This window comes from Engystomops pustulosus, chromosome 2 (assembly GCF_040894005.1).
Source record: "Engystomops pustulosus chromosome 2, aEngPut4.maternal, whole genome shotgun sequence".
NCBI lineage: Eukaryota > Metazoa > Chordata > Amphibia > Anura > Leptodactylidae > Engystomops > Engystomops pustulosus.
In genome coordinates, this window is record NC_092412.1 from 180840049 (window position 1) to 180912137 (window position 72089).

Sequence of the window (72089 nt, forward strand, 5' to 3'; positions counted from 1 at the left end):
CATTACAATTAGATGGAGAAAGAATTTGTGGGTTAGCTTGTCTTTACTGCTGTCCTGTATACCTTGAATCCCACAAATTCTATATTTTATTTTACTTCTTTCATAAGCAAAGATTTTCTATATCAAATCCTAAACATATGAAGGTTTTCTTCGCTAATAACATTGCTAGTTGTGTTTTCCATGTGTAATATTTAAAATAAATTCTCTCTGGAACAGCTGTGGCTCAGTTGTGGTATAAAAAAGATTCAATATGGTTTTAAGTAATCTTGGCACACCCCTTGTTGTGTTATATAGTGGTCTCTGTTATCTTTCCTCTAGATAATGGCTGAGTTTTCATCAGGCGTGTATGCCTGACCCTTAAACCTTTGACCTGTTTATTATTATACTCATTGCCTAAGGATAGCTTTAAACACATCCAGCTGTGACATTTTAGTCCGTCCTGCTACCTCCACCTCTATAATGTACTTAAATCATTTTGAAAATTCACAGCTGACACACGACTACATTACATGGATAAAGGTATGTAGGGATCCAATTATTACAACTATATAATGATAATTCTGCCCAAACATACCTTTACATAGGATTAGTTAAGCAGATGCTGGACGTTGTCTTCTTTAGGCACAGAAATTAGCAGTTTTGTCCACAAATCGATTTATAAAATATGCAAATTGCAAATGACCGTTTGGTGCTCCTCTACACCTCACACAGAGTGCTCGGCACTTGTTCATTAGCATAACTGTGCACGTGCTTAGCATGCGTCAAAGTCCTCCCCACACCCTTCCTGTCTCGCTCCTGAGAAACGGTGACGTCACCAATCTGTTGGGAGCACTGACGCATGTGCACTGTATCTTCATTATGCACAGCAGCCTGCTTTACAGTGCGGCTGTGCAAACTAACCTGGAAGTCTAGTAATCTCCCAAGACATCCTCCAGGTGAATGCTGTGATACTTGTTTAAAATGCTTGCTGTGCTCGCCGCTCCCACCACATCCATCTAGAGCAGTGATGGCGAACCTTTTAGAGACTGAGTGCCCAAACTACAACCAAAAGCGACATATTTTTCACAAAGTGCCAAATACCAATTTAAAGTAACTTATTGCTCCCAGCTTTGTCACAGATTCGAACATATTGGCGTTCTGAAGACACCAATACAGTACAAAGATGGGGCAATGCGGATTATTATTGTAGCTTTCCTCTAAGGTCCCTCTAACAGGATGAATCATAGGCCCTGAGAAGGGGCTTCAATGATAATCCAGCTCTGTCCACCCCTCCTGTACTTTAAGTCACTTTAAAATAGTGCTGAACACGGCATGTTCTGGGCTCCCTGTGACTGCAGGAGGAAGAGTCCTGAATGGTGACCTTTGTGCTGTGTGATGGCCTGGGTGCCCACAGAGATGGCTCAGAGTGCCACCTCTGGCACCTGTGCCATAGGTTCGCCACCACTGATCTAGAGGATATCCCACGAGATTACAAGACTTTCCGGTTGTTCGCAATGAAGGTACCAGTGCATGTGCCAGTGCTCCAGAGAACTTGGTGATATCACTAAGGGTGGGGGCAGAACTTTTAAGCATGCTAGGCACGTGCATAGTTATGCTAATGACCAAGCGTTCTGCGTGAGGAGCACAGGAACGCAAAAGGGTCATTTGTATATTTTATAAATCGATTTTTGGACGAAACTGCTGAGCATAAACAAGACAACCTCCAGCATCAGCTTACCTACACCTATGTAAAGGTATTTTCAAATGGTAGATTTCCTTTAATTTCATGCCAGTTTGAGTGCCAAGTTGATTGCTGTGGATTGAAATGTAGTTCCGTGTGATGTGTATTGTATCCATGTGTCATGTGTATTGTGACGTGTATTTTTCACTCTTCTGGTAAAGAATCCCACAAGATTTTGTGGCATGTCTGTGGAATTCAATCTCATTGAGTCAAAACTGCATTTTTGATGTCATTCATATTGGGTGAGACGCTCTGACTTACATTCACCCTTTCCAGTTCCTCCACACCAAACTTGTCCTGCCACAAAGCCCCCCTACTGTAAGAATTTGAACCGGTGTCCTTTGGCCTTACTAGTTGGTTCTTTACCACTGTGCTATGTAGCGTGATTGTTTTATACCTGTCTTTTTGTGGCTGATTTTTCTGCATTACCTGCTCCATTTAAGGCTGGTTTTGTTATTCAATATTTGCTAGGTATTGTTGTATCTGTAGCTTATCCCTGGCTCTGCTCTGTTGGAACATATTTACTTTCTAGTAGCTTCTTTTTTGAAGTTAGAGATTCTGTGAAGTTTGTCTGTTCTCTTATATTCTCTCACCACTTTCCTGTATGTTCCTCTTTATCTGTGTTTATTTAATAGTGAGTGTTTTGTGGGCCTTCTCTGGTTGTTACCCATTATTTCTGTCCTCCCTATTGTCCTCCTTCCTGTATTCTGCTTCGGTTGTAAGTTAAAAAGCATCCTGGGATTGCTAGTTCCCCGAGTTTTTCTTGCAGCAATCATTTAGTTAGGGGGGCCCAAAGCTTGCGGCCGTACATACATCCCCCTTAGACAGCTATTGCGTATGGGATCAGTATGGTGAGCCTGCTCTATCTTTGGCCGTATCTACGTCCGTGCGGCTAGTATTTTCTATGGAAAGGGGCGGGGCTAGCAGCGCTCACCCCCTCCTCCTCTCCCACACGCCGACTTGTGCCCGCCGGGCTACAGCACGGCAGGCATACGTTTGTGTGCATGAGCCCTAAAGAACATTTTTCCCTACTCTGTTTCCCTTGGAATTCCCATGGAAATTCCCATGGAATTTTACACATGCAAAAATCTAATCTTTATCTTATTTTCCACCTACATAACCTCACACTTTCACTTGCCAAAGCCATACTTTAGGGCAGCGATTATTCTGAATTGATTTTGCCCAGCCCTGGGTTCTGGGTTTTAACTTAACTTCTTTATTAACTTTGTAAGTTCTTCCTGTGTAACTGTAGGTTTTCTGCCATTTCCTCTCACATTACATTACACATCAATAGGATAATAGGCTCCCCATGAGACAAGCATTGTGTGTATCTGGGAAAGGGAATTCGGCTGTAACCCCTATTGTGAATAATCATACATTTTGGACAGCGCTCTCAGATTTACTTTGGTATTTGAAACTATTACATTATCATTATAGTAAATAATAGACACGATACTTAGGTTTCATTTTAATTTGTGAATCATTTACTGAAAGAAGAAAAACATAACATTACAAAGCTCAGAAATGTTGAAGGTCTTCGAGTCAGAAACAAAATATTATCGCTTATGTTCACATTTAAACCCCATTTTACATGAAAATAGATTTCATCTACATACAAGTACATTTTTGTTACTTATATATATGTATATACGTTTGTATGTAAATGTATTTGTGTAAAATGGCATTTAAATATGAATATACATTAAAGCATTCCTAGGAATGTTAAATCAAGTTACAAAATTGAAAAAAGCACAGTTCCACATATACATGTATCTTTGTAAAGTTTTCCAAGATAACAATAGTGATGACCTATCCTGAAGATAAACCATCAATATTAAATCAATGTGGAGCTGTTCCTTGTTGCCCCATTGATTAAACTCCATTGTTTAACTACTATAACTAAGCATAGGTTCTCAATATTACGATCTTGGAATATCTTTTTAAATTCTTCGTAAACGTAAAAAAAACCTTTATGACATTTGAAAATTGTCCTAATGGTTATAAAATTAAACTTTTCATAGTGTAATGTCGGATTCTGCGTAGTATTATCCTACAATCTCATATTTTATACAACTTATCCCCTTCTTTTGCCAAAGTACACTTAATATGTTATCCAGAAGTAGCGAACAGATAGTGGAGTTTACAACATGATCAAGAATACAATTTAAGTGTCTTTTATTATAAAGATAGATAGTACACACGAAAACTATAGAAACAAAGTAATGGTCATTTTACTGAACACAAGCCAAGTGTTTGAGATGAAATCTGTCTTGTAAAATCAATTTACACAATAAACACTAAATTTCTAGTATGTTATACTAATTGTGCAATCACATAAAAGGGAATGTCCAAAGACAGCAGTGTCCCACAGAAACCAGTCCAACCATTAATCCATTACCAACTCAAAGTTTGTGACTAAATTTCAATGGCAACATTGCTAGTATTATTTTTTGTTCTATCATTAGTATTGACTGGAACAGTCTTCATTCATAGGTGGACATGTGTAATTTTGATTAGGTTTTTTTGCAGAGCCTTGTGTCATGGGCTGACCACTCTGCTGCAGACAGGGGGCATCATATCGGTATCCTTACTTGCCAGTTAGACAGCAGCACCAACACTGTAATTGATTACACTACAGTTCTGCTGATCAAAGATCGATATGATCCAAGTAATCCCGTCCCTTCAGTGTAGTTAGTCTGTGATGCAGTACTCTGCACGTTCCATGAAGACCCTAAAACCATTGTTAGCATTTGCCCCCCTGTAAGCCGCCAACTACTGCAAACTGTAATGGCTTTGTATGACAATGTTAACAATTATACATCCCTATCCCTCTAACTATGGCTATATATAAGTTGTGATTACCTGCATTTTTTAATTTCAATGACCAAAGATGTGTTCATACCATTTGTAAAGGGCAGACATATATGATCAATTACACCATTATTCATTTCTGCTGTACCCTATATTAGAATACATGTCTTATTTTGCATTTACTAAATGCCTAATAGAGTGTTCAAATGTGAATTGTTTTGCTCAAATTTTAGAATAAGTAATGTGAAAACATATATGCATTCCTTACAATGTGTACATTTAGCCATTATATGTACATAAATAGAGACAAAGTCAAAGAGCTTTATACATTATCCAAGCTTTATGAATTAGTTGCAAGGCTGAAAAATCATATTCAATGTTTAGCCCTTGGGCAACAGTATCTTTTCTATAATATGGGAGATGGTGGGCAAAATATTTAGCAAGATTAAGTAAAGGAATTAAAAGGGGTTTCCAGGGTCATGATACTGGAGACCTATCCATTTCAAGACACATCTGTCAACTACAGCACAGCTTAAAGTCAAGTGAATAGGAGTGGAGCTGCACTTCTCTATAGCCGCTCAACAGAGAACAAAGCTTAATTTTCTGTTGTTATTCTACCTCTTATTAATATTCCTGGAAAACCCCTTTAAGGAAATAACAAATATTTTCTATAAGTGCTTCATACTTTATAAATGTTCCTTAATCTTTATATTTGTAGGGTAATCTGTGGGTAACACATGCTGACTTCCTTAAAAGTTGTATAATTGAATCACATTATTAGGATGTTTGGTCATAGGGAACCAATAATATAAGGTGAGCGCAATTTTTTTATTTTTTAGAATGGAATTATTTGCTTTGATGCAAGATCATTTTAACATGTTTTTAACAACCCCAAAGCTAAATAAATCAAATAACCAATGGCATACTATGTATCTTTCTTGATGTCCAAACAATACTTCAGTGTACCATATTAAAGTTCAGTATCAGAAACATTTTGTTTCTTAGTTGAGTGCCCATTAGTTGCACTGGGGGTGACTGTTTGACCTGTTCCATTCTCCCGGGTTGCATTATTCGGTTTGTCCTGAGCATGGGCAGATACAGACACCAGAGTGTTTCCTTGGCTATCCGTTTCGGTACAGTATGGGTCTTCACCCTATACAGGCATACAAACACCAAGCAGTGTTAGTGTGGAAGACATCACAGCCAATCAGATTTAAAGCTGTTTCATGCATTAAAAACAGAAAACATGATGGAAAAAGTAAGTATAAGGCCTACAGTACACATGACTGGACATGCACTAAGCTTAACACCAAGCAGAATACAATGGAAAGGGCACATACATGTGGCAAAATAAAAAAGCACTGTCTATACTTTTATAGTAGCTTCAATGTCTTGATAACATTTGTTTTTTAATAACCAAAGACTACCTAATATGTTGTTAACAAGGACTTTACACAGTGCTACAATGTGTGTTCATATTATTTGGATTTAATTATGACACATTAATTCATAATTTACCATAATTTTGATAAAAAGAATTTTCTCTTGGTGAGACATGTTATCATTTTTCTAATTGTCATTTCCCTTGACCTAGTTTTTAAGTGCCACCTGCTGCCATAAAAACATAGATTTCAGAGTATGGATTTCAATTTAAATCATGTTTTCAAAATATTTTGTCTGGTGAACAATGGATAATGAAATGACTTTTCAACAAACTTTGCATAAATCAGTACAGTAGTCCGAATAAATATAAGAGAAAAATTCATCTTTCCAACATTCACTTCCATCATAAAATGAAATCTCTTTGCATCTGGTCTCCAAATGCAGACTACTGCTAACAGAGGAATCATATTGCATTAATTCCCTTTAATAGCCTATTTGATCCTGTTGATGCAGGAGAATAAGCAGTTTTCTTCTACTGTCTCTATAAAATGAATGGTAGACTTCATAGCGGTCACACCTCAGGCCCCCGCTCAGGGATGTTAAAGGGAACCTGTCATCAGAAATTGCTTTTAGATCATGTTTATTTCATGGCCCAGAAAATCAACTTTGAAGTGAAATGCAAGTTAGATGTTCAAAGTCAGGGAGACGGAGAGTTAAACACTGAAGTCAAGCTCTCCCTGCCTCTGAACACCTCTTTCCATGTGATTGACATCATCCACTGATCTTCAGTAGACATGATCAATGATGTTCCTGGATACAGGGCCATCAATTACAGTAATGGCGTCATTCTTAGACAGGGATAGTTTGGCTTAAGTGTTAAACTCTCCGCCTCCTTGACTTCATATAGCCAATTTATATCTCACTTCAAAGTTGATTTTCTGGATGATACCACCACACCAGGCCATGAAAGTATCATCATGTAGAAGCTGCTCAGCTGCTTGACAACAGACTGGTAGTGGTTTATTAGGCCAATTTCTGATGACTGGCTAAAGGTAATTAACGTGATGGCGTATAGCTGGCATATGCTATTATTTTATTAACATTTGAAGTCCAACCCAACCTAAGAATGGATACATTTAATGTTTTTTTTATTACAGCTATTTCTTATCATTTTGATATTTACAGAGGGTCCTACCTCACCATAAAGTTATGGCATCACTAAGAACACTCGCAATACAATGTCAATTTTGAATTTTATCTTTAAAGTACATCTACCACCATGACTGTAAACCAATCACACTTACATGTGTGTAACCAAGCCACTTACACATGGTGTGTCCCCCCTATGGCAGGATCTGCTCTTCATTTAGCTTCTTATGCCCTTGTTGTTACAAAAAAAGGCTTTAACAATTATGCAAATGAACTCCAAGGGCACACATCGGCATGTAAGTGTGCTTGGTTTATAATCCTTGATCTTTGCTTTAACATGAATTAGAAAATCTCATTGTTATGTGTAAGGACTAATAGATAGCACATTCAATCTTTTCTTTTCAAGTAGTACTAAGTAGTAATTAGCCGTAATACAGTGCTTCTGTTCATGAATGGCAAAAGATAATGGTAGTCTATTTCTTTAGGAAATGTAGTTCTGGGACTCCAACCCTTATAAAAATTGGGGGTTTGTTTTTTATGGTAGAGGAAGAAGTTAGGTTTATTTTTATTGCTATTCTCATCAAACTGGGCTTAGCCGACATTTTTCAAACAGGATTCTGTATTTTAGGTGAAAATATAGAGAATTGAAAATGCCATCTTTGATGTTAACTGCCACTTTGCCAGCTGTATAAACTAACCAGTCTCTGTCTTCCAGGACTCCAACTCTCTCTATTCGAAAGAAAGTATCCTGCCAAAATAAAAGCAGCCAACAAGACTCCGCAAGTGACTAAGGCAATCATAGTCTTCTGGGATTTTGTCTGATGATCAGAAATTTGTGCCCATTGCATCTCATAAGTTACCTGCAAAGAAGAAATGATATAACATGGTTAGATACCTGGCTGTAGAAATGATGACACTCAAGGTATACTATAATAGATGGGCAAGCCCAATGATTTTGTTGAAACGTTTGTTGACTGATCATGTTGTAGAAAATATGGATCAAGAATGGTGCATATCGGTAGTCAAGGTTAGTGTACATATGTATTAGGGTTTAAGTAAGAAATGTGTTGGGTTCAGAGCTATTAAAGAGACTCTACCAGCTCCATTTTGCCCCACAGGTAAACCAGTATTGTATAGGGCATGTTTCAAAACTTTTCCAGATATCTGTTATTTTAGAGAAAATACATTAATTGCTTTTCTGAATATCAGTTTCATGAGGCACCAGGAAGGGGACCGTGTCTGCTGATGCTCCTGTTTTACTTCACTGGTGCACTAAGAAGCTCATTTTGCATAACGATGAAAACAGAATTTTCTCTTCAATGACAAAACAAGATATGTCTGGAAAATTATGAAGTGCCGTACACATAGGGGCACATTTACTATGAACAGTGCAAACAGTTTGTCTGTGTAGTGTGCAGAGGCCGAAAGATTCTGGATTTCGGGCGCCCTCTGCACTTCTCTGACAGAGTGCACCACTTTTTTTATGCACCTTTACCATGGGCGTGCAACACAATTCTGTCAGACTTTGCATGATAAATCTGGCGCACGGTCCGACTGAGCACCAGAACCAGTGCACATATTTGTTTTGCATGAAGAATAGTACAGCCACAACACAAAAGGGTAGTGTGCAACACATATGTTGTGGAGACACTTCTTAAAGAGGACCCATCACTGCTGCGATGTATACTAGAAACGCCGGACTGCTCTCAAAGTGGTTGGACGTATTTATGAGGTGCCGGGATTAGGGGCGGTGACTGCCACATGACGCTATGGAGTGGGCGGGCTTTGGGAGCGGTCCCGTTTTTCTAGTGTACATTGCGGCAGTGTCTGCTAGCATTATTGGAGGTTTTCTACAATGTGCCTTTTGCACTACTACTTGAATGTTAGCAATCCTAACAATGTCTGACCCTTTAATCGGTCCTTGGAATAGATAGTTTTGTGCACAACCTGTAACACTTATTACAGGTATCACAATCCTTGCATTTAGAATTCTGAGAAAAACTATTAGAAAACAACAACAGAAGCAAAAATATTCCATACAGTAAACATCTCTATATCACAGAAGTACAATTGTGAATGGGTTACTGCATGAACACACCATTCGTATCATGTTAAGAATGCTTTAAGGCACTGAGAATCTGTCTGTTTGAACCACTGCTCTGCATTGTTATGACTGCAATGGACTCAAAATCTCTGAAAAATATGGGCTATCTCCGGATTCTTATTGTAAGATAATGAAAATAAATTTAGAGATTACATCTTTAGAATCTGTACTTCAATTACTTAATCAAGTAATGCTCTAGTATAAGGGAACCTGTAATCAGGAAGGTTCGACAGGTTCCAAAAGCCTTTGGCATGTTGATTTAAAAATGCCTTTGTCATGCACCTGAATAATTTCACTGCTTTCTATTGTTTCTTTAATATTACCTTAACAATAAGTGTTAAGAAGTGTGTAGTGAGTCCCTTAGGTATGCAATTAAAACAGCACAAGTCTTCTCAATCCCTCTTCCCCTCCTGTCCACTCATTGTCCTCTCTCTCCCCCAACCACTTCGCTGCTCCCTCCCCCCTCTTATGTCAGCTCACCGCTAGCAATACTCGTTTGGACAGACACCCCTGGAACTCACAACCCACTGCTGGCAGGGAGCCAGGTAATGTTAAAGAATAAATTAGAAAGCAGTGGAATTATTCAGTTGCTCTACAAAGGCATTTATGAAATCAACATGCCAGAGGCTATTGGAACCTGTCATCATGTAAAATTAACCTTTCTGATGACAGGTTCCCTTTAAGGGGAGGGTTTTCCTAGTGATGTTTACTGTAACTGAGCCCTATTTGATCCAACATGTTTCACAAACTAATAACAGTGCTTTGTCTACTCTATAGTAGAAGCAAAGCTTCAGTTAATGGAGTTAATTATCTTTTTAGGAATATGCAAATCAATCTACAAGAGCACCTTCAAGTGCTGAAGGTTACCCTTTTGATTGATATTTTCAACCTCTGTCTGCAAATCAGGATACCCCCTGGTCCTTAAACTTCCTATCCTGGTTAGATATATTGTTCAGCTGGAGGTATGTAAATGCCTGCACTGAAGTTCTTCTCAATGGAACTAATCATCCCAGTTATTTAGAAATTCTAACACCAAAACCCTAACATTTAACAGAAATGTCAGTAGTATGTCATGAATTCTGTGAGAAAAAAACACAATGAATACAGTATGTTATATAGTATAACAAAAATCCACCCAAATGAATAAGTTATAAAAACATGTTCTTTGCTTGCAGCCAGTGCAAATTGTTAACAGATTTCATGAGCTAACTGTTACCAATGTCTTTATTACTGTGAATCCTATGCAGCATTGTTCTGTTTGTCTAGGTTGTTGGATTAATGTGCTCTTTGCACTGAAGCCAAATACATTGGGTGGACCCATCAAATTTAAAGGTTATTAAACAGTCATACTGTGTCTAATAAAATGAACTGTGTGTACAGATGGGATCTGTAGAAGTACTCCACTGACAGATTTGCTATGCTGTACTGCCCTTACTTTTATAACCTCTGTCTTATTTTGTAGATTAGTTAGACTATCATCACATCTGTGTTAGAGGTTCTAATACCTTCTATCTCCAATCTGGTCAAAAATAATCAACTAAATAGTGCAACAAGTTAAATATGAAATGCCTGGGATGTACATGAATATATCTAAGCACCTTTTCTATTGCTGCTTAGTATGTCACTGACTCTAGATATGATCAAGACAGTACTTATGATCATACAAGCAGCAGCTAATTATTTTATCTAAGGAATGGATGGACCATCTTACAAATCACCTTCTGTGTTTGCACATTTATCCTTTTCCTTTCCTTTATCCTTTTTTAATTAGTGTCACTATTAGTCACCAATAGGAAAGGCCTTTTAGGTTACATTAATTGTTTTAGAATTGCTCTTAAAGCTCTTTTCTCCCATGCTGCCATGACAAAAGTAAAAGTTGATTAACTTAAATTAACCTCTAAGCTTTGTGATGTGCACTGATGCTACAGTATTCTTAAAGTTAGCAAAATGGGATTTCCATTTCCCATTTCCTCCACCGGACGAGTCACGCAGCCCAGTGGAATACAAGGGGGGTGCCGGCAGCCGCCCACTGCTTCCCAGTAAAAAATAAATAAATCATCCAGCGGAGTACACAGAGCTGGGTAAGCGCCAAAGGTGAGTACCTTGTTTATTATGCTAGGGAAGTGTGCTGGCTACCTATATACTGGAGGGGGACGTGGTAGCTGCAGTGTGCAGGATATCAATTTACTGGGGGGGAGGGGACTGCAGTGTGCTGCCTACCTATATACTGGGGGAAGCGAGGCTGCACCTATCTACTGGGGGGGGGCTGCAGTGTGCTAATTAACTATATACTAGGGGGTGGGGAGGTGCAGTGTGCTGCCCACCAATATACTGTGGGTGTGGAGGGGGACTGCAGTGTGCTGACTACCTATATACTGTGGTTGAGCAGTGAACGTAATACTGGTGCTGTATTTATGTACTAAGCTTCTGTTGTTCTGGTGAAGTATATATGAAAATAGCTATAATAATAATTCATGACAGGCGCAATATTATCATTTTAATTAAAGGAAGGGCACTGTATATGTTAGAATTTATTTGGGGGGGGGGTAATGTATAAGCTAACATAGGGATAACACATGGGATAGTGCGCATACACTATAATCCATACATGAATGCATGTCTCTTATATTTTTAATTTGTGTAGGGCTGTTTATGCTAAAAGTGGTGCATTGTACAGAAGGGGGACATTTTTTGAGATTCACCATGTACAACCAATTACCTAGAAACTGCCCTGATTCCAGGAATCTATTAAAAACTCCTACGGGGGTGAGGCAGGTGTGAGCAAAAAAAAATGTGAACTTGTTCTGCACCAACTCATGGTTCCAACACTGTGGTCTTCTTAAGGTTTTTGGCACTGGCATAAAAATAGTAAAACACACAAAGATAAAACAATTGTATAGGGTTACGTTCAGCTCACAAGATTGGCCGGCTCTCCCACGTCACTGTTGATTTGCAGGTCGGATCCGTATGTGACTAAAGTGTAACCACAGTATTAATAATCAGAAGATTACAATCCAGCACTTGATGTTATGTACTTCGATCCCTTTTATTTGCTTCAGTAAGATAACCACACAAATTGAGGCTTGGTATATACACAAAAAATGCAAGAACGATCACCTACGCGTTTCGAGCATTACCTTATGCTCTTAGTCATGGCTGCAGCCTATGTAGCCTACAATGGCCTCCCCCTCTCGAGTGTTACCTCACACTCTCAGTCATGGCTACAGACACAACTTAGAGTGTGAGGTAACACTCGGAATGCATAGGCGATTGTTCTTGCATTTTTTGCGTGTGTACCAAGCCTCAATGTGTGTGGTTATTTTACTGAAGCAAATAAAATGGTTTGAAGTATTTAAAATCAAGCATTGGATCGTTTCTTCTGATTATTTCTACCTGGGCACTGCCAGTTGGGCTAGGGGCCATGGGACCTGCTGCAGCAAATCAGTGACTTGTGACAAGTAATATCTTTGATGGTAATGCTAGCTGGAATTGGGATACAAAGCAAGATAAGCAAGCTTTATTTATTTTGCTGGTATAATTAATGATGGCCTATTTGCAGGATAGACCTTCAGTAGCAGATCATGGGGACTGACACACTGCCTTGCACCAAACAACTGTTAGGCTCAGCAGTGTTTTCTGTCTCCCTGTAGCGGCTGAACTCTGCCACTGTAGCCATTGTTCCCATTGAAAGTAAAAGATTTTGCACGGTTGAGGCTAGTGGTGTCTATGTGGGTGAATTTTGTATGTTTTTTAGTTACTTATAGATAAAAAATAAGGTATGGAATTGATGTTTACTTTTCCAGCAAATGTTTTTGACATTTTCCTTGGATACCAAACACCTGTAGCGTGACAGAGTGAGATTACCTTTGTCATCCAAAAACATAGTAATCTATGTATAAACATAGCCCTTGGTGAGTGTTTGTATTCACAAAGGAGGAGGAAGTTATTCTTAGGATAAGATCCTAATTTAAATGTGAGACCCTTACTGAAAAAAATTCCCAATAATAAGACACTTTTGACTATAGAGGGGAAGAGAGTTTTTATTTCCCCTGACCTGTTAACCTGTTACCTTTGTACTAAAATCAAAATAATTTTTAAGTGTTATAGGCATTATATTAACTTTTATCACACCTATTAGGTAGCATGAAAGCATGGTGGTTATGTGTATATTGGAATCAGCCCTAGACAAGAAAATAACATGTTCTATGTTTATAATTTAGCCAATAATGAGCCTGTGACAGTGTCACATATAATCAATTTCTAAGCAAGAAAGTTACAGCACAACTGCATTTAATATCTTAAATAAATGTATCTTATTACAGAAAAAAAAGACTTATCACCTATTCTCTTTTTTTTTTTTTTAGTAAAACCAGTCTTCTCTGTGGCATTGATGAACACATATTTTCAGCTCACTAAGGTGCTCATAAAGGAGGGGACCACTTGAATACCAGATTGATGGTTTTCTGCTTGCAGATCAGAGCTACTCTACTGTACTTGATAATAATAAATGCTAGTAGGAATGCTGCTGCTTCTTGTAGGTTTTTTGTACCCTCATGTGGTGATAAAGATAGAAAAACATCAAAATAGGCATGGTGAATTTAAGGGAAATCTGTTGGCATTTTTGCCCGCAGGATTACAGGCTGGTACAATTTTTACTCAGGGCAGAAGAGAAGAGGCTGTGGTGGAGCTCACTGCAGACCAGAGCACAGTGTGTAAATACTCACATGTCTACAATCTGTGGTCAGATTTTCATAATGACATTTTTTATTTGCCATTTTTAATTAAAGGAAATCTACCATCAAAATTAAGCATGATAAACTAGGGGTATCTACTGATAGATCCAGACACAGTGGCTCTAATCATCTTCTTATATTTGTTATCCATGGCCTCCTTCCTTCTAAATTAAACTTTTAAAATTATACTAATGAGCCTAAAGGACTCTGGTGGCTGTCTCCAAAATCCTCTCAGTGCTGTAGCTTTATAGGCTGTAACAATGAGCAGAGCAGGTCTCCCCCCCTGCACCTCCCTCTGCCACTACATTACATAGGCAGAGGCAGGAGGAGGCAGGTGCTAAAGCCTGTGCATCTGCAGCACTGAGGTGCTCCCAGAGACCTTCAGGTTCATTGGCATACTTAAACGTTTATTTTACAAGAAAGGAGGCCATTGATAATAAATATAAGAATATTACCACAGTCACTGTCTGGATCTATGAGTAGGTGCCCCTGGTTTATCATGCTTGATTTTGATGGTAGATTTCCTTTAACTTTAGATACATTCTCTCTTTACTGTAACATAGTTTTGATATAACTATGCTTATGTCAAACGTTGTACAGAAACATACCAAGTCACTTTAGGGTCTCCCATAACAAATATTGGGATGGGGAGGCCACTAACAAATAACATTTTATGCCAGAATTGTGGTGCATATTGCTTAGTGTATATCTTGCACAGTATTTATTTTTCCCCATTATGCTCATAATACTTATAGTTCATTCTTATAAACTTACCAGGGCATCACTTAGAGCTGTTTCATTATGAAGCCTTTGTTCTGCATCTGAAAAAAATTTAGTTAGAAATGATAAATGGTTTACATACTTGCTGTTAAATTACTTTTTGCAGAATACAGGCAGTCCCCGGGTTACGTATAAGATAGGGTCCGGAGTTTTGTTCTGAAGTTGAATTTGTATGTAAGTCGAAACTGTATATTTTATAATTGTCGATCCAGACAAAAAAAATTTTGGCCCCAGTGACAATTGGAGTTTAAACGTTTTTTGCTGTAATGGGACCAAGGATTATCAATAAAACTTCATTACAGACACTTCACAGCTGATTATTGCAGTCTGAGACTATTGTAAAGCATCCAGAGAGCTTCACCAGAGGTCACAGGGTCTGTCTGTAACTATGGGTTGTCTGTAAGTCGGGTGTCCTTAAGTAGGGGACCGCCTGTACAGTTTTTGATATCATCTGTTCAAATGTAAATTTTATCCTCTTTTAAACTATAAAAGTATAACTATAAAACTATAAAAGTGGTTCTGTTCTATATATATGGCTAGCTAGAGATAGTAATAATATGTTTCCACGATTGGACAATTATTTTGTTTCTTTTTATCATTATAAATACTATATACGGTACTCCATAAGAAATCTTTCAATAGGATCTTAACCAAGGGTTAATAAGTATTTATCTTTTTATGACTTATTGGGGAAGATCTACTATGCCTCATCTTCCAGTTTTGTGGCATACAAAGCATATGTCAAGCCCTGTCTCCCGCTGGTTTTAAGCTTTTCCTCTTGTTTAAACAACCTGGTCCTCTGTATTTAGTAACAGAAAGTTGGAGGAGACTATAGCTGAACCCTAATCCAGGTAAGACCTGGTCTAAACAGGTCTGACCTTGTGGAGACTGCATCTGGATCTACTGGGGGACGGTGCCTCTTAGTATATCTGGCGCAATGTGCACCGAGCGCTGGTAGGGGGGGAATATTAAGACTGCCATTCAAAACGCCAGTCTTAATAGTTTCCCCTCAGCACATTTTTAAATTGATATGTGTGGAAAGTGTAAAGAAATTGATAAGACGACCTGTAGCTTATTATGAATTGTTGTAATTTTTAATCAAAGAAAGGAGTAGCCAACACTGAAGTATGGGCTCAGCCAAGCCCCCTCCCTCTATTTTTCATCAGCCAAAACAGGCTTATATAAGGCAAATGTATATACACAGTATACATTTTTTCAATTGCATGTTATTAAAAAAGGTTTCTACAATTTCTTATAAATGTTGCCATGTTGTCCCTTCGAAACTGGATAACTGTCCTTGGATTCGACCAACCTGGTACCATGGCAAGATGTGTACTATTGTTGCCTGCTCAACCAACAGCATTCAGCATTCATTAACACTGCAAGACATTCATTTATTGCTGGCAATTTCATACACAAAAGCAATTTGTTTCTTTGTGCAAATACTCCAGCAGCTGTTGTCCTATCCAATGACAACAATCTAATTTCTAAGGGACAACAAGGCAAAATGTTTATAGGAAATTACCTTCACACAGGTACAATTAATGAACGAATGAAAAGGGAGGTGGTCAATGTATATATTTAAATAAACTATTGCAAATCATTAAGCATGCAGGTACAAAGGGCGTAGCTGCCCTATGCATTTCGGCTCTTGTGAGACTTATGGCCATAATTTAAAATACCTTCCCAGCAGTCATGTGTTGAGGACTGACTCCTCCCACAGGACAGCAGGTCAGGTGTACACATTAAAACTTTCAACTGTGACTTCTGTTTTTGATGTGCTTAGAGGATATACTTTTAACCATAGTTATTCCCATTTTTGTATATGTTACAGCACTGAGACATACCACCTATGTGATTTTTATAATTTGAATTACCTTTGTTTTGACGTGTTTAGGGAAAGCCAAGAGGTTGCATAGCCATAGTAACTTTCATGCATGCCTGTATATGTCATAAAAAGGAGAAATGATAATACTGCTGGGTCATGTTGTGTGCCACACAAAATATACTGCTTACGTCCTCGCTGCAGCTAAAATCACCTTTGATTTGATATGCTCAAGCAAAGCTAAGAGGATGTGTAGCTATAGCTAATATTGCTGGGTCCTGCCATCTTCCAAGTGGTAGACACTGTTATTTTCTTCTGGCAGGATTTTTATTGATGTTTAACACTCTACCCAAAGTTAATTTATGTACCATAAAAACATGTATTTACACTATTGTGTCCACTCTCTATTGTTGAAAGTTTTAATGTGTACTCCTGACCTGCTGTCCTGTGGGAGGAGTCAGTCCTCATCACATGATTGTCAGGAAGGTATTTTTTAATTGGCTTGTTTGCCACTTCAAATTTCAAGATTCACCAAGGATGTATTTACACAATGGGGGTTTATTTATCAGGAATTCTACTACAGAAAACTGATGTAGAAGCCCTGAAAATAATCACAAATGCTAGCGATTTGGTAGTACTTGCGATTATCTCCCCTGTTTTTTCAAGGGGGGGGGGGGGGATGATCAGCAGTGACGTGGGCCAGGGCGGCTTTCCTTTCAATAGTGAAAGTTCGCTGCTGCAGAATATTTCTGTGCCAGGTAGGAGCAAAAATAAATGCTGCACAGCCGATTACCCAATTCACCAAGAGGCAAGAACCTTTTGACATTTCCGGCTGCGTAATAAGGGCTGCAACCACCAGTAATTAAGTTTTTTTAATCTTACCTTTTGAGGTTGGAACCCAAAGGATACATTTTGGCTGTATTTCTGAGGAGTGAAGGGTTATATTGCACTCTGTGGATTCCATTATTTTACACAGAAAATACCTTAATTCCTCTTTCTTTTCCTTATCAAGTGTTTCCTGCAAGAGAAATAAAATATTTTAATGACATCCACTACAGCCTTAGGCTGCATTCAAACTGATGTATCCACAGGGATGCACGGGCATATGAATGGAAAAGGTGGGAGCTAAAATTCCCAATGAACAACACACTAAACATCAAGATACATACTACAGAGATAAGAGGGGGGGGGGGGTCATTTATATTTAGTCAGGACATTTGTGTGTATCTTTTTTATGCTTTTTCTGGGTTCTGGACTCCATTTATCTTACAAGTGTGTCTGTATTAGGGCATTGCTGTATTAGGTACAGAGCTGTGTGATGGCTTGTTTTCTGCATAACAAATAGTGAGAGTATTTAATATTCCATGATGTGTACTGGAGAGCGGGAAGCCCCCTCCATGCACCCGCACCTGACGTGTGATGTACTATTACGTCATAGGTCGGTAAGGGGTTTAGATCTATTTGTGATTATTAGTGAGCTGTTTTAAGACACACTCCTTGACGCTATAGTATGTAGCAGCATATCAACTCTTAATATGATGCAATGTTTTGCCAAAATGCAATCATCGGTTGTTTATTATACAATCTTACAGGGCAAATAATAGAAATTAATGTGTGTTTCAATGAATGCAATAGTGTTGTATCTAATTTTAAAGTCATAATATAGAATTAGGGGTCTCCACCAATGACTTTTGAAAAGTGTGCCACCTTGTTCGAAGGCTCTATCCGTATTTTTCTCCGGTCTCCGGACTGGAGTCTATGCATTTTGGATATTACTTCTTATTCATGTGATGATAAGCCCTACAGTCAATCAGAGATACAAAGTGTAAACAAAGTATGGATTCATGGGAGAGGAGGAGGTCATGTGACAGTGAATGTAGCAGAGCTGGAATTGTGTTGAACAGTGAATGCAGCAGAGCTGAAAGTGTGCAGAACAGTGAATACAGCAGAGCTGGATGTTTATGCAAATGTCTCCTGCACAGAATAGTGAGGTACAAGATCTCCCTGTTCTCTATCAGTCCCTCCATCCCAGTCTGTGATTCTACAGAACTTTATCTGTTTGTCTCTGCTCATCTTGCTGCTCCCTTCCCCTACCTTTTAGTATCAGCTCTGGTAGTATCAGCTCTGTCCAGATAAGCTATTAACCCTTTGTGCTCACACATTAGACTTCATGTAACTGGTGTACTTGGATTTCTTTCACTTATTACATGTTTCCTGCTCTTCAATGTAATGGATCTTGCCAGACCGTCACCATATACATCCTGTATGTGCACTATGTAATGTTTAGTGTGGGAAACTAAATGGATTTAATGCTAATTTACTATGAGAGCGAACACAAGGCATTATAGGATCTGTGGGCAAGCTAACTGGCCTCAGCTTGAAGGCATAGACTGACATACATTAGTCTCCTCCCACTTTACCTTTAGTGAGAGAGATTTTTGTCAAACACTTTCAGAACAGAAAATTACATAATTTTGGAAAGAAAAGGGTGAGCAGCACAACGTAGGCATTGTTCTGTTTGTTTTCAATTGAGAATCACATATAATAATTTGGTTAAATCACTATAGCTTTACAGTTACGCTTTAACTATTTAATGTGAGGCACTTTTTGACCTGGATTACTCTGTTTTATATTTGAATATTTTTGAAACTCGGGGTTGGAAACTGATGCTAATGGTGTGCTACTAGATTTTATGAAAGGCCTATTTGTAGGTAGAACATTTAAATAAACAGAGAACACTATAAACAGGCTGCACTGGAGGTATAATAATAAAAATGCATGAATCGTCCTGTGAATAACCTGGAAGCTCAACTAGTTAACAACTACTGTACTTTACTCCAAAAAGAGCTGGAGACCAGAAAAATTATGGGTACAGCATTGGGATAATTTGTGTATAGATGGTGAATTTTTTTGAACGAGGTTTGTATGGACTTAATGTTCCCCATTATAGAGACAGCTACTGTATACAATATATATATTGAAAAAGTGTAGGCGTAATTGTTCAAACATAGATTTATTTTTCACCTACAGATAGATAAGGCAAAAATTTCAAAAAAGCTGCTGTAAGCCCTTTGGGGTACAAAAAGACAATGCAGAAACTGTGTGGTTATAGTAATGTCTTTGAAATTCCTCTTGAATCTTCAATAACTGACAAATATTTTTTTTTCATACCTATACAACATGACTGCCTTCATTATTATTGTAAATTTTTCATTAAAAGGAATTTTTTTTTTCGAACTTCAAACCAACATTGTTCTGCATCAGCACATATGACTGAAAAGAAACATGTCATTATGTTATGAACAAGGATCTAGGCTTTCTTCCATGTCCTTGTGTCATTTATAGAACAATTATAGGAAGGAGGCAAAAATTGCCACAAGGGAATATTTACTTGTGAAACTTTGCAAGAGCTAATAGCACGAGAACTTGTGTTTACAATATGTCTGGCAGGAAATGTTCAGAATGTTGCTTTAGTCACTTATAGCTAAAACAAGGCCTGCCAAAAAGAGATTATTACATGCCATATGTAGTGTTATGATATATGCCATAGTGTCAAGAACCCAATAATTTGTGGGTTTCCCCCAAATTACACTATTCAGAAAATAGAGAGAAACTGTTCTGATTTCTGTGGGTCTTCCACTGGTCCCCAATGATCAATGTTGCCAGTGTAAATGGAAAGAGGGCTGGGCAGGTCATGTGATCATCACTATGTTTGGCTGTGGTCTTTTGGTTGCAGGGCATCCAGTATGGCCAGTGTTGTGGCGGGACCCATCTCAGTGAAGCAATTTGCATCATTACTATGGTAGCAGAGAAAGTCTGTTAGTGATCTTAGCAAGTCTGTTATTTATATTCACTTACAAATTGGTCTCTGTAACAAAGACTGGGTCAATAGCAAAATTATGGTTGGGCCCGTCTTCACTTAATCAAAAACATCACAGGCTGAAATGTATATTTCTGCATGTCTACCACTAAAGGTGCCCATATGCAATGCTTCCCAGCAGTGGGATAGTTCTCATTTGTTTACCTCCACAACCACACATCTTGTACTACCTGGATACTCTTGTGTTGGACCTAGGTCCAAACATGGACCTTGGCTGCCAGCCATCTGGACCTCAGCTGTCTGGAACAGGATGGGTGGTGTTTTTATCAAGCCATCAAGCATGGGCAGGATGTCCAATATTCTTGTAACTTGTTTAAGGGTTGTCCAGCAAAAATAAAAAAAATGTTTGTATACAATATCTTACTGCCACACACACACTTTTCTAACTTGTGTTAAGCATGATCCCACTCCCTTCAGACACTAAGGACAGTCACTTTTTACCACTGACAGCTCCTGACGTAATGTGAAATCAGGGTCCTTGGTAACAGAGGCATTAACATAGTGTAGAGTGACAAGTGCCTTGACCTAAAAGCCTACTTAGCAATTTTCTTCATTACAGGCACAAAATACCCATACACTGTGTTATGTCTATTAAGAGCGATATAGAGAGATAGGGACATGCCATTGCATCTTTATACAGCATTATTTTGTTCCTGTATTTGATAAGATCATATGGGAATTGGATCCTAATTTATAATAATTTTTGAAACACATATTATAAATTGCCTGTAAATTGAAAGGTATCTCAGGAATGACTGCTGAGAGAAGACAGCCCCCAATTTCAGAAGGGCAGGTGGAGCATTATCTTACATGTTTTCCTATCAACATTTTAATTCAATTATATCAGAAATGTCTTAATTTGACATTGCTATCATTTGCTAACATGTTTTCTGCTGTATTAAAATTAATAATTTTCATGTTTACACTTGAAAGAGGTTTAACAACCGTGATTATCTGAGTTTCTTCTTTGGTGCGATTTTAAGCCTAACAATTACATTTCTAATCTTAATTATATCAGAGAGAATTTATCAAAAGCTGGCACATCCTGCACAGCTTAATTATATGCAAGGCACTGCCTGCCTGCCCTCAATGCCCTTTTCTCAACCACTTGGCATAGAGGTGGGCTGGAGGGTAGGTAACTGGTTGTGCCACCCTATGTGTAAAAATGGGATGTCAGAAAGGCCCTGGTCATCAGGGGTAAAAGGTTTCCTTTTATTCAGAGATATTTTGGACAACGCGTTTGGCACTCGAGTGCTTCCTCAGGTCTAGGCTTGTTGTGCTAGGGTGGCACAACCAGTGACCTACCCTCCAACCCATTTGCTATACGCCCTTGTTACCCAACCTTGGGGCGATGGTGGGGACGCGGCAGCGGTTACTTATCACATATGCCTGACCCAGCGTTATGCCTGTCTCTACCACAACCAGCAAAGGTGAGTACCCAATCTCACCCAAGAGCACCTCTTACTCAAGAGCACCCCGGAACTAACCAAGGATAATCTTGCACTAGGTAGCGTTGTTTCTCTCTGTCCCCCTCCTTTTTCTCTGCATATCCACAGTGATTGGCATAGAGGTGGCATAGGGAGAGAAAAGTCTTTTTGTGGCTTCTCCATCAGAAAACTGGTGTATAAGCGTATGGTGTATGATGCGGCTACTGGGGCGTGGAGTAGCCGGACATGAGGCTACGTCCCATCCATCCTCACGTCCCATCCATCCACCTACCACCCCTTCTACCTTTATAGGTAGAATCGGGGTGGTAGGTGCCCTTTAAAGAAATCAACCAGTTAAAAATTCTACAAATACTCAACCCTGCTTTTCTTGATGTTGATCCTGGCACTGTCTGTCGCTATAATTAGCAACACAAAGCTCGGGGTCAAGACATCCTAAAAGAGTGAGGTGAGGTCACGCAAGGGGCATAAAATTATGAATTCAAGAGGGGCAGGGGTGAGTATTTGTAGTTTTGTTAAATGTTTTTTAACTGGTTGATTTCCTTTACAGACCATACATAAGTTGTACCACAGGCATAAACCTTTAGTAACACTTATTTGGAACAACTGGTACTGGTGTTTATTCACATGTAGGTGTTTATGAAATGTAGATGATTATTACCACCGTTTTTTTTGGGCATTGTTATATTGTATGTATACCTACAATTTACCTAACAGATGTTTATGCTGGTTTGGTCTGTGGAAGAAGCACTCCATAAAGCAATGCCAAACATTCTACTTATTACTATTGTTTGCCGAATAGCTTAGGATGCAAGGCTTTGCATCCCATAGTAAACATTTTACTTGCCATATTGGTAGTTATGCCCTTGACTTGCACTATTTATTTCACCAATTCGCTTATAGTTGCACATACAATTTAATAAATTCTCCAATATTATTTCCTTTTAGTACAGTTTTACTTAAGATGGGCTGGTATGTCTCACTGGACACATTAAAATTATTATATTTATTTGATAAGCATTTATCCCGGCCTTTCTTCATGATGCAGTCATCCCAAAAACGGGGATCAACCAATTAAATTAATATACTCCAATAAAAAAACAAAGATTGACAAAGTTTAGTTGCCTTAAATTTTCAAAAGTAATGATATTTTAACATGTAGAGGAATGGTAAGCTATAGCATTTTAGTTTAGAAACTCACACAAGTTTTTTCTTCTTCAAGCTGAAAGCAAACCACTTTTGAAGTTGATGTGAATGTTCCTAGGCTTTGGCAAGTCTATGAAAAAAAGGAAAACAATGTTTGTGACATTTGCCTCTTTTCAATGATTAAGTATTTGTATGGTCAAAGCCCAATTATATTTGCAGGGATAAATTATTATATGATAAATTGTTATATAATAATTATACCGGTCAGTATAGGGCTACTTCACACATCCATTTTTCTGCCTACAGTCATACTTTAGTGGTTATTACTAAAACCTTAGTAAATCATTCATTTAGGCTCATTCTCAAATAATGTTTTCTCTTTCTGGCTTAAGGAGTTTTCACTGATACCTTACTGAACCATCCTTCACAATCTGCTTTTTCAGATTGAATTATTTTTTTCACTGATCCGATATCATCAGTAAAAAAAAATCGCACAGGCGCTTAAATGTTTTCCGTGAATCGGTGAAAAAATTGAAATGTGAATAAAAAGCACATTGGAAAGAATTGTTTGGTAAGTGAAAATCAATAATGCCAGCAAGATAAAAAAAAAAATTGATGTGGGAATAAGCCCAAAAAAACTGGATGTGTGAACGTAGCCTATAGGCGACTAAGTAAGGGAACAGACATGGCCTCATAATCATCATATGCAATTGGGCACCTAGTTAATTATAATTGTTTTAGCAATAATTACATTTATAAAAGTTTTAAAATTTACACAAAGATTAAATAAATATAAATAAATAACAGATGCACATACTCACAATACTGCCTGGTACTATGTTTGGCTGTGTGGATAATACATCCATTGCTAATCTTGTAGTTTGTAGCATTATACCACTTTTAGTTGATGGCAAAGCTTCAGTTGTAGGGTCACCCTTCAGAGTGGTTGTGTTTGTACTGTATTCTGATGCTGAGTGTCTGACATCAGTCACTGCAGGAGTCAGCGTTGTAAAGGTTTCTTGGGAAATTTGTGTTTCGGTTGTGTTAACAGTAATTGCCTCTTTTGTTTGAATCAATGTTCTTGGAGTTGTTCCTGTAACAAAATAATTATGTTTGTAAGCTAAAATTTAACAAATAAAATATGCGTAAAAACTGCTCAAAAATGTAAATCATAAAAATGTAAAATAAATACAGTGACAGTGACCCATATGTTGCTAAAATTCCAAAGGGCTTTGGTGATCACATTCCATTTAGATGTAGAGAACCTGCAGGCTTCACCTCTGCAGGGCATCTGCTTTTTTATCAAACAAGGAAATATGGAATTGACTGTGAAAGGCCTAAATAATAGCGAGACTCATAAATTACCCCATTATGGAAACTACACCCCTCAATGTATGAAAACCCATTTTTAAGAAGTTTGTTTACCCTTTAGGTGTTTTATAGGGGTTAAAACAAAATGGAGGTGCAGTCTACAAATTGTAATACACTCATTTTGGGTGAAAAATTAAACATTTGCAATGGATTAAATGAAAAAAGGCTCCACAAAGTTTAATACCCAATTTCTCCCAAGTACAATGATACCCCATATGTGGTGATATCCTGCTGTATGGGCGCATGGCTGGGCATAGAATGGAAGGAGCGCCCTCCAGAGCAGATATGCATTGTCACATTGTACAGGCTAACATTTTTTTTCTTTTTTTTATGTGGGCCCATAGGGGCTTATTTTTTTATAAAGCAATCCAGCACTATGTATCCATGAAAAATTTTTAACATTGAAAACTCTATTGAAAACAATATTCACATATTTGGGCTTATTTACTAAGGGTTGCGAATTGCGTTTTTGTTGGACTGTAACAGGTACCTGCGCAGGGATTGTGTCGCATGTGATTGTTTTATTGGCGAAGCTGCGCTGGCTTCCATGCTATAGAAATTGGGGGGCGTGCTGCTGGATTATCCGACTGATTTGGGATTTAATTTTCAAATTGTGTTGCAAAACAATGCACTTACATGCACCAGGAAGAAGAAGGTGAACTCTAGCAGACATGAGCGGGGAAGTGTCACATGCACGATATCAGGCGCACAATCTTAGTGAATCACGGCAGAGTGCATGATCGTCGGATAATGCACTTTCGGCGAACTCCACGGACCGGGTAAGTAAATGTATCCCATTATGCCTTTCAGGTTGTCAACCTTAGTCTAAAACATCACACCTAACCCATATTTAAGGGAAAGTAGTAATGAGCAATTCCCTTGGGAGGAATCTTAAAAACATGCAAACTGTATTAACTCTTTGTGTTTCATATCGTACAAATTTCTTCCATAAGAAACACAAACAAAGTAATCAAATATTCCTAGCAGAATAGACAATTGATACCAAGTACATAAATGAATGAAGGAAACAATATGTGGGACATACGACAACACCAGCAAAAGTGAGAATTAGAAGACAACTGTCGGATGTTACCAGTCAGCCGATGGGTATGGTAGAATTGGAAATTTATTTCATGGATGCAGAGTGCAGGATTGCTTCCTTTTTTGACTATAGTATCTTTATGCTAAATTGTGAATGCCTTATAATATTTACCCAAAAAATGAAATTAAAATGTATTTTTTATTCCATGGTAAACACTGTAAAAAAAACATCAAAAACAGTGTCGGAATTTAGTTGTTTTTTTAACATTTCATGCTACAAATATTTTTCGGGACAATTTCCCATTACAATATCATTAAATAGTATTATTAATTAATACAATTTCTGCAAAAATATAGAAAGTTCTGGCTTTTGGAAGGTATTGAGGAAAATATACAATTGGAAAAAAAAAATGAAGGGTTAAAATAAGGGTTACTAAGATATTATGCCAGGACTACATCATGTTATTATTGAGGCTTCTTATTGGCTGTAGTGGTAGTATGCTTAGTCATCTTGGTGATATGCTTGGTGAGAATTAATATTTTTCTAACTTTATAAAAAAAATGTTTAACCACATATTATACACATTAGTAATCTCAGAATAAGGCTACATGCACCCATTTTCACTTTGCTGGCCACATACAAGGGAAAGCGTGCATGAAGCTTCGAGGAGTATTCCCACAAAGACAAAATTGTTAAATATACTCAGGATATTAACTGTTCACTGTTATTAACAAAAATAAAGCATTTCACAGATATAATTCCAACGTGTCTCTATCAGTCATGGTGTACACAATTTCGGTTGCCCCAGGATCCAACCAAAAATTAGAAGTCTAGGGTCGGGCAGAATATTTTGTTTTCCTGTCTGATGCTGCATTGAGCTCCTCTCTGCCTCCAGCCTCCACCCTTGCATTCCAAGACGAGCTCACACAGAGAGACTTTCTGCCAGCAAGCAGCATGAAGAGAGTAAAGCTACAGGCTACAGACAGATAAGATTTTATCCAGAGGAGGGGGAGGGAGCCACAGTAGAGCTGTGACAGTATGTGTTATGGCTGAGATGTAACAGAGCTGAGAATGTTATTGTGTTTTTTATATGCATTTCATGGATCTCATCCTCTCTCATCTCTGATCTGTCTAATCTCTCTTACTGTGTCAGATATTATTGAATGTTCAGAAGCTAAATGAAAGTGTATATAAACCTGTACACTGATAATCTAAGTACATTTTTAGTATACAGCATCTCACACAGCACTAGAGAAATCATGAAGTGTCTGCTTAGAGAGTCCCCACCCACACTATGGAATTTTACACTAACCAGCCTAAGGAGTGATAGGAACTAAAACAGCAATACAATTGTAAAGTAAGAGGTTATAAATGACCTTTATTGTGTACATATCACCAGGGAATTGGCTAGGTTAACAGAAATGAAAAAAAAAAATCACTTTTTAGAAATAAATAAACAAAATATAAAATAAATACACATGCTATGTATCCTCATGTATGAAAATTTACTCTGTAGTGACACCTGGAGTCTGAGCTCATTGGCATGTGCCTGCAACCTTGTACTCTGTACTGTAAAGATGAAACCACGTTGAAACAGTGCTGTTTACAGTTGGGAATCTGTTCCTTCTGAAATAGAAAAACTGGTTTGACTTTAATCCCAGATTATGTCATTAGGCTTCCTGAAAATCATGCTTGATTTTACAAGGTAGCAAAAGAGGTGTGGTTTTCCTTTTCCCTTCCTGGAAAACATGTTTGCATATTTCCCAGAATCCCCTAGTGGAGCATCAATGGCTAAGTCTCCACACACATGCAAGGCGGCTTTAACTGGCAAAGTTCCTGTAAGGAACTCATACTCAAACTCATACTCATGACCCTAGTAAAAAGCCTCTCAATCAGATTAACCCATTGCCACACTGTACTGAAGAGATACAACCACGTTGAAACAGTTGGGAATCTGTTCCTGGAAATAACCTGTAAGCCCATAGTCTAGTAGACAGTGACACTGTATCTCTATGGCATGCTAGAGTGTAGAGGTTGTGAGTTCAGATCCTAGTCTAGACGAAAATAACATGTTTGCAGTGCTAGGAGTGAATCTGTTCCTTCTGGAATTGATATACTGGTTGGGCTTTAAGCACACATTGGGGCTCATTTACTTACCCGGTCCTGTACCGATCCCCACTGTGCTTTGTCCGACGATCATGGACTCTGGCACGATTCACTAAGATCGTGCGCTCGGTTTGCTGCATGTATTGCTCCCCGTTTAGGTCCACCGAAGTTCACCTTCTTCTTCCTGGTCCATATTTGTGCATGGCTTGCAACACAATTTAAATGTTAAATCCTGTGCTTAGTCTGAATCAGTTGGATCGTCTGACAGCCTGCTCTCCCCGATTTGTGTCGCATGAAAGCCGGAGCCGATGCACCAAAATCCTATCACGTGCGCCAAAAACCCTTGCTAAATGTGGCACAAAATGGAAATCGTGGTAAATAAGCCCCATCATTTTGTTATGTTTCTTTAGTGAAAGGTCCAACAACCTACCTAAAATAAAAAAGCCCTGAAATGTGGCAAATGTAGAAAAGTTCAAGGGGGCTGAATACTTTTGCAAGGCACTGTATCTTTAATTTTTTCAGTTATTACAATTAAATATTGGTATTTTAATGTAATGCCGCTAGTTTTACATGTTTTATCATTGTGTATGACTGCATTTATAAATAGACTCTTGTACTGCAGTGTACTTTATCCATTGGTTACAGAAATTGTTTTTCCGGACATTAATATACTGATGTGATGTGAAACAAAATGTGGCACATTAACATATGATATCATCTCCACAATGTTTTATATTTGGGTAAAAGATTCTGGAATTTGCGCTAGTAAACATACATAATAACTTGTCTTTTACACTCGGTCAGAAAAACATAATGAGATACATATCCCAAAAATAATGCTAAAAGAAAAAAAAATTAATGATCATAAGATAGCAAAGTATCATAAATGTTAGCAGTCATTGAACGACACAAATAGTGTACACGCAATCAATAGGACCAACGTAATTGAGTTCTCAACACCCATGTTTTATGAAGTGGAATATCCAAGACTCCTCTCTTTCTAGTAGAATTTGGCATCTGTTTTCAAGTCCCTGTGTTAGTACATTTATGGCTGAAAAGTACATAGGACAGGAACTGAGCAGTAGGTAATTCATAAGATGAATATTGTATTTTTAGATTATACAGATTTCTTAGCACTCATTAATGTATTTTTTATGTGCAATTTCTTAAAGGACATTAACCATCAGTTTATTATAACTCTATATCCTGCAATCATGGAAATATAGTAATTAAAATTATGCTAATTAGTTTGAGCACAGTATTGTACAGTATGCACACCCCTGCTAGCGGCTGCGCCCATTTTTTTGTTTTAAATCAACAAGACGTAGGCTATTGGAACCTGTCATCATGTAATAATGATGTCCTTGATGACAAGTTCCCTTTAGAACAGATCTTTTTTATTGACTACTTCACTGCTTGGTGACGTGCAACATAACTGACTGCATTTCATAGTCTAAATAAAGTTAACTGTAACAAGAAACATAACATGAAATGTATTGCATGCAAGGGATCACTTTGCTGATGCTATCTTTAGTGCATTTTACTTCTTCTGTGAATCCTTTTCACCTGAAAAAACACCAGCCGTACCATAATTTTTAGGAGCCAGGCTACTTCACTTACATAATAATGTGTGCAAATTATAAATACAAGTATATTATAAAAGTGTGTGATTTCCTGTTCTCGTATCCATCATACAATAAATGCCATAATACCCCTTTAACTGCCCTTGTAACTGTACCAATGTATTTGTGCTTTAAAATCAGAAAAAAAATATACTGTACATATATTTTGGGAAATGATGATTTTACCTATTAGACTGTGAACTGTAGATTGTGTTGGTACCAGTGAGGTAACGTGTGATGGTTTGTCACTACTAGTTTTCAATGTTGCAGGATGTGAAGTAGCGAGTCTCTGGGTGGTAACAGCAACATTAGCTGTAGTCATTTTTGATGTTCCTGTAGGAGTCACTGTACTGGCATCTGCAAACAAGAAACAAGGAGAAAGACATTATTATTGGTTGTGTCTGCATGTGTTCCTTTATATGGATGGGTTATCAAACTTGGGATTAATCAGTTTAGAAAATAAGAACTGATGTTTGCGGAATGAATGGAACAAATTACATTATTCAAATAAATGGATGTACAGTACAGAGAACTTTCTAATTATCTTTTTGTGTTGAAATGCCTGAAGGAAAGGCCAAGACCAAAGACAGGCGTTCTTTGTAAGAGCAGTGAGATGGAACTATGGGATGGTTGAGACACTAGACAACATCATGAGGAGCCTTGATGCCCTTCTTGAAAGTAAAAACTATCACTTTATGGGTATTATATGCATTTATTCTGAATCTATTATTTGTCAATATTGATTTTTCCTGCATTATGGGCCATATGACATTTGCCTTTCCTTTACTACATTTATTTTTTGTTTTTCTGGCACCAGCACCCATTTGATCGAAGTGTTTTAATCTGCAGCAGTCTGCATATAGTGGCCACCTACTTGCTCTGAGCCTGTTTCTGAGACCACATGGAATGGAGCGCTATTGATGGTGGGGACCCGGGGCCCAGAGCCATGGGGGCTTAGCCTGCCAGTATGGGTGCTGGGCGGAGGGGGGGGCTTCTGGGTCCTGGTCCCTGCTAGCGCTTTGTAGATGACAGTGGATGCCATGCCATCCATGTGGTTGCAGTGACAGTGGATTCCATGTGATGTTGTACCTTATGTAGGGACCCACTGAAACAATGTCACTGTAAAGTGGTTAATTTTTTATTTTAAATCAAATAAAAGATACAATTTCCATTATAGGTTCCACTATGCACAATAGGTGCTGGTCGCAACTTATATACTCTCCCTCCCTTCACAATGACCATTGCTCCGGCCATAGAGCAGGTCTAGAAATGTGTCTTACAAACCTCAATTAATATCACTATACTGACTATAATGTATCTGTTTCATGTTTTATTGAGGTAGCAGTCCCCCTTCACCGGGCTGTGGAGTGCTTAGTACCGGACCGTAGCTAAAGAAATTAAAAAATGTGATACTCCCCTTTAAAGGCTCTGGTTATTACACGCACCCCGATGCACATGTGACTGCCTACCTCCTACATCGGCGTTTCCCCCTCCTGCTCTATGCCTGAAATTTTGCAGCGGCAGTGAGTATGATACTCACTGCTAAAGTGAAATTTTGGAGAGGAATGGCGACGAAGCAGTGTGGCAGTCACATGTGCTTTGGGGGTGTCAGAACCTGAGACAAGCTCAAGTGACACCCTCCAAAGCAGTTCACTTAAATAAAGATAAAAATTAATTTCATAAGTAATCTAACGGTATTTTGTGAATTCTTCTAATAAACATACTGCAAATTACCAGTAGTTGTAAGCTGTCAACTTAATTGGGGAGCACTAGGCACCCAAGTCTGAAACTGGTCATTTGTAGTATAGTTTTATGAAAAAAAACTCAATGGACATTGTATGCATGATATTTTAGGTGGTCTGTTTTCTAGTCGTAGGCCGGGCCCTGATTAGAAACATAATGGTGCTTATAACAGTCATGACCTGTAAAATCATATGTCTATTTAAAGGATTATTCTTTGCTATAATACAGATCTATACCAGATGTGTTTCTTCTCCAGCTGCTGTATAAACATAAGCTCTAGGCTAGTTCTATGGAATGCCATTAACCTTCTCTTTTGACCCAGTTAATTTGCATATTCTTACCTCCCCTTTCTTTTTGTTTTGTTTGCTTTTAACTTAGAATAAAAATTTGTATGACTTATTTTAAGTGCATGAACTATTTCTGATCAACATGAGATATTTACCACACAAATACGTATTATCATGAAGAATAACACGGCATAGTATATACATTACTCCTTTTATAAACATCTTACAAAATGTGAATATGAATGGGAAAAGGAAGGTACGATAGGGAATAGGAAAGAATGTGTTAAGTAAACCAGAATATTCCAAAAAGTGTACTGAAAACCTGAACTGAAGTGTACTGAAAATGTCATGCTCTTGCATCACTCCGACGTCAGTGTGAAGCTTTGAAGCAATGTATTATCTCCCAGGGGAGAATGGGGGATGTGCCAAGTGGAATTTATTCTTTATTTCAAACTTTGCATTTTTAAAATATTTTACATAGTTTAATTAGATAAAAACACATAATAAATAAGAAATCCTTGCAATTTATATGAAGGCACAGGATGATTTAATGTGATAATTTCTGAAGGCTATGTTATTGCCCTCCTGCACATAATTGTGTGCAGTTCATGGGCAGCAAATAACAGTGCCATGGATGCCAAAAATAATGGGACAATAATGCGAATCACATTTAAACAAATTATGGCCATTATTGCTGTATATATGGACATAGATTTAAACCATTACAAACCAACTCCATGGAAATTGTGGCTAAAATACACTTTTTTGGCACATTCTTAGGACATTCCACAGCTAACCTGAACACAGTGTTGCCGCTGCTGTTAAGCGAGAAATTAGGGACTCTTTTAGTGATATATCACTTTCCCCAGTAGTGGGGTTGGTCTGTGAAACAGGACAACGTATGGGCCGTGATTCACGGACAAGCTATGCTAGTGTGAGACTGCCCTCTATCTGGATTGTTAAAATGTCTCTAAAAAAATAAAGAAAGAAAGCAAAGAATGCACCAAACTGCTAAATGTTCCAAAGTAGCTTCTGTTACATTACAGTCTGTAGATGTACTGCTTGTGTTCCTGCCACATAGCTCTTCAACCAACACTGTATTCACTAAGACCTTCGTATCATCTGTATCAACTGTACCCATCTTTGTCGCAAATATCTAATTCCATGCCACAAGTTCCTCTCCACTAATGAAGCCCTTTTTAGAATGTCCCATGTGGCATTCTGTGGTCAGGTCATACCACCACTCTCTTCCCCTGGTTCCTGCTTCAATCTGCACAATACTGACTGTCTACTAGTCCAGTAATGATAAAGCAGAGGAGTTTAGATCCCTTGTATTCCCTGCAATAGGTTTGTATTTATTGTACCCTGTCTTTGAAATAGTCTCTCTGATGCAATCAGTAAAATGTTTTATGTGTTTTATGAGACAACAAGACTTTGAAGAATATTCCAAAAAAATACATTACACAGTTTAGTTTATTTAATGATTTAATTGTTCTCAAATCAAAAGTATTAATCTCAAATTAATCTCCAGTGACCTCAGCAATAAAACAAGCTGACCGTTTAATCAGGCATAACAACCAATGCTAGAAATTGGATGGAGAGTAGTAGTTTAAGTAATACATTGCAATGTAATAGTTGCATTGTTATTATCAGTTCTATATCATCTGTTATGTTTGGCTCAAAGAATCACAAATTGTGAATGTACTCAAAGAAAATGTTGGAGTGCCTAAATATCATCATAAAGTAAAGATTGCATAAAAACAATGAAAAGAATCTCCATCAAGTTAGCTTTCCATCAAACATTATCAAACAGGAAGGTAGATAACGGTTGGCCAAGGGCAGAGTAGATGCTATCATGCAACAGTCACTTTGAAGAGCTCAAATGAACTTTCGAAACTAATCCAACATTAATGAGAACCCACGATTTAATTTAACTCAACCAAAATAAATAAATGATGATTAAAAAGCATTGCCCTTATCCATAAATTGTTCATTTCTATGGCTGCATGGAGCCTGTATTAATGGGTCCTGTATATGCAGTGTTCACTGCTACCCTGTTCCTGATTGACAGATCTCACTGCTAGGACATGCTGCTGTGTGGAGCAAGAGAGAGTTCTGTTACATCATTGTGACCAAGGTGATGTCATCTATGTTCATGTTACATTTGCAAAGTCTACCCCATTTATGTATCTGATCACATGAAATTATAACATGCCTCCTTGCAGGCATGGGATGTAGAATGGAATAGAGGAATGTTGTGATTTTATGTTAACAGATACATACATGAGGTAGATGTTGCAAACATAACTTGGTAAAGGGTAGATGACATCACCCTGGTCACATGATATGTCGAGAAGAGGCATGGGAAATGGGGAGGAGTAGATGGGAGGGACATCTACTCTGAGCAGGACACATCCACTCTGATGCCAGGTAATAAAAGATAAAATTGATTTATGGGGATGTAAGGGAAACAATTTTTAGCTAAATGAAGCCTAGTGAATAGGGCTCAATGGAAACCTGTCACAAATTGTCTTTGTGAAAATGTGGTGAAAGATTACCTTTAAATCTATTCATTTATATTGTGTTCAAAGTTAAATATATTTAGATTCCAAGATTGGGGCTACATGACTGCAATATTTGTAGATTGCAGTGAACTACTGTTATTATCGTAGAAAACAAAAGTGAAAACAAAAGTGTTGCAAACAAAAAGAAAACAAAACAAAAAGAAAACAAAAGTGTTGCAATGTGCAAGCTGACATGATATCACAGTAAAAATCATTTTTGTAATGACTGTTCAATCCCAGTTGTAGACACGTCTGATTATCAGGGCTTGGGGTCAGTGAAACCCCTGGACCAGCACAGACTATGACACAAGCCGACACCTGGGACCGGAATCTAAGTGGCATCCGGTCTTCACCAGAGCCCGCCACAAAGCAGGATTGTCTTGCTGCGGCGTGGTGCCACCAAGTCGTTCCACAGGTTCGACTTGTCCGCGGTGGCAGCCAAGGTCGAAGTACCAATACAGCAGGCAGTCTCAGAAACAGGCAGATTGTCAGAGCAGGTGGCAGAGATGCAGAGTCGGGGTCAGGTCCGGGGTCACAATGAGAGATCAAAGCTGGAATACAAGGAACTTGGGGAAAATGCAAGGAAAGCTTTCTCGATGGCATGTAGCATAAAGATCCGGCAGGGGTTGATGGGAGCAGACAGTTTAAATAGAAAACCCGGAAGTGGCCAGCGCCTATCAGCGGTTCCCTGGCCCTCTAAATCTTCAAGAACCGGCATGCGCGCGCCCTAGGGAGCAGGTATGCATGCCAACCGGCTTGGAAGGTAGAAGGAGCGTGGAGAGGTAAGTGAGGGCCAGGGAGGGCGCCGCCACGGAGAGGGTCACAGGTGTGCCTGCGATCCGAGATGTGGATGGCAGGGACACCCATGACACTGATCACATTTACTTAAATGCCAGCAATGCTAAATTGCAATTATTGTCTTTTTCATGTGTGTTACTGCAAAAGTCCTCAACCCTAACCCTATCCTCATTACCTTTATCTCTGTAATAGACAGTTGAGGTGCACTTTAGACCGAATATACTGGCCACTTAGTATATCCTGAAGCTTACTCCATTACTCTAACCTTGTTTAACCTAGTGGAGATTCCTGCTATAGTCTCTGCCAGTTTTCCCTTCCCGACCCATTCTGCACCCCACCAAGTCACACCCAAAGTGGCATGCAGCGGAATACAGAAAAAACTGTCTATAATGGGGCATTACACACTCACCAGCCACTTTATTAGGTACACCATGCTAGTAACGGGTTGGACGCCCTTTTGCCTTCAGAACTGCCTCAATTCTTCATGGCATAGATTCAACAAGGTGCTGGAAGAATCCTCAGAGATTTTGGTCCATATTGACATAATGGCATCACACAGTTGCCGCAGATTTGTCGGCTGCACATCCATGATGCGAATCTCCCGTTCCACCACATCCCAAAGATGCTCTATTGGATTGAGATCTGGTGACTGTGGAGGCCATTTGAGTACAGTGAACTCATTGTCATGTTCAAGAAACCAGTCTGAGATGATTCCAGCTTTATGACATGGCGCAATATCCTGCTGAAAGTAGCCATCAGATGTTGGGTACATTGTGGTCATAAAGGGAGGGACATGGTCAGCAACAATACTCAGGTAGGCTGTGGCGTTGCAACGATGCTCAATTGGTACCAAGGGGCCCAAAGAGTTGCCAGGAAAATATTCCCCACACCATGCCACCACCACCACCACCAGCCTGAACCGTTGATACAAGGGAGGATGGATCCATGCTTTCATGTTGTTGACGCCAAATTATGACACTACCATTCGATTGTCGCAGCAGAAATCGAGACTCATCAGACCAGGCAACGTTTTTCCAATCTTCTACTGTCCAATTTCGATGAGCTTGTGCAAATTGTAGGCTCAGTTTCCTGTTCTTAGCTGAAAGGAGTGGCACCTGGTGTGGTGTTCTGCTGCTGTAGCCCATCTGCCTCAAAGTTTGACGTACTGTGCGTTCAGAGATGCTCTTCTGCCTACCTTGGTTGTAACGGGTGGCGATTTGAGTCACTGTTGCCTTTCTATCAGCTCGAACCAGTCTGCCCATTCTCCTCTGACCTCTGGCATCAACAAGGCATTTCCGCCCACAGAACTGCCGCTCACTGGATGTTTTTTCTTTTTTGGACCATTCTCTGTAAACCCTAGAGATGGTTGTGCGTGAAAATCCCAGTAGATCAGCAGTTTCTGAAATACTCAGACCAGCCCTTCTGGCACCAACAACCATGCCACGTTCAAAGGCACTCAAATGACCTTTCTTCCCCATACTGATGCTCGGTTTTAACTGCAGGAGATTGTCTTGACCATGTCTACATGCCTAAATGCACTGAGTTGAGTTGCCGCCATGTGATTGGCTGATTAGAAATTAAGTGTTAATGAGCAGTTGGACAGGTGTACCTAATAAAGTGGCCGGTGAGTGTATATGCTTTGTCCTCCATAAAAATGGAGGATAAAGCACTTTAAATATCTAACAATGTGTCACAAGCGTTTCAAGCAAAAATGTAGCTGAATAATATATTTCAATACAGCTAAAGTACAGTCAGACCAAAATACAGTGGACATTGTAAAGCAAAAAGAAACCCTTGCAAGTCATTTGGCCAATAAAAAAAAACATGGGCACATAAGATATTTGGAGTAACTCATTGTAATACCTAATGTAATGCAAAAAAGTGCTCAAGCACTTTAGTACTAAAACTAATACGAAATCCCAGCGTGACATTACTCAGTACTTAATAAATGTTAAATGCAGAAGAATTTAGATGACTGTGGAGGGGATCCATGACCTTTCTTTGATCTCAAAGTAGTTCCTGCAAACCTTACAAATTGAGTTATTTTCCAAAAAGCAATGCTGCTTATGAATGCAATTGTACTGTATAAATGAATATCTTTCATAATGATAAGTAAATTATAGTGTAGTAACATTCGAGTAAATAAAATGTGGGAGTGAAGTAATGTTTAATTTCTCCATTTGCTGCCAAATTCTCATGGCAACTTTTATAAAAATAAATTGAGAAAACTGCTCCATTTCTGTTCCAGTGATATCCTATGGATATTTCATAAAGGTCTATCATGGGAAACACCTTTTTTAAAGCGGTATTCCAGGAATCAGCATAATTCATATACAAGTGGGCACTCAAAATATAAGCTAATGTGTAATTAGTTGTTATTTAAAATTTTGTGATGAAGAATTAAAATGCTACCGGCCCTTTAATCAGTCCATTAATTTCCTCCGCGCGGTCCGTTGCAGGACAGAAGATAGCTGCTGGTCACATGTCCACATCACATGTCCTGCACCTGCCTGGGCAGGTCATGTGATCACCACTATGTTTGGCTGTAGTCGGTTGGTTGCAGTGCATCCAGTATGGCCGGTGTTGTGGTGATGGCAGTTACACATCATTGCTATGGTAAAAGAGCAAGAAAACCTGTTACATCATCACTGTTAGCAGAGCATAAGTGGTAGGAGGAGTTACTGAGAACTAAAGGATCATGGAACTTGTAGTTTCCAGTGGCGGCCATCTTAGTGATAACTCCACCTACTTTAGAGAGGCCATAAATTTTGTAAATCATAAAATCATATTATTTTAGCTCCGTTTTGTGACTAATGACATTAAGCATTGTTGTATTCATTTATTTATATCATCATGGGTTTTTGTGTCAGACCTTCATATTCCCGGAATACCCCTTTAAACCTGCTAATCTTACACAGATACCTACCCTTAAAGGGGTTTTCCCATCTTAGGTTTTTTTGGATATATCCACAGAATGTGGAATTGTAACAAAGAGTGGCTTATGTACAAAGCTCCTGGACCAGATGGGTTACACCCCAGAGTTCTTAAAGAACTCAGTTCTGTTATTGCTGTACCACTGTCTAAAATCTTTAGGGATTCCGTAATGTCTGGTGTGGTGCCAAGTGACTGGCGCAAGGCAAATGTGGTGCCAATATATAAAAAGGGCTCTAGAACTTCGCCTGGCAATTACAGGCCTGTAAGCTTAACTTCCATTGTGGGGAAAGTATTGGAAGGGTTAGTAAAAGACTATATACTGGAGTATGTGACATCAAATAGAATAATAAGTGATAGCCAGCATGGGTTTACTAAGAATAGAAGTTGTCAAACTAACCTTATCTGCTTCTATGAAGAGGTGAGCAGGTGCCTGGATGGAGGAGCAGCTGTGGATATTGTGTTCTTGGACTTTGCAAAGGCATTTGACACTGTCCCTCATAGACGTCTGATGGGTAAAATTAGGGCTATTGGTTTGGCAGAAATCATTTGCAATTGGATTGAAAACTGGCTGAAGGATCGTATCCAGAGAGTTGTGGTCAATGATTCATACTCGGAATGGTCACCAGTTATGAGTGGTGTACCCCAGGGTTCTGTGCTTGGCCCACTACTATTTAATATATTTATTAATGATATAGAGGTAGGAATTAATAGCACTGTGTCTATTTTTGCAGATGACACCAAACTGTGTAGTGTAATACAGTCTATGGAGGATGTTCATAGGCTGCAGGGTGACTTGGACAAACTGAATGTTTGGTCATCCACTTGGCAAATGAGGTTTAATGTGGATAAATGTAAGGTTATGCACCTGGGGGCCAATAATCCAAAGGCAAAATATGTCCTTGGGGGAGTAAATCTGGGAGAGTCCCTTGTTGAGAAGGACCTGGGGGTACTAGTAGATCATACATTGAATAACAGCATGCAATGTCAATCAGCTGCCTCTAAAGCTAGTAGGATCTTGTCATGTATCAAAAGTGGTATGGACTCTCGTGATAGGGATGTAATATTACCATTATACAAGGCATTGGTTCGGCCTCATCTGGAATATGCTGTCCAGTTCTGGGCACCGGTCCATAAAAAGGATGCCCTGGAGCTGGAGAGGGTTCAACGTAGAGCCACAAAAATGATAAGGGGTATGGAGGGTCTTGGTTATGAGGAAAGATTAAAACAACTAGATTTATTTAGTCTGGAAAAGAGACGACTACGAGGAGACATGATTAATTTATATAAATATATGAATGGTCCATACAAAAAATATGGTGGTAAGTTGTTTCAGATTAGATCAAATCAAAAGACGAGGGGGCACTGTCTCCGTTTGGAGAAATCAAGGTTTAATCACCGGAGGCGACAGGGCTTTTTTACTATGAGAACGGTCAATCTGTGGAATAGCCTGCCTCAGGCGCTGGTCACAGCAGGGACAGCAGAGAGCTTTAAGAAGGGTCTAGATGCCTTTTTACACCTAAATACCATTGATGGTTATGTTATATAGAATTGTTTCCCCTAAATCCCTTCCTCATCCAATCCCTACCCTTCCTTGGTTGAACTTGATGGACAAGTGTCTTTTTTCAACCGTATAAACTATGAAACTATGAAACTATGGATCCATAGTTTCACAAAACCAGGGATCCATAAGCCCACTCTGAGCTACTTCCAAGAGCGTAATTAAAGTGACTCCATCAGTTTACACCCCTTAACCACTGTACAGGCATACAGGCATACAGGCATTTGGACTTCAATGTGGCAGCACCACCAGACATCCTACCATTGGTGGAGTTGCTGTTTATCATGACAGGAGTACTGTGATTCGCAGGGGAATCCTAGGAGAGCTCATGCTGGCCCCCATGAAAAGCCTTATTTAGAAAACTTATAGTGGTAAAAACTTCTGGTCAAAGTGTAAGTCCATTTCTGCAAGCAGGAAGCTGTGGTAAACTAAATAAAAAGTATTACAATGGAAAGAGGAAAGAGAAAAAAAAAAAAAAAGAAAAAAAAAAAGAAAAATCACCAAGGGTGGGTAGGGAAGGGAATATATGGGTAATTAATATGGAAATTGCAAATTTGTTATATACTTATTAATGGAAGTAAGAATTGTTGATATTTATTGTCACGTTTTATATTGATGTACACTTTGCATATTGATAATAAAAAAAATATAAAAAAAATGCAGGAAGCTGTTGAAGGTACAAGTGTGTAGGCCAATATATTCCCTCATGCTTTGAATAAAAGAAGTGCTGACCCACGCTGAAGACTTTGATAAACACTACTTCTGTCATATCAAAATGAATACAGTTATAAAGCAGCATAAGCACTTTTCACTGTGCAGATCACATCTGAATTTCCCTGTCCTTGTTCTCCTGAGCTGTGAGGTTTGATGGGCCTAGATCTCAGTGATGGAGCTCAGCATCTAATCTTATAGTTGTTTTTTTAATGCACATTTGTTTTCTTAGCGGGGAGATTAAACTGAATCCAAACAAAGCTCATAGTTAAGGCATGGTGGTGACGTGATGGAAGGAATGGATAGCCAGGTCTGGGAGAGCTGCAGACTCAGCGGTCTCACAGTGAGTGCGGGTTAAAGGTGGGGCAGGGTAGCAGTGTGACAGGACTGCTGTCTGTCTGAGGCAGGGGTCAGGGGGATACCTAAATTCACTATTATTGTATGGGTGCGCAGCTGCAAGGAACCTCCTGTACATCCACAGCTTTCAGTACACTCAGTTTCCAATGTTATAAATTATTAAAGGTTTCAATGTTTATTTTTCAACTACTATAATGAAGATGGTATTTTCCTTCCTGTCAACAGCTTTAATATCAGATAAAGTATTAAGGCACGTTGTCATCACACAACATACATAAAAGGAAATATGTTTTTGATTTCATAAATGATAATAATATGGCACAGACAGAGTAAACAGACAGAGACAATGTCAGGCACTTATATTTGTTTTGCAGGAGAGATTGTTCTGTGGGTACATGTGCACATTATAGTTAAGTTATTATATTAAATTCAGTTTGGCCTGTTTAAGTCTACTGAGGAAGCACACTCACTTATGGTTTCCTTACATTGTGAATAAGGAATATCCAATTTGAATGTGCAAAATACTGTCCTGCCCCCCTCGAATTTACACATATGTAGCAAGATATGGCAATGGCAGGGGGGTGAAGTAATCTCTTAATCAAACCTTGGAAATATGATTTTCAAGTTGGGAAAGGAGAACAGTGGCCGACATTTACTAACTCAACCTGGGAAAACATATTTGCTATTGGAGCATCAATGCCTTTACGTCTCCACACGCCTATAAGACTGCCTTAACTGAACAGTTCTCCATAAGAAGAACTCTTACTTTTTAACCTAGTCAAACCTTGCAAGACAGAATAAAGGTAGTTATTCACATGAATCTACATCTAAATTAACTACAAAGATCATTCTTCTATATAGCATTATTATAGCGGACTGATAACTGTCATCATCTGGAAAGAATCCAGACATATATGCAATTTTGAGTGGCACCCTCTTGTCGATTAACAATTTTTCCATAAAAAAAAAAAATTATTATACATTATTACAAAAATAATTTTTACCTGACGCCAAAGAATAAGGACAGCCACATCGGCAACTGGGCTAGATGGCAATATATAGTGTATATGGTCATGAAAATGACAGGCTTTGTAACCATTTGTACATGTCAGTGGTTTTCCTACATGTTTGGATGAATAGTTTTTGCCTGAGCTCACACATATAGTATATTATACATACACTGGAGATCAAAATTAGAGAACAATGTATGATCAGAAATAATATGATATACATGGAATTTTTGTAAGGGGTACACCATGCCACTAGAGCAGTGTTTTACAAAATAACCAAAGTATATCAACAAAAACCTTTTATTTTGCAAAAAAAAAGTGATGATCACATTTAGAGAACAGCAATGACTGTAGCACAGAGAAATATTGTTACTAAATTTTATGAAGGTTACAACTGTCACCCATCAGTACGAAATGTTCAGTCCTTTTCTTTGAATGGCTACGGCACATATACGTCACAGGGCATCACTGGTCTCTCAAACTGCTCTGTTGTGATTTTGGCCCTATCTTCTTCCAGTCTCTTCTTAGACTGTTGTGAACTTCTTGGCCAAAACTTTGTCACCAAGGATTTTAAGGAGGTTTTATGGCCATTTCAATGTTTTCTGTTTTAAGGAACTGCTTTACCCATTTTACTCCAACAGGGGGCATTGACCTGCATAAAAATTGCTGGCTGATTGAGTGAAGATTTTGAAATGGTTATCAAAATCAAAGTGTAAAGTAACATTTCAGACTGATCCAACTTCAGTGGAAATGCCTCAAGACAAGGAAATGAAGTTCAGTGTGTGGCCTCTACGTGCCTGTATGACCTATCTACAATACCTGGGCATGCTCCTGGCAGCAGATGCTCTCCTGATGGATCCCCTCCCTTACCATGATTAAAGCAACAGTCAATTTCTGGACAGTTTTTGGTGCAACGTGGCATTGGTGGATAAAATGAGCATAATTTCCCAAATGTACTTGGGAATGGGTAATGGGGAATGGGTAGGCTTTCGACATGCAGGAACTTGCTAACACTCTACAGCCACAGGGGGCATAGCACTAGCATGCGTAAGAAATAACCCAGGCCCACTGCACCTGCATGTGATCTCACAATGGATCGGAGACTCTCATCCCAGGATCTAATAGCAGTCAGTGTACCTCTGGTGAGCACACGAAAGTCTGTGCAGCCCTCTAATGAAATGCCTCCCCACACACTGACCCAATGCCAAACTGGTAATGCTGTAGGATGTTGCAGGAAGCAGAATGTTCTCTACTGCGTCTCCATCACATCTGTAAGATGTCAAGATGAAATGCTAGCAGAAATCCTAAAGGGAGGAGTCAGATTTGTATCAAAAAATGCAAAATGCAAAAAGTGTGGTTTTGCCCAATGCAATCTATGCAAGAACATCCATTGTCACTTCCACAACCTTTTCTATAAGAGCACATTTAAATCGTGAAAGGGACCATATCATATTTCTGACCACCTGCGATATTTGCAGCCTACAATATGTGGGCCACACTGTACGCAAAGTAAAAAGAAGGATTCTTGAACATTGTAATGACTCAATCATTACATTGTGGGGATATGTCTAGATTACGTGTCATTCCAATAGACAGAGTACCACGCTTTTGAAGGGGAGGAGACTGGTTGAGGGAACTCCGCTTATGGGAGGCATATTGGATTTTAGCTCTACAAACACGTTCACCACAGGATATGAATTACAAAAGCGATTTATTATATTTATATTAATTAATCTTTAGTTTACCCTGGAAGCAGCAATGTTATATATAATATGTCATAAATCTTATGAGATCCGTCTGCTTTAACACAATGTCAGTTTGCTAACCAGAGGAGACGTTGGGAGTATTTTGCTATAAAACCTTTGTACTTGTCATGTTATTTTATGCTACGACTAAGGAAACGCGTCCCTTTTTGTGACATCATGTACATGTTTTAAACTATTTTTCTAAATAAAGGAAAGGACTTTTAAATATTTTTTTCTGTCTGCATATTGCAAATAGGAAAACATGATGTCATCCCACACAGATATGTGTTATCAATGTCTAACCTGTGTGTGCCCAAAATTCTGAGAACTGTTATTTAAAACATCAACAGTCCCTTAGACTACAATAAAAGGGGACCTGTCAGCTGACATGACCGTGTTATAAATTATTCTTTTTTTATCAAAATTATAAGCACCTTAGAATATACATCTATTGTGCTGCGTCTCTCCTATACGCCTAAAAATGTATCAATAAAATGATTCGATGTTACCCAGTGGGATGTGACATTCTTACTTTGTGCTAAACATCATGTAGACTAGTTTTGTCCTGCAAATATTTGGGATAAAAAAAGTTTCTCTCAATGTATGGCTATTTGTGGCAGCAGGAAATGACTAACATTATCCTTGACAGTGACATTTGTTTTGCCCTATCAATCAGCAAGGTTGATGAATGGCTGTAGATTTTCTGCTCACACAGGGTTTTGTACACTCAGGTTTGGAGAACTTGTTTAAAGTTTAATATCCTGTAGCCCACCCATGAAAGGGTGATGTGTTTATTTAGCGTAGGTATCCCTTATAAAACTATGCTCGCATGCTAAACATTTCTTGTATCCAGCTACAGGGTTTCTAGGGTATCAATATGGAAGAAAGTTAACTCAAAGAAGTTTAATGGTAGAAGTTAGGGGTGGCATCATAAACTTTTAACCACATTTTAGTATTTCCGATCTGTTGTAATCAGGCATTTGTAAGACCGTATTAAGGCAGCAATCAAAACATTTTTATAATTATTTGCTTTTAATGTATTTAATTAATATTTACATATTTGATTAGATTAGCAGTTTATGTAAATGGTCCCGAATACTGTTCAAAGGTGAGTCCTGCGACCTAAAGAATCTCAGTTTTATTAAAGATTTTCTTTTTAATTGGTTCAGGCTTTCGTTTGTGTTTTCTCATTGTCTAATATTTCAGAAAATGTTTGATGAAACAACACCTGTCACTCAGCTTTATGGCATGACTAATGGATGTTTGAATAATCCATTCTATTTATACCATATGCGGGATTCCAGTCTTAAGAAAATAAAGAAATGCAAGCTAAAAGGCTGATAGCACAGTGTGGCAACCTTAAATGTAGAATAGCTATCTCATTTTCTTATATATTGTTGTTAAACTGTTTATGCAAAAAAAATGCACTTTAGTCCATGACTCCTGATTGTAGCATACTTTGTTATCCTCGGATTTAAGTTCCAAGAAAGGCACATACTGTTAAGCCAGCAATATATTTTACATTGGTATTGGCCAAATGCCTGAATCTCCAGTGCATATGCATATTTGACTCTGATGGGTAATATATGTGTCCTGAACAAGGAAAAAGGGGATCAATCAGGCAATGACTTACTTTCTCAAGAAAAAAAAAGATTGAATTGGCAATATTGAATTAGAATATGCCAAATCCTCTTTTTAGTGAGATAAGTTGCTGCCAGAGGTTTCTAGCAGCACCTTATAAATCTCTGGCTGTTAAGAACACATGTATGCTAAGTGTGTATGGAAGACATGTTAGGAATAGTTGGTGACCAAGTTAGTGTTTAGACAACAGCTATCTAAGGTTCAGGTCCACATTAGAATAGTCAGTCTATGATCAACCATCTAGGCCTTAATTAGTTTTATTAAAACTGTATGAAGGGTCATACAATACACTGAAAGTCATTCACACAAATATTAACTGAATAAGCATAGACGGAAAATGAATGTGCACAAATACCTGTAAATAAAAACATACACTTGAATATCAGTAAAAAGTGCCTGCCGCTCACACAGTTTCATATATCTACCACTAAAGCTAACACTTACACTCACCGGCCACTTTATTAGGTACACCTGTCCAACTGCTCGTTAACACTTAATTTCTAATCAGCCAATCACATGGCGGCAACTCAGTGCATTTAGGCATGTAGACATGGTCAAGACAATCTCCTGCAGTTTAAACCGAGCATCAGTATGGGGAAGAAAGGTGATTTGAGTGCCTTTGAACGTGGCATGGTTGTTGGTGCCAGAAGGACTGGTCTGAGTATTTCAGAAACTGCTGATCTACTGGGATTTTCACGCACAACCATCTCTAGGGTTTACAGAGAATGGTCCGAAAAAGAAAAAACATCCAGTGAGCAGCAGTTCTGTGGGCGGAAATGCCTTGTTGATGCCAGAGGTCAGAGGAGAATGGGCAGACTGGTTCGAGCTGATAGAAAGGCAACAGTGACTCAAATTGCCACCCGTTACAACCAAGGTAGGCAGAAGAAAATCTCTGAATGCACAGTTGAACTTTAAGGCAGATGGGCTGCAGCAGCAGAAGACCACAACGGGTGCCACTCCTTTCAGCTAAGAACAGGAAACTGAGGCTACAATTTGCACAAGCTCATGGAAATTGGACAGTAGAAGATTGGAAAAACGTTGCCTGGTCTGATGAGTCTCGATTTCTGCTGCGACATTCGGATAGTAGGGTCAGAATTTGGCATCAACAACATGAAAGCATGGATCCATCCTGCCTTGTATCAATGTTTCAGGCTGGTGGTGTCATGGTGTGGGGAATATTTTCCTGGCACTCTTTGGGCCCCTTGGTACCAATTGAGCGTCGTTGCAACGCCACAGCCTACCTGAGTATTGTTGCTGACCATGTCCCTCCCTTTATGACCACAATGTACCCAACATCTGATGGCTACTTTCAGCAGGATAATGCCCCATGTCATAAAGGTGGAATCATCTCAGACTGGTTTCTTGAACATGACAATGAGTTCACTGTACTCAAATGGCCTCTACAGTCACCAGATCTCAGTCCAATAGAGCATCTTTGGGATGTGGTGGAACGGGAGATTCGCATCATGGCATCTGCGGCAACTGTGTGATGCCATCATGTCAATATGGACCAAAATCTCTGAGGAATGCTTACAGCACCATGTTGAATCTATGCCACGAGGAATTGAGGCAGTTCTGAAGGCAAAAGGGGGTCCAACTCGTTACTAGCATGGTGTACCTAATAAAGTGGCCGGTGAGTGTATTTACACACAGTAAATATTATACACTACTACCACAGATCTGAATGTCTATGCTAAACTATGTACAGCAATGGTCACCATATATTACCATTATAGCACAAAACAAGTTGTCATTAGAATTCTTGCCTCAAATCCTTTTTTTCTACTTGAATTACCCATTAAATTAGTAAGTGATTTCATGCCACTACCACCTTTAAAGACAGCCAATCAGTAAAAGTTACAATGAATTAAGCTTTATATCAATCTGATAAGCTCCCTCTGTTCTATAAAATGTTGCCTTTTATTTTCACAGTTTGTGAAAAAGATAAGCACTTGGTGGGGGTGTTAGTTTGTTGCTTCTCACCTTGATCAAGCTTAGGGTAAGCACAACCAGATAAGTTTCAACCATAGGTGGAATTGCCTATGGCAGTAGTGGTGAACCTATGGCACGGGTGCCAGAGGTGACACTCAGAGCCCTTTCTGTGGGCACTCAGGCCATCGCCCCAGGTGTTGACAGACGTGCATTATCTTTGGAGGTCCTCCTGCTGGACCCATCAATTTTCCTACATAGAGAGACTCTGGAGAGAAGATACAATGAGAGTCTGAATTTGTCCACCTTCTTTCAACTGTATTGGTGGCCTCAGGAGCCGATACGATTGAATGATGTGGAAGAACTGGTAGCAATAGGTTGCAGCTTAAAATGCCATGTTGGCACTTCTCGGTAATTAAGTGGATTTTGGTTTGCAGCTTGGGCACTTTGTCTCTAAAAGTTTCGCCATCACTGGCCTATGGTGTAAGGCTACTGCATCACCTGGATCCTAATATGAAACTGTAAAAGCCAGGTGTTGCTGCATTGCCCATGAACTGAAGTGCAGAAATTATATGTATTCATTTATTCATTTGTATATTTTACTTGTTTTTCCTTATTATTTCACATTGTCTTCCTCCCTTGTCAGGATGTCATTCGACCTGGAGAAATAAACAGTACCTTCCCAAAATCTACTTTTCCTAAGAATAAATCTATTTTATCTAAGAATTTCTGCACTTCAGTACATGGACAACACATTGGGGCATATTTACTTACCTGTCCGGAGGAGTTCACATCAAACACAATGTCGGACGAGAATGCACACTGCTGCGATTCAAGATTGTCTGCCCGATATCCTGCATATGTCGCTTCCCCGCACAGGTCCACCGGAGTTCACCTTTTTCTTCCGAGTGTATGTAAGTACATTGGATTGCGACACAATTTGAATTTTAAATCCCTCACTCAGTCCAAATCTGTCGGATTGTCCGACGCCCCACCCCACCCGATTTCTGTCGCAAGGCAGCCGCGACAAAATCCGAACACAATGCAACACAAAACCTTGCTAAATACCTGTCACAGCCGCAGGATTTCCGAAAATGTTGGAAAATCCGATGAAAGTGCGGCTCAGGACCCTTAGAAAATAAGCCTTATTGACAATGAACTTGAGTTTTGCTATCTTTGACAATTACTGAATCTTACCCAGTTTAATTTTTCATGGTCACAGGTTCCCTTATAATGAGACATCTCTGTAGACACACACCCCAGTTAGCTTATGCTAAGACCATAGTACAACTCCTGCTTTGAGGGGATCCTATCCTTTAAGAATAAGGGAGGCAGAAGAAGAACCTCGGCATCAAATCTGCATTTACATCACCTATAAAGTGGAATGTTGTTTTGTGATGGATTTCAGGCAGTTTGCACAGAGGGAGTGTTATCTATTAGTTTTAAGGTCCATTCCATTTGGAGTGGGAGTTTTCAAGTGTGAGTACTTGTAGATACAGCTTGTCAGTTTATTTACATTATGTTTTGCATGGTATTCAATCGGCATACCACTTCTACTACATAGGGACTTTAATTTTTAATATCCTACTCCGCAGGAAGAACTTTTCACAACAACATAGACTAACAGACAAGGTACTCGGTATATATAAAAGACACAGTATGTTACTCATGGAAAACTGGGATTGTAAAAGGAAGATTTAAAATAGACATCATTGTCCCACAATAGCAGCAACCTGGGAATCAGTTCTAAATTAGTCATAGAGACTTCAAGTATGACATGTGGAAGGAACCAGAAGGGTGGGACCTTCTGGCCTTTGGAAACAACTGATAAAATATGTCCCCTTTTCACTCAGTGCCAGACAGGATATGGGTGAAGTGTGTTCAAAGGCACGCAGGAATAAACATAGGAAATCAATCTGAAGAATGACATCACTTTGGCCTGGTACCCTCTCTCATCAGACATTGAAGTGGTCTGAATCGTCACAGATAAGACAAAGGAATGTGAGACGGGTCACACTAGGTGTGTCAAGCTCCAGTGCTCATTTGTCACATTACTACAAACCTTCCAAAACATATCAACAACAAGATAAAAAGCACTATTAAAACTGCATCCTTTAAAACAAATATAATACATCAGATAAAAAGTCTTCTATATAGAAGTCACCATGGAAAGTGTGACACTATGTAACACTGTGACAATCTACTCATCTGAAAAGGCAGTATTGTTGACATTCATGCCTTGGATGGTCAAACATATTTGATTAATAGAACCACATGCCTGATGTGATTTTAAATAAGATATTCTTTTCTTTAATCCGATATCAGAACCACAGTTCTACTATAGAATCCAAAATACAGGCATCTTAATTGACACTCCCTGTTTAGCCTCTGCCTACCCCCAGAAGAAGCCTAAGATCTAAATACGTGTTGGGGTTTTGGCCTCTCCCTGGTGTCCAAATTATATTTTAACATTATCATGATTTCTTATCAGTGCAAGTTGGTTTGTTATCTTTGCCTGAGATGAGTCAGGCTGGAAGGGTGGAACTATTTCAGTTGCCCATATATGCCCAAGGAATGCCTGCTCTCAAGTAAAAATTGCCACAGTAATCACAAGAACATACAGTACAAGGCAATTGTGGAAGTAAAGTAGGGCAAGATGGCAGGGAGGGGATCCTCAGTTGAATTTGCAAGAGGTGTTTCTAGAAAGCCATTCTGCTTTGGCTTTTATATAGTATAGATCAGTGGTGGCGAACCTAAGGCACTGGTGCCAGAGGCGGCACTCTGAGCCCTCTCTGTGGGCATCCAGGCCATCACCCCAGCATGAAGTTCACCAGCAGAACTCAAAGAATCTTCCTACAATGATAGGCAACTGTGTTGGTGTCCTTAGGAGGCTGAACGACTGAAAGTTGTCAAAGAACAAGGAGAAATAAATTACTGCTTAAATTGCTGTGCTGGCACTTTGCAATAAATAAGTGGATTTTGGTTGAAGTTTGGGCACTCAGGCTCTAAAAGGTTCACCATCAATGGTATAGATGCATAGTTAAGGGATGAAATGAAAAATGAGCTTCAAATGAAGGCTTTACCTGTGCTTGTTTAAGAATACATAATGCATACAGTTATGTTTTCAGCAATATCTGCTTAGTAGGGGTCCCAAAGTAAAAGGTCTCCTTACGAAGGCTGACAATTAAGGCCGCTGTGTAGGCGTGTGGAGTCTTATAGTCATTGATGCTTAACTAGGGGGCCTCCACAGATTGAAACATTTTGCCTCCTACATTTTGACAAAACCCACTCTTTACTTAATTTTCAAAATAGGAGTGGTTCAAAATGCCCAAAAATGTTTAGTTTCATATTTTAGAATTATGGTGTGCAGGATTTATGGAATTCCCCACAATGACTTTAGGTAGTGAAATATGTTGGTCTTGGGTATAATCCTACTTTATATATTATATATTAAAGCAAGGTGGGTAAAATTTAACTTTTCCGCATAAATAATCCTTCTTTATATTTCAGATACCGTATTTCTTGGACTATAAGATGCACTTTTTAGCAAGAAAAAATCTTGCTAAAAAGTGCCTGCGTCTTATAGACCGGAGGTCAGGAGGATCCAGCACTGCCAGACCCTCCTGACCGCTGTAATGGAGATCGGGTGATGCCCTGATACAGAGCTGCATCCAATCACCCAGAGAGGAGCCTCTACACTGCTCTCTCCGGTGTCCTACAGGTACAGGACCTGCGGTGATGTCAGAATCATGTGACTGATCACATGCTTCTTACATCACCACAGGTCTGATACTGGGACAGGGTAAGAAGAAAGGGAAAGGGGGAAGTATGTGTGTGTATAGGTGAGCTGTGTGTGTGTATTTGGATGGATGATGCAGAGCTGTGTGTGTGTAACTGTATGGATGATGCAGAGCAGAGTGTGTAACTATGGATGATGCAGAGCAGAGTGTGTAACTATGGATGATGCAGAGCTGAGTGTGTAACTATGGATGATGCAGACCTGTGTGTGTAAATGTATGTCTGTGTGTGCGACCAACAGGGATATTTTAATTGGTGTAAAATATATTTTTCCTTTTTTTGGTAGCCTAAATCTGGTGTGCGTCCTATAGTAAGAAGCGTCTTATAGTCCGAAAAATACGGTAGTTACATTTATTGCAGACTGGATGTCAACGAATGGGGTGCAAAACTGTCTGATTATCAGAATATTATTATCTATTACTCAAAGGTCAACATATGTTATATTATTAAGCGCCAAGACTTCTTCAAAGCCGCAATATTTCATCAGTGGAGACACCACTAATGCCAAACTTGTTTTAAGTTTCTTTAACTTCAAAGTGAATTTAAATTAGTTGCAAGTGGTGGGTTCTGTTCCAGTGTGGATTTTTTTCTCTCCAGCTCTGGCACTTTCTCAAATTCATTTACACATTTGTAGAGTAATGTCAAAGCAGCTTATTAAAAACACTGAACAGGAAGGGTGTTTCTTGTCTTTACAGTGGCCTTGAGAGATGTTTGAGACTGGGCAGTGTTCACACATGTCCTTCCACATGTGCTACACAATAATTAGTTATAAATGCAACTGTTAAAGGGAACCAGTCACCTACCTTTACCACACAAAAACTGCCATTCTTTCATGAATTCCCCTTTACGTGAGATCTCTATTTTTATATGAAAAAAAAAATCTCCTCCAAAGTCATGTGATAATGAAAACTGCCATCTGTTGTCAAGCTGGGAGGGAAACATAGATTTTCTTTTTTCATCCTCTTCTTTAACAGGATGTCAGAACTAGCTCCTGGTGCTAGCTCCTGTAGAGTCCAAGATATAGGCATCCATTTATATTTATAAATTTTCAAGATAAAGAACTCTCATAGGGGGAAATTATCATTAGATTAGGTTCTTCGCGACCACTTGATAAAGTTGGCTCATGCTGTGCATTTTTTTTTGTGCGTTTCTGATATTTTAAAAATAAAGTTGCTAAAAAGTCACGAACAGCTCACCAGGTTTTTATTTCTTCACATAAACCCGGGGGGACAGGAGTGACATTTTTTTTGGACTTTTTCATACTTACTCATAGATCTAGGCACTGTGACTGTGGTAATCTTATTATATATGTTATCAATGGTCTCCTTCCTTCTACAATCAACTTTTAAAATTATGCTATAGGGCTGCTGGATGTGTTACCGTGTCCCCCACGTGCTGTAGCTTCACAGGCTTTTGCCTCACCCTATTTTAGCTCATTTAGCTCTTACCCCCTCCCTGTGTCTGAAATGTCACTACAGCAGAAGAAGTCACTACAAAAGCCTGTGAATTTGTACCTTTTAGGGGCTCTGATAACGACCCTTCAGGTTCATTAGCATAATTTACAAAGTGGATTTTAGAAGGAAGGAGGCCATGAATAACAAATATAAGATTACCAGAGTCATGGTGCCTGGATCTATAAGTAAGTGTCCCTGGTTTATCCAAGCTTGATTTTGATGGTAAATTTCCTTTAAATCTGTCCTTATGTGGCCCCATACATTTTAACAGATTAATAAATTTGTCCCAATGGTTTCGTATGTCAAAGTGGTGTCACAAAGCCCATGCAACTTTTGATGATAAAAATTGCAAAAACCAAAATGCAGCTTTTTGGAAACTTTTTAATGCAAAAAGCCAACTTAAACTGATAATACATTTCCCCATAATATTCAAAGGTCTACCACATGGAGACTACAAACATGGAGACTTTACATTGTAATTTAAAGGCAGCATACTGTATCTATTAGCTAAACAGAGCAAAATGTTGTGCTTTTGGCTTGTAGAATAGTCTTAAAGTTCACAATAAACATCCTGTGAAGTGGGGAAAGGACCACTTCCCTTCTGCATATATTGAACCCTGTATTAGCCTCCTTGGTGTTACTAAACAAATAGTACAAACTCCAAACTACTATGCCATAGGCTTTTTTTTTTAAGTACAGATATGTCTTTATTATGTTGCCCCTCCATATGGCCACATAATAATCTGACAGATATTCTTTAAAGAGAACCATGCTGTGAAGTGTCAGCCTTAAGAACAGATATAGAAAACATGCCACAGAGATGTTCTAGACTACATTTGTTACCCATGTAGTCAGACCTCTTTGGGGAAATCACAGAAAACAGAATTGAAAAAAGATGACAAAGTATGTATAATATACTGGCCCACAGGGGAAGAGGTTCCTGGGTTTAGTGGGCCCCCATGGAAGAGCAGATGTATTGTACTTCATACAAATATTCAGCATACAGCATTTGTATAATAATATGCCCACTGAGATACTAAGTTCACAACAAGAGCCATTAACGAAAACTGGACTGGATAAGGGGGTGATTTTTGCTAAGAGGTGGTGAGTAGAAGAAAATAGGAGGTTAGGTGGTAATATAATAAAAAAAACACTTATTAAGTCACATGTCTAGACCTCTTTATGGCGTGTAGTCATCATTGTATTTTGCTTTATCAAAGTAGAGAGGGGGTCGTATAGGTATGTGCCTTCTATGACATGTGTGGGGTTTACAGAAAGAGCCAATTGCTTGACATTTTTACAACCCCTAAAGATCAAGAATACAGCTACATTCAAACATAGCCACTTCTGCAATGAAGACAATGAAACAAGCTGCCACTTGGTAAACAAAGGGCAAGAGATCCTCATTGAATACTTTAGTCAACTTTTTATTCAACATACAGTTTATTCACCAGCTTTTCCAGGTATATTTTAATCAACATTCTACACAAATATGCCTTACTGGCTCTATGGTGCCTCAGAGATATTGTGTAAACTGTATAAACAAAGCAATTGTATAATCCATTGGTTTTAATAGTATAAAACACACCATAACTTGATTTAACTGAGATATAATATACTTTTCGACTGTAAGTGACAAAATCAGAAAGAATAAACGTAGGTAAGTAAAACATTTGTCTCATTTTTACTATGTTTACAAAGTCATTTTATTGCTTCTTATGCACTAGATGCAGGGGAGCACTTATCAACTCTTCTACATCTTATTTTCTCCTTGTATTTGTACTCACCAAGCACAGTCAGGAGGCTCAATACAGCGAGCAGGATTTGTCCTCTTGTCCAGGGTGTAAGATTACAGGAAAGCATCTTTTTGTCTGTCAGTAGTAGTACAGCACAGAGAACAAGGTCCTGGGTTGCAGTGCCCTGTAAGGTCAGAGCTGCACAGAGAGAAAGAGAGTGGTGTGCTCCAGCCTCAAGCACAAGTGAGGTGGAGTTACAAAGGTCCTATGTTTCATATGATATGTTTATGTGCCCCCCTTCAATGCTATTACGTAAAGTAGGGGGAGGATTAACCTTTCATGAAAGGAAATCTACTACTTCTTCAACCAAAACACACACTAGAAAATATTGCTGCAGGATTCAAGATGCTATTTCTTATATTCTTACAAAAACTTAGTTTATATTCTAGAACAGTCAAATAGTTTAAATGTCTGATAATTCACACATAATAAAATCACATGGAATACGAATCCATTACAGAATCCATTCTACTGAAACACAATGCTCATTGTTTAAAATCAACCCTTCATTTTTTGTTAACTAATGTTGTGTAAAAAATATTTTTGGTTTATCTTTTTCAAGAGTACAGATTTCCAAGTGCCCTCACCCCTTTTGGTATCCACAGAATTAATGATTGTTTTCAGGAATATACAGTACATTGATACACAGAACTCATCTGTACAAATGGAGCAGGTATTACAACTCAACCCTCTTAAAACAAAAACTGATCTATGGTAACATGCACAGTCGTATATATATATACATATATATTTATATACATCGCTCAAAAAAATAAAGTCACCAAAGAATCATTGTCGGAAATCAAATTTATTAACCAATGGATTCCTGAATTTGGAGTGACCCATAAAATTAAAGTGAAAATACACACTACAGGCAGATCCAACTTTGATGTAATGTCTGTAAAGCAAGACAAAATGATTCTGTATTGTGTGGGGCTTCCACGTGCCTGTATGATCTCCCTACAATGCCTTGGCAATCCATACAAGTGGCTCAGGTAGTGTGGCTCATCCAGGAGGCCACATCAATGCGAGCTGTGGCAAGAAAGTTTGCTGTGTCTGTGTAGTGTCCAGAGGCTGGGGGCGCTACCAGGAGACAGGTCAGTTCACCAGGAGTCGCAGAGAGGGCAAAAACCAGCAGCAGCATCGCTACCTCCGCCTTTGTGCAAGGAGGAGCACTGCCCAAGCCCTGTCAAATTACCCCACAAATTTGCCTGTGTCTGCACAAAGAGAAATCAACTCCATGAGGATAGGGCCCCACATCCACAGATGGGGTTGTGCTCAAAGCCCAACACCGTGCAGGTCGCTTGGCATTTTCCAGAGAACACTCATAGGCTAATTCACCACTAGCGCCCTGTGTTCTTCACCGATGAAAGCAGGTTCACACTGAGCACATGTGACAGTCGTGGCAGAGTCTGGAGACGCCATGAAGAGTGATCTGATGCATGCAACATCCTTCAACATGACCAGTTTGGCAGTGGGTTAATAATGTTGTTGAGTAGCATTTCATTAGAGGGCCGCACAGCCCTCCATGTGCTCACCAGAGGTTGCCTGACTGCCCCTTGTGAGACCATATGCTGGTGTGGTTGGCCCTGGGTTCCTCCTAATGCAGACCTCATGTAGCTGTAGTGTGTCAGCAGTTCATGCATTGAAGCTATAGACTGGCCTGCTCGTTCCCCAGACGTGAATCCGATTGAGCACATCAGGGACATCCACCAACGTCACATTGCACCACCTACTGTCCAGGAGTTTGCAGGTGCTACAGGTTAGTACAGGTCTGGTGCTTTAGTACGGTCCGGTGGGCATGCGCTTATGTGAATGTAGCCTAAGGATTAGGAAGGCAGTAGGAGACTGCTATCGAATCTACATCTATATGTAGATTTACAATGGCAGATTTCCTTTAACCCCTTCACACTCTGCGACAGAAGGGTGGATGAAGAGGGTTCACAGGCTGAGCCCTCTTCATACAGAGATGAGCTTTGCTGCATATTGCAGCAAAGACCCATCGCTATCACCCGCGGTCGGTGCTTGCACTGATTGCGGGTGTTAACCTCTTCCCTGCCGCCGGCAACGTCACCCCATGGGCGCCGCCATGTTTCTTCCGATCGTTGCTCCCCCGAACATCAGCAGGGGGCGGCGATTGGTTGCCATGACAGACTTTGGGGGGATGTATATGTGGCCGCAAATGTGCACACATGTGTTGCACCATTCTGCGCCGTACACAGGGAAAAGATAGAGCATGCTTTATCTTTTCCCGTGTGTGCGGCTGTGTGCCGCTGTTCTCTATGGAGGGGGGAGGGGTCACCCCCTCCTCTTCTCCAGCGCACAGCGGTATGCCCGCCCCTCTGTGGCCGGGCTGGCATACAGCTGTATGAATGTATCCTTAGTCTCCAAAATTACACTATTCTATACTATATCTATCTTGTGCCATAATTAAAAAAAAATAAAACATTGCTTTATTGTAGTTGGCTTAGTACAACTGAGTTCACTGCTGGACCTAGGTAAGTATAAGTGTTTTTTTTTTTTTGCATTTCTACCCTGGGTAGAGATTATATAAGGTGATTTGATATAATAAACCACATGTCCATAAGATTTGTGGATAGTTTAGTTTCCCAAATCACCTTCACAGTTTCCCTTTAAAGGAAATCTACCACATGGATGCAGTGCTTGTAAACCAAGCACCCTTACATGCCTTACATGCTGGGGGTTGCCTTCTGAAACAGGATCCTTTGTTTTTTTTTGTTTCTAATAGCATAGTTTATGAAAATAAGTATTTTAAAAAATATGCAAATGAGCCTCAGTGGCCCCTGTGTACATCACAGAAACACCTTCTGGCTCTGCCATCTGCCAATTATTCATCCATCCATTCGGCTCTCTGGCTGGGAACGGGCTGCAAGGCTAATATACATAATAAAAAAAAAATGTTTTTTAAAAAACGAAGTGATTTGAATCAAAAAGAAGAACAGATCCAGATTCTTGGTTTAGAAGGACTGCATCCATGTGGTAGACTTCCTTTAAAAAAAAAAATAACCAAGCACACTGACACACTGGTGTGTGCCCTCTCTGGCAGGAGCTGCTCTTCTTTTAGATTCTTTTAGGCTTTAAAATTATGCAAATGACCACCATTAACACCTAACATTCCATAACCTTAAAAGCCTTTTTTTTGTAAATTTATTACAAATTTATTACCTGAACTGGGAATACAGAATCCCATAATTAATATAAAGCCCCACTAAGGCTGGGTACACAGAAAACATTGGCCCACATTTATCAATAACAGTGCAATCTGTACCAGATTCATGAATCGTGGCGCCCGCTCTTCATGAATCTGGCACCCCCTGCACTGCACTGTATATACATACTGGGTCACATTTACTTACCGGGCTGCTGGAGTTCACTGAAAGTGCATTGTCCGACGATAATGCATTGTGCCGCATTTCATTAAGATTGTGCGCCCGATATCTTGCATGTGTCGCTTCCCCGCTCAGGTCTGACAGAGTACTCCATTTTTTAAGTGGTGCATGTAAGTGCATTAGCTTGTGACACAATTTGAAAGTTAAATGAAATATTGGAGAAAGAAGCGGATGCCCATGAATAAATAAATGTAACAATTTTATTAGTTTACATAGATACACAAAGGAAGAATATAAAAACAATTAAAAAGCACTTAAGGTGCTGTACAAAGTACCCTTGTCCCCAGCGCACAGTAGTCTATAATACAGAAAAGGTATATACAGGCTATATTGTATATTAGTAAGGCATGATAAGTTTAGTGGATAGTATACAACAAAATATAATCAATATAGCATCTGAAGAATATATAAAGATAAAGATGGCCTGTATATTACCTAGGTGAGGGACATCCAAGTGTGACACTGGGGGCACTAATCCCCACGCGTTTCGCCTGGGTCACCAGGCGAAATCAGTATAATCGCAAAAGGCAAGGAACACAGCTTTCTCTCAGGCATAGAAGCACAAAGATCTGGCAGGGGACAAAGGAAGGGTTCGGCAATCTCAGAACGCCGGCTCACCCTAGGAGGCGGGGACACGCACGCCGGAGCGAGGGAACCGCTGCTGGAATGAGCTGAGGTGAGTGCTGCCACGGGGTCATGAGGAACAGAGAGCAATTCGGGATGTGGGTTGCAAGAGCACCAGTGACAATGTGTATACTTTATATACTGTCCTAGAGCTGTAAGTGTTTACAAAGAGCACCAGGGCTTCATAGTACTTCATAGTACTGGGCCTGACACTTTAGTAAAATCTATGGGAGTGTAGATATGTGGGTTGTGCTGAAATACCTTATCACACTGATGACTCACTCGGCTCCTCTCCTGTCCTCTCTGCTTGTCTCCAGTCCTTTCTGCACAGCTCCTCTCTGCACGGGTTGTCTCTGTATAGCTCCTCTCTGCATGGGCCATTTCTGCACGGCTCCCCTCTGCTCCTCTCTGGTACACTATACACCACTCATGTCTGCTCGGCTCTATTTCCTGCTCATCTCTGCACCGCTTCTAACCGCTCCATACCCTTCCGTTTTTCTCTTTATGGCTCCTCTCTGCACGGCTCCTTTCCCACACCACACCACACCACTTCCTCAGCTGACAGGAAGTGTGGATGGGCGTGGGCAATCCTTCATAGGCGTGCACCACTTACAACAGTGCAAGAAGGTGAACAGTAAATCACCTATTTGCCGTCCCCTTTAGGGCTTGGACATCCTCATCTCGCGTCAAAGCAGATGTGGCCCTGTTTGCCCCCTAGTCAATTTTACAGATGCTCTGCATCTATCCCCTTTTTTAATCTTGAGTGGACATGCTGTACTGCTCGCGTGGAAACTACCATCAATTTATGGGCCACATACAGGTAAATTGTGTGCCCACCCACAATCTCAGTTGCACATTCCAGTTTCCAATACCAGTCATTTTTTGTTACTAGACAAAAGCAGCATGCTGTGCTATTTTATCCATCATTTTTGGACGGAAATTTCAAAAGAGGTTTCATAAAGGGGCCCCAAATCAGATGGTTGTCTATGCTTGGTCAGCTACATACTTTTCAAAAACAAAGGTAAGCTATCTCATTATCACGGTTAACGTTTACTCAGTAGATAGGGTTAAAACAAATATAATATACACACTGCAAAAAAAACCTGTCTTGGTGAAATCTGCACCAACATAAAAACAACTGGCTGTGGCTTTCTGTGGGGCTACTGTTGGTAATGGACATCCAGTATAGATTAAAACTGCTCTCTCTGTGCTGGCTTGGTCTGTCCTTGATGAACCACTTACAGGCAACAACTATTTATTAGATACAGAACTTTATGACAACTTCACGATGTCATGACTTATTACTACTGAATGTGCCCTCAGTTGTATTTGGTTCCCTGCAGCACATCTCTATACTGCGCCCCACAAAATACCACTGTAACTTACCGAATAAGAATATTCGTTGTGGCCCATTTTATTCAATATATATTGCCCTCCCCCAAATGAAATATATATATTACCCTCTACAACTATAATTTCACTGTAGTTTACAATATTCTCTTGAATATATTTACTTATATTATACACACCACCCACTGCATTAACTTGTCAAACAAACCAATTGTGATGTGGAAAAGGGGGTTGGAAAGAGAGTTAGGCAGGGGAGATCACAGGTTCAAATCTTTATTGAGAAACAAACACACCAGGTAGAGAGGGAAAGAAGAGAGGTTTTGTTCTCTTCTTCTGGTTCATCTATATCCTGGCTGCAGGAGCGGATTGAGCCTTGGCCTGTATGACTATTATAGCCTTTACAAGTCTGGAACTCACTTCCTAAGTATAGTACTAGAATCAAACTTGGCAAATGGAGGATGTGTTCCTTCTGCCTGCCTTCAGACTGTGGTTTCAGGACCTTCAAAGGTCCTGAAATGCCCTTGTGTACATGTATATACAGAGCAGGAACAGATGTACAAAGATATCTTGGTATCTTGGGTGAAGGTTCTTCTCAGTATAAAATGTGATAGGTGTTTTGGGTAGCTGCCGCCCAAACCGCCTATATTATAATCCACTTCTGCATGGCTGTCTCTTAAGAGACTGTGGACCTGCCTGCGACAGTTCAGGATATGTTCTAGCAGTATGCCGACATTAATAAAATATAACTTTTAATGTAGATAAGTAAAAGGGACCACCTATATTGCTGCGGTCCAGGTCAATACACGGTTAAAATTCCAAACAAAACCTAGTGAAACACAAACACCACAATAGCGGGTAATGTCCCCGTACCAGACAAAATAAAGTATTTACAATCACAGCACAAGATAGGGCTACATGAAAAAGTGCAAAGATGCCAGTGCTAGGGTAGGGAAAAGGTTGGGTCTCACCCGTCTTCATCCAGGTTCGGCCGTCGTAGGGACCGTTTCATGCAGTGGTTACCTATTAAGCCCTACTCACACTGTTGGCCTGATCCCCTTTTATTTGCTCCCAGCCCTTACAAGGGCGGTCCCACACTCACCCTACACCGGCTGTTATGCCCTTACTCTATGCTGTTTTTCTTCGTTGGTTCCCTACGCGTTTCGTGCAGCGGTCCGTGTGCACTCCTCAGGGGAAACTAGAAATAGTTGTATTGGTGCTCGTATACTTGCTATGCCACAATGGGCTGTATGATTCCGCGCTAGCTAGCGCTAGATCTTCTACAAGGCGGGCAGTGGCTCGTCCTGTGCTCGTCCGAGAGCTGCAGGTATACACCTAGACACTAGGTAAGAGAAGTACGGCGTCGGCGCCAGTCTACTGCGCCTGCGCCCATAAGTAGCCGGTTCCGGCTCCGCCCATGCCACGCCCCCTCTGACGTGTATCGGGGTTATTGTCATGGCGTGGGAGGGGTCTATGTGCGGGGGCTAGCAGGGAGATCCCCCTGCGCCTCTCATTCACAATTTCAACATCTTCCTTAGCTTGCATCCCTGGTAATTATGGATGTTCATGACGAGATGCAAGTTTTCAGGGAGGAAGCTGAGAGTCTCCTATCATTTGGGAGTCCCGGCCATTGTGCTTTGGCCGGGGTGTAAAGGTCACTTTAGGAGTTTACGAACTCATTAACCTGTACATAATCCTTAGAAATGGAGACAGTTAGGTCAGATCAGAAAGAGAATTTGGTTTTTTGGCAGAAAAAAGTGTAGAATGGCAACAATTAAAACTCTAAGAGTGTTAGGTTGGGCCTCTTGTCTGAGGCAACAGGGGCAAGGAGGTAATCAAGATACAAAGGAATGGGATAAAGAGGATGGCACGGAGGTGTTCCACATACAGAGGAATAGGATAAGGAGGATGGATAGGTTAGAGGAAGCAAGCATAACTAAGGGTTTCATTAAGACCCTTGGGGGCCACTGTGTCTAGGAGAAATATCCATCTTGCTTCACATTGCAAGACGGACCTGTCCCAGTTTCCTCCCCTAATAGGTCTTGGGATAGCCTCTACCCCATGGAAGCTAAGTTTCTTTGCATCACCATCATGAACCAGATTGATGTGGCGGGCTAGAGGTGTGTCCCTTTTGTGTAGGATATCACCCAGGAAGAACTTAAACTGCCATTGGCAGCAAAAAATACCCATATCCGGACAAAACTGTAAATGGTGTTCATGTGAATAAAACTTAACATTTATTAGTCACAGAGTTAAGAAGGTTGGGTAGTAGCTATGCTACAAGAAATGCTCAAGGGAAAAATGTGTATTAAAAACACAGTAGGTAGGCTCAAGGAGTCAGAAGTGTATTGCCCCTATAGGGTGGGCTAAATAGTCATGTACAGTGTTTATGCACTAAATGACCTAAGGGACAAAGAACTATATCGCTATAGAATACATGATAGAATACATTTAGCCATTGTAGTAGGCGGGGAATCAGTCATTCTCGAGGGGCTCAGTAGGGAATGCTGTATTAGCAAATATATATCAATTGACAGTGGGATAATGTCCGATTCCCACTGTCAGTGGTGTATCAAATGCCGAGTAGTTAGCTGTCCTCTCTGAGCTATCCTCTCTGAACTGTCCCTGAGAGATCAATGTGCTCTGTCCATAAATCTAACATAACACTGATGCCGAGCCTGACCTAACTGCTAGTTAAAACAGAGATCGCACTTTTAGCCCCCCGACATGTTTCACCAGCTACGCTGGCTTCATCAGGGGTAGGGCTATTAGCCAGCTATTAGCCCTACCCCTGATGAAGCCAGCGTAGCTGGTGAAACATGTCGGGGGGCTAAAAGGTTTTTAATACACATTTTTCCCTTGAGCATTTCTTGTAGCATAGCTACTACCCAACCTTCTTAACTCTGTGACTAATAAATGTTAAGTTTTATTCACATGAACACCATTTACAGTTTTGTCCGGATATGGGTATTTTTTGCTGCCAATGGCAGTTTAAGTTCTTCCTGGGTGATATCCTACACAAAAGGGACACACCTCTAGCCCGCCACATCAATCTGGTTCATGATGGTGATGCAAAGAAACTTAGCTTCCATGGGGTAGAGGCTATCCCAAGACCTATTAGGGGAGGAAACTGGGACAGGTCCGTCTTGCAATGTGAAGCAAGATGGATATTTCTCCTAGACACAGTGGCCCCCAAGGGTCTTAATGAAACCCTTAGTTATGCTTGCTTCCTCTAACCTATCCATCCTCCTTATCCTATTCCTCTGTATGTGGAACACCTCCGTGCCATCCTCTTTATCCCATTCCTTTGTATCTTGATTACCTCCTTGCCCCTGTTGCCTCAGACAAGAGGCCCAACCTAACACTCTTAGAGTTTTAATTGTTGCCATTCTACACTTTTATCTGCCAAAAAACCAAATTCTCTTTCTGATCTGACCTAACTGTCTCCATTTCTAAGGATTATGTACAGGTTAATGAGTTCGTAAACTCCTAAAGTGACCTTTACACCCCGGCCAAAGCACAATGGCCGGGACTCCCAAATGATAGGAGACTCTCAGCTTCCTCCCTGAAAACTTGCATCTCGTCATGAACATCCATAATTACCAGGGATGCAAGCTAAGGAAGATGTTGAAATTGTGAATGAGAGGCGCAGGGGGATCTCCCTGCTAGCCCCCGCACATAGACCCCTCCCACGCCATGACAATAACCCCGATACACGTCAGAGGGGGCGTGGCATGGGCGGAGCCGGAACCGGCTACTTATGGGCGCAGGCGCAGTAGACTGGCGCCGACGCCGTGCTTCTCTTACCTAGTGTCTAGGTGTATACCTGCAGCTCTCGGACGAGCACAGGACGAGCCACTGCCCGCCTTGTAGAAGATCTAGCGCTAGCTAGCGCGGAATCATACAGCCCATTGTGGCATAGCAAGTATACGAGCACCAATACAACTATTTCTAGTTTCCCCTGAGGAGTGCACACGGACCGCTGCACGAAACGCGTAGGGAACCAACGAAGAAAAACAGCATAGAGTAAGGGCATAACAGCCGGTGTAGGGTGAGTGTGGGACCGCCCTTGTAAGGGCTGGGAGCAAATAAAAGGGGATCAGGCCAACAGTGTGAGTAGGGCTTAATAGGTAACCACTGCATGAAACGGTCCCTACGACGGCCGAACCTGGATGAAGACGGGTGAGACCCAACCTTTTCCCTACCCTAGCACTGGCATCTTTGCACTTTTTCATGTAGCCCTATCTTGTGCTGTGATTGTAAATACTTTATTTTGTCTGGTACGGGGACATTACCCGCTATTGTGGTGTTTGTGTTTCACTAGGTTTTGTTTGGAATTTTAACCGTGTATTGACCTGGACCGCAGCAATATAGGTGGTCCCTTTTACTTATCTACATTAAAAGTTATATTTTATTAATGTCGGCATACTGCTAGAACATATTATGATTGCATGCCTGTGGTCAGGTACCTGTGACATACGTATCACTTTGATCCATAAGTGATTAGTACAGGTTACTCATCTCGATCGACAGTTCAGGATGGACAAAGTCTCTCTGTCCCAAGTGAGACGTTCCCTTTGTCTAGATGGACACCCTTAACAGCAACAACTGCAGTCAGTTGATGATAACTGTAATGAGTCTTTTACAGCTCTCTGGAGGAATTGGAGGAATCTTTGCAAAATCATTGTAATTCACTCATATTGAAAGGTTTCCGAGCATGAAGAGTTTTTTAAGGTCATTCCACAACATGGCAGTTGGAATAAGGTCAAGACTTTGAATAGGCCAATCAAAAATCTTAATTTTGTTTCTCTTAAGCCATTTAGAGGTGGACTTGCTTGTGTGTTTTTTGGATCAATGTACTGCTGTATAACCTAAATGTGCTTCAACTTGAGGTTCCATTTACCATGGCAAGTCTTCAGGTCCTAAAGCAGCAAAACAGCCCTTGAGCATCACACTACTATGAATTCCCCTGTCCACCAACAAATCCTGAATGAGAATATCAGGCCATATCTTTGTAACCTCAAGCTGAAGCACACTTGGGTTATGCAGAACAACACTCCACCAAGTCCACCTCTAAATGGTTTAAGATGCTGTGGCATGAACTTAAAAAAGTGGTCCATGCTCGGAAACCCTCTAATGTAGGTGAATTACAACAATTCTGCAAAGATGAGTGGCCACAATTCCTACAGAGTAAAAGACTCATTGGCAAACGCTGTTGCTGTGAAGAGTGTCCCAACCAGTTATTAGGTTTAGGGGACAATTACTTTCTCACATAGGGCTCTGTAGGTTTTGATGACTTTTTCCCTGAAGAATAAGGATATTAATGAATAAACTGCATTTTGCTTTTACTTGTGTTAAGTTTGTCTAATAGCTACATTTTTTGGTGACCTGAAACATTTACGTGTGACAAACATCAAAACATTAATAAATCAGGAAGGGGGCAAATACTTTTGGGCACCATTGTAGGTGTTGACCTGTACCTATACAACTCCCTACACCCTGTGCCTATTGTCCATGAATGTTTTCTGAAGGAGCAAAAAAGGCAAACTTTGGAAAGACATAATTGAAACAATAAATATATTAATAAATCTTTACAGACAAAGTAAGACCTTACAGAGCAATAACATGAAACAATAAGAATAAGGGTTGAGCACAATCTATGAGAATGAAGGAGTTCTAATTAGCTGTTTACACATAATTCATTGTACATTTTTAGAACTGGTTGTTATATTTTGCCCAACTTTGCCAGCATTGATTACTTCAAGATGGAGAATGTTTCATGACCCCTGCTTTAACCTTTTGACTGACACATGACCTATGGCAATCTGACTTATTAAGCTATACCAGTGCTGCTAATAAATGCTCTTGAGGAATCCTGCTTCTACTGAGAATATGTCCTCCTTGTAATGCAAGTTAAATTCATTATATAGAGAAAGATAAACATGGCTAATTAGCTTCCTGCATTTCCTCAGGGATCTGGTCATGTTATACTTTTACATTGTAGACACAATATTGTAAGCAAAGAAAATGCAGATTGCCTTTAACCGCCCAGAGTCTACTTGTTGCTGAGCAACACAGCAGAATTGTCTTCATTTCCTTCAGATGTATGTTTTTACAATTAAATTTGCACAAAGTATGTATGACTGTATGAATGTAATCTGTCTCCATGTTGTATTTCGTTTATTCTGCTTATTACATCTCCCAGTTCAAAGCATTATCTATATTTTCTTTTGGAATATTCTTGAATATGGGCCTTTTCTTCCATCAAATAATATAGAAACTGTGTGCAGATGGCCATGTAATACAGAGCTGTCCAGGGGAGAGTGGCATCACAGAAAAATTAGCATGCGTCAAAAATTATTCAAATGCACTAACTACAGTAAGAACTACATATAAGGTCCATGAACATGATAATGTGATAAAGATAAAACCTGCATCATCATCTGCATAACAACACCTGTATATTTGCCTAATGATGGGTGTTTCTAAATGGTAGGTTTCCTTTAAGAAGTGTCTGTGCCACATATGTGTTGCACTCGACTCTGACAGAAGCGTGTCCGACAGAAGTGTTTTTACACGCCCTATGTTAGAGGTGTACCAAAAAAGGTTGGTGCACTCTGCCGGAACAGAGCAGGGAGCTCCAGATTCATACAGAACGTGCGCCACAATTCCTGAATCTGGCACCCCCTACACACTTCACAGGCAAACTGCTCATAGTACACACTGCACTGTTTTAGATAAATGTGTTTAGTATGTGAGATGCAGAAAATAAATCATTTATTAATTTTGGAGCATGATCAGTGTTCTTGGTACACAAATGTTTTTTCATACCATTCCTAAGGGTGCAGGCAATTTTTGTGGAGTCAAAGCTGGTAACAGTGTTCCTTTGTGGGCGCCTATCCACGTGGTGTTTTTCTCTCGTTTTTAAACGCATCCAAAACAAAAGTTGGAGGGGGTCTGCCTGAAATGCATTGCAAACGTGTATGCGTTTTGGCCAAACCCCTCCCACTTTCATTTTGGATGCATTTAAAAACGCGAGAAAAACGCCATGTAGGAAGGCTCCCTTAGGCCCCATTCACACTTGCGTTTTTCACGCGCGTTTTCTGCGCGTGCTTTTGACGCGCAGAACTTGCATTGCACTCTGACCCATTGTAATCAATGGGTCATTTCAGACTTGCATTTTTTTTCACGCACACACGCGCGTTTTTTTTAACGCGCGTTTAAATCTCGACATGCTCTACTTTTGCAAGTCACGCGCGTGAAAAACGCACCATACAAGTCTATGGAGATGCATCAAAAACGCATTGCACTCTGAGACACCTGAAAGTGCAATGCAAGTGCAATGCGTTTTTCACGCATCAATTGCCATAGAAAAGATAGAGCTCAGTCCTGAGTCCATTTCACGCGCGTTTTCTGCGCGTGAAAAACGCATTGAAATTGCATTGAAATTGCATCAAAAACGCGCGTGAAAAACTGAGACACTGAACAAACTCTGACTGAAAACTGATTGCACTCTGATGCAAAATGCACGTTTTTTACTGACCAAACTCTGAACGCACCCTGATCAAACTCTGACGTGATCTGCAACGCAAGTGTGGAAGGGGCCTTAGGCCCCTTTCACACTTGCGTTTTTCACGCGCGTTTTCTGCGCATGCTTTTGACGCGCAGAACCTGCATTGCACTCTGACCCATTGTAATCAATGGGTCTTTTCAGACATTTTTTTTCATACACACGCGCGTTTTTTTTAACACGCGTTTAAATCTCGACATGCTCTACTTTTGCAAGTCAAGCGCGTGAAAAACGCACCATACAAGAGACACTTGCAAGTGCAATGCGTTTTTCACGCATCAATTGCCATAGAAAAGATAGAGCTCAGTCCTGAGTCCATTTCACGCGCATTTTTTGCGCGTGAAAAACGCATTGAAATTGCATCAAAAACGCGCTTGAAAAACTGAGACACTGAACAAACTCTGACTGAAAACTGATTGCACTCTGATGCAAAATGTGCGTTTTTCACTGACCAAACACTGATCGCACCCTGATCAAACTCTGACGTGATCTGCAACGCAAGTGTGGAAGGGGCCTAAGGCTACCTGTACAGGATGAGTGCAGTTTCACAGGACTCAAACATTGGATGGAGCAGATCTTATTGCTGCCTGAGTTTGTGGCTCAACCTCACAGCTTATGTACAGGGCTGAGAAATCCAAGGCCATGGCATGAGCTCATAGAAGTGAAACAACAGCTAGCACACATCTAATATTTGTGTTGTACATGAGACCTAGCACCGATATGAAGTAATTAGCATTAAAAAAATCATTTTTACAATACAACTTGAACTGGCAAATGGACTGAAAATCTGTTCTCTTCCACCCAGAACAAAGCAAATCATAAAAGCTCTGCAGCTTCTCATCTCACTTTCCCGCGCTCTTAATTAACACCAAATTGCATCACACGTTAAATAGATCCATATGTAGCTCTCATAGAAAGTCTGACACACATCTCATCACTGAAGGCTTCATTCCTCTGCATGGTCACAGGATAAATAGAAACAAATTAAATACTAATGGCTTTCTGCACAAGTTACAGTATCTCACAAAAGCCTCACATGTTTGTAATTACAGGCAGTCCCATGTTACGTACAAGATAGGTTCCATAGGTTTGTTCTTAAGTTGAATTTGTATGTAAGTCAAAAGTGTATATTTTATATTGTAGATCCAGACAATTTTTTTTGCTCCAGTGACAATCTGAGTAATCAGTAATTGGACAATAGGATAATCAAAACTTCATTACAGACACTTTACAGCTGATAATTGCAGTCTGGGAATATAGTAAAGCATTCAAAGAGCTTCACTGGAGGTCACAGTGGGCAGAGGGGTCCGTCTTTAACTAGGGGTTGTTTGTAAGTCAGGTGTTCTTAAGTAGGGGACCATCTGTAATTTATTTACATATGTATTACATGGGACGACACTGAAGATATGACACTTATACAATGTAAAGTAGTCAGGGTACAGCTTATATAACAGTGTAGTACCCAATGTGGCACCTTCAAAATATCTTAACCCAAAGCCATTAACCTTCCCCTCTAATCTGCAGAATTATATCATAATTAACTAGGCCCTGTGCAGCCAGGGTGTGACTCTACCGCCCTCACTTCAAGAGCAGATTACATTGCATAGTGATGTTATATTAAAGGAAACCTACCATTTCAAATGGTAGGTGTAAGCTGTAAATACCGAGCACCATCTCAGGGTGACCTGGTGCCGGTGCTTAGTTTCGTTAGTGTTAAAACCGCGGTATCGCGGTTTTAACACTTTTTAAACCTTATAGCAGAAGCTGCTTCGGCGCTGCACGCGACCGTGCGCGCGCAACGCCTGCGGCATTTCCTATGTAGGCGTGCGCACGATCTTGCGCACGCAGCGCCGAAGCAGTTTCTGCTATAAAGTTTAAAAAGTGTTAAAACCGCGATACCGCGGTTTTAACACTAACGAAACTAAGCACCGGCACCAGCTCACCCTGAGCTGGTGCTCGGTGTTTACAGCTTACACCTACCAATTGAAATGGTAGGTTTCCTTTAAAGAAGGTAAGTTGCCTGTAGTCTCGGTAACTGAAATGATCAATGCATAAAATGTATCCTTGTAATGTGGCAATAATATTCAATGTAAAATGAACCACCAAATCATTTGTTCTTATGCATTATACAGACAGTCCCCAGATTACATACAAGATGGGTTCTGTAGCTTTGTTCTTAAATTAAATTTGGATGTAAGTCGTAACTATATATTTTAGAATTGTAACCCCAGCCAAAAATTTTTTGGTCTCTGTGACAATTGGATTTTAACCCTTTAACGAATAGGTTTTTTTTTTCAATTTTGCTTTTTCATTTTTCACTCCCCACCTTCAAAAATCTTTTTGATTTTTCCATGTAAAGAGCTGTCTGAGGGCTTGTTTTCTACGTAACAAATTGCACTTCATAGTGACGGTATTTAAATTTCCATGACGTGTATTGGAAAGAAGGAAAAAAATTCCAAATGCAGTGAAATTGGTAAAAAAAATGTATTTGCGCGATTTTCTTGTGGGCTTGGATTTTATGGCTTTCACTCTGTGCTCCAAATTACATGTCTACTTTATTCTTTGAGTCAGTACGATCACGAGGATACCAAATTTATATAGGTTTTATAATGTTTTCATACATTTACAAAAATGAAAACCTCCTGTACAAAAAAAAAGTTCTTCATTTTGCCATACTTTAATGTACGGAGATGTGTGGTATAATTTTTTTGCAACTTTTGATTATGTTTTTAATGCTACCATTTTGAGGACTGTACAGCCTTTTGATTTTTTATATTTAGCAAAATGACAAAAAGTAGGCGCTATTTTCCGTTACGGGGTTAAATGCTTGGAACAACCTTTATTATAGATGCGGACATTTTAAGATGCGGCAATACCTAACATGTTTATGATGCATGTTTACTGTATATTTATATCAGTTCTAGGGTAAGGGGGTGATTTAAATGTTTATGTTTTTAAAAAAAAAGTTTACTATTTTTAGACCCACTTACATGCTTTAACCCTAGGCTGTTGTACCCTAGGCGTGTAGTAGGCCATTTAGATTCTGCAAGAGGTTTTGACATGGGTAAGGAATTCATGAGAAACAAGCAGCTACTTGAATGGGTCTGAGAGATCGAGGCCAATGATTCCGAAAGAAATGGAGTCAAGTGCAGCATGAAATTCAGAGTTTTGAGAGTTATAAGGATATTTATGGTAAAACATCCCCTCAAAATGAGACCTGGCAACAGGAGTGAGTACACACCTAAATGAAAATGGCCAAATAGTGCCTAAGCTATCAATATTTTGTGTGGCCACCATTATGTTCCAGATCTGCCTCAACTCTCTGAGGCGTGGAGTTCACTTGAGCTTCACCGGTTGCCTAGCATTTCTGAAGGGAGAGGAACATGCTCTGCTTTATTATGTCACAGTACATGTCGGCATTCATGGTTCCTTCAATGAACTGTAGCTCCCAGAGCCAGCAGTATTTATGCAGCCCCAAGCAGGGGCACCACCATAATGATTGAAAGTAAGCATGCCACACTTGTCTTTCTACTCCTCACCTCATTGATGCCAAACACTTGACACCATTTGAATCAAAACAGTTTATCTTGGCCTCATCAGACCACAGGAAATGGTTCCAGTAATCAATGTCCCCACATAATTTTTTTTATCTTATACTAATATACAATATTGCAAATATACTTTTAAGAATATCACAGGTCTTCAGTGCTAAAATAATCTGATGTGTATAGAAACATAATCTCCTGCACCTTTTTACACAAACTTATTACTGTTCCCTTGCCCCCACATTAATCAATATAGTAAAGGTGCCACCACTGTAGCCAATAAATTAACTGTGCTCCAACAGTAGTCAATATAGTGACAGCGCCCCAACAATAACTAATTTGGTAGAATTACTTCCACAATAGTAATAGGGTCCCACATTAGCCAGTAAAGTAACATTACTCCCACAGAAGCTAATAGTTACAGAGGCCATACAATAGCCAATATAGTAGAAATGTTCCCACAGTAGCCAATATAGTCACAGGGCCTCCACAGTAGCTAATAGTCACAGTGCCCAACAGTAGCCCACAGTCATAGTGCCCCAAAGAAGCCCACATTCACATTTCCCCAAGTAGTTAATTTTTTTGTCTTTTATATCCCCTATCCACTACTGGTGTCTTTGGCATCTACAGTCTGTGAGATGGTGAAGGTGGAGCAAAAAGCCGTTTCCTCCCATGCTCTGCCTTACCATATGGGGACCACAGATCCATGTGATGTTATCATGTTGCTTGCACCAGTGTATGCCAATTTGGTAATCAAATGTCCCAGTATCTTAAAATTATTTGGCCATCTGTGGCTTTTGATTTTCAAAAATATAGATCATGCATTATTGTTGATCACACATTCACACATTGGAGCCTAATTTTGTGCACCAATTCACACCAATTCAAGTGAAATATAAAAATTTAACACACATGGCACATTCTCAGCTACATTTTTGAGGATGAAGACCAACACATATAATACATTGGTGGTAACACTAGGTTATGGTATGGTGGTACAGAAACAGTAGGGTAGTATTGTTCAGTCATTATGTGGTGGTATGATTATGGTATAGCAGTCTTATGCAGAAATATTAAAAAAAAATTAGAAAATGGTATGGGTAGTGATGAGTGGACCTGACCAGCACTATTCATGGGAGAGGAGGCAGTTAAAATGACAGTAAGGGGCAGCTAGAAAATTTAAATGAGTGACCTTTTCAAGACAGTGTATAGTACTGTGTGTGTATTTCCATACCTCATTATAGAGTAGTGGCAGTAGCTGCAGGTGTATACTTGTAGTGTTTTATAGCACAGTGATGAGAACTGTGAGAGTGTTTAAATTAAAAAAGAAGCAAATATGGGGCAGGGATGTGGTACTGCTACTGGTGATGAAGCTGGTGCTGCAGTTAAAATGTGCCTGCTACAACTTACTCTCTTAAAAGCAGGTGCATGGTCTTGGGAGGAAGAGGTGATGGTCCCTAGGTAACGAGCAGAAGATACGGAAGGGTGCAAAGGCGCATTGGGTAGCCCATAGCCACAACATAACCTGATATTAGTGACTTCGCATACAAAAACTGGTCCAGTGGATCTCCATGGCATGGGACTTTTTCAAGCAATTTGCAGAATAGCTATACATTTCATTTGCACCATGAATATGACCAGGCACCTGCAAATAAAAAATAAGCTGCAGTGGATGGGGAGAGGAAAACAGACAGCAATCCTAGACAATTACGATTGAGTGGTGCTAGCAGCTGGGGATCCGGTGCTCATAGTCCTATAGTCAGAATAAGAGATGGAGAGAGCCACAGCACCCGGTACGGTTCAGTTCCAAGGAATCTTTATTATAACATCATCCAGGCACAAAAATTGCAACGTTTCGATTCCAGTTGAATCTTTCTCAAGCATGTGACACTACCACCAGCAGTAGCACCACCACCATCACCAAGCCTGTTCACATGATTACATGGAAGCATTCAGATTCTGTCTCTCAAACAATGGAGAAAAAGCTGAAGTTTGGCCCATTTTACCTATGAGCCTTGGTCCTTGGAAAAGCTACCATTCCATCCCTCAATACATCATTTGCAGCCACCACTACTTTTCTTTGCAGGCCATCCCCGCCCTGCACCAAAAGGCTGTGGAGAATTTCGCAAAGTGCACAACACAATTGACACA

The 72089-nt window shown here is 39.8% G+C and overlaps 1 protein-coding gene across 1 annotated transcript; it reads right to left on the minus strand.

Moving 5' to 3' along the window:
* Nucleotides 1-3181: 3181 nt before the first annotated feature.
* CD34 (CD34 molecule) lies at nt 3182-53630 on the minus strand. The gene is made up of 8 exons (XM_072137478.1): nt 53434-53630; nt 29304-29474; nt 23798-24069; nt 23032-23106; nt 17388-17523; nt 14675-14721; nt 7762-7923; nt 3182-5684 (listed from the first exon to the last, which is right to left on the minus strand). Exons 1-8 carry the CDS (start codon nt 53507-53509, stop codon nt 5502-5504), a joined length of 1122 nt encoding a protein of 373 aa, XP_071993579.1. The 5' UTR covers nt 53510-53630; the 3' UTR covers nt 3182-5501.
* Between the last annotated feature and the right edge of the window lie 18459 nt (nt 53631-72089).

What these genes read in the sequence shown, in the direction of transcription:
- CD34 (XM_072137478.1), bottom strand. Translation starts at nt 53,509, where the DNA reads ATGCTTTCCTGTAATCTTACACCCTGGACAAGAGGACAAATCCTGCTC. An exon ending in ACATAGTACCAGGCAGTATT is followed by an intron (nt 23,107 to 23,797) that starts GTGAGTATGTGC and finishes TTTTTTTCATAG; the next exon opens with ACTTGCCAAAGCCTAGGAAC. An exon ending in GTCCTGGAAGACAGAGACTG is followed by an intron (nt 5,685 to 7,761) that starts GTTAGTTTATAC and finishes ATGCCTGTATAG; the next exon opens with GGTGAAGACCCATACTGTAC.